General features: G+C 45.7%; 2 protein-coding genes and 1 long non-coding RNA gene across 4 annotated transcripts; 1 reads left to right on the top strand and 2 right to left on the bottom strand.

Moving 5' to 3' along the window:
* Positions 1-5983: 5983 nt before the first annotated feature.
* On the bottom strand, positions 5984-22357 carry Sc2 (trans-2,3-enoyl-CoA reductase Sc2). The gene is made up of 12 exons (XM_037432370.2): positions 22165-22357; positions 19593-19643; positions 19419-19470; positions 17720-17764; positions 16863-16966; positions 15694-15806; positions 14562-14667; positions 13661-13733; positions 12664-12707; positions 11381-11438; positions 9366-9500; positions 5984-6389 (listed from the first exon to the last, which is right to left on the bottom strand). Exons 1-12 carry the CDS (start codon positions 22168-22170, stop codon positions 6262-6264), a joined length of 915 nt encoding a protein of 304 aa, XP_037288267.2. The 5' UTR covers positions 22171-22357; the 3' UTR covers positions 5984-6261.
* Positions 22358-22880: 523 nt separating this feature from the next.
* Positions 22881-27287, top strand: LOC119181188 (dnaJ protein homolog 1). Of its 2 annotated transcripts, none has more exons than XM_037432368.2 (3): positions 22881-23185; positions 24753-25631; positions 26322-27287. In XM_037432368.2, exons 2-3 carry the CDS (start codon positions 24759-24761, stop codon positions 26556-26558), a joined length of 1110 nt encoding a protein of 369 aa, XP_037288265.2. In that variant the 5' UTR covers positions 22881-23185; positions 24753-24758; the 3' UTR covers positions 26559-27287. The 2 variants fall into 2 exon arrangements, with proteins under 2 accessions (XP_037288265.2, XP_037288266.2); XM_037432369.2 differs by having other exon boundaries at positions 23045-23185; positions 24756-25631.
* A 5023-nt stretch (positions 27288-32310) lies between these two features.
* Positions 32311-47373, bottom strand: LOC142774389 (uncharacterized). Its single transcript, XR_012886372.1, has 2 exons — positions 47050-47373; positions 32311-33461 (listed from the first exon to the last, which is right to left on the bottom strand). It is a non-coding gene; the product is annotated as an uncharacterized LOC142774389 (long non-coding RNA).
* Positions 47374-51127: the final 3754 nt, after the last annotated feature.

The raw sequence follows: 51127 nt of genomic DNA, 5'->3' as shown, positions 1-51127 counted from the left end.
TGGGGACACTATGACGCCTTTTGCGGAGTTTTTTTCCCACATAGCACATAAGATGTCGCCGTTTTCATATCTAGCAGTCAGTGAAATATGCATTACTTGTACCTAGTACCTATTGCACTAATAACTAGCTTCTATAACAAAAATGTTGTGTATCTTTAATCGTAGACTAGCGTTTCATGGTGTAGTGCTGCCCGGGCAGCAATGAAAATTCTGCATGCATGATGTACGAGTATCGATAATGCTTTTTTTAAGGGGACACAAAATTGTTTTTTAATGGTCGTAATTTAGCTGAGAAATAGCATAAATGCATTGTGCGAGTCAAGTTTACTCCAAGTGGTAGACATTACTTGCACGAAAAGTCGGTGTAATTCAGTTATTACCTGCAAATTAATCGCACCTCGGTATACATACTGCAACTGTTAAACTGTATGTAAGCTCCGATTTCGCAGTATTCACCCATTGCAATAAATCTTGAGGTAGCGGGAATCTATTATTTGCGTCATCAAATACCTGAGGCAGAAATGAACCGTAATTCTTCAGCCACTTATAAGAATCCGTTGTTGTATCGATGAAAAACAAAAGCGTAGTTGAACGGCCGTGTGTGTGTATGTGTGTGTGTGTTCATGAGTGTAATATTTGTTGCCCTCCTGCCGAATAATGTGAAGGCACTGAAAAACTTCTCAAAGTGAATATGCGCACCTGGCAAAACCATGTACAAATTAAATTAGTAATATTTTTGTTATTTAGTCAATAATATAACCGAATTGACTCGCAAGTACTCTCTGCCAATTAAAGTAATCGAGCCACAGGTATATTGTCTCTCACTAGCACGCAGTTAATGTTTTTGAATGTTGAAGAAAACACTAGTGTTTATATTGTTGCGCACAAATAAAACTAATTCAGTCATGAACCACAGTACAGCTCGCACCCGAACCTCAACTTCCCTTTTTGACGCCTTTTTAGATCTGTCCCACTATACACTGAGAATGTTAGTTAAAAAATCACGCAATATGTTCTATGCCGCCCTAAATATATACACACTGTTTTACTATCTTATTTGGCAACCAAGCCCCGCCGTGGTTGCTAGTGGCTAAGGTACCCGGCTACTGACCCGCAAATCGTGGGATGTTGTAGGCCCGTGTGCTCAGATTTGCTGCACCTTAAAGAACCCCAGGTGGTCGAAATTTCCGGAGCCCTCCACTACGGCGTCTCTCATTATCATATGGCGGTTTTGGGACGTGAAACCCTACATATTAATCAATTTGGCAACCAAGGCCAACCTGACGTTGCCGACTGGTCACACCGACGGTAGCCCGAACCGTGCAGCCGACGAGCGTTTACCGCGCTCTGCATTCACTCGTCCACCGACGGGTGGCCCGAACCACGCCACCAACCAAGTGCTGACGTAGCCTGCAGCGCACCTCGGTCTAGACTCTAACCTCGGACCGACCCTTCCCGAATGTCTGCGGTCCAGTGAAGTCGGCTGCCGAATACATCCCAGCAATCCGCCAATCGTCGGCAGTCAGCCAAGGCTGCTTGAGATTTATTTATTTATTTATTTATTTATTAAAAAATTCCTGCGGTGCCCGAGGGTATTATTGCAGAGGGTAAATACACAACGTAAAATACGCTTACACAAAAAGAACTATTCAAAAACAAGATGATCACAAAAACAGGTCATAAAAAATGCAGCTATGAAAGTAACATGCCCCTGCAAAGTCTGCAACCTCTTGTGGGAGCCGATTCCACTGCAGGGGGATTATGAGCGGATGCTGTTTGAAAACTTGATTTAACGAAATTATTTCATGAAATCAGTAACTTCGTTAAATCGGAAAGCAAAACAGCCTGTGTAGACAAGTGCGGGTGGAATCTGAATATGTTTGTTCAACGGATTATTCGTAATATCGGATTTAGTTTCTGCCTGCAGGCCACCTTTACGAAATTTGATACCGCTAGGGCCAGGACAGTGAAGAAGGTAAAGCGGTGGCAAATTGTTCAAAAGCGTTGCCATACGAAAAAAAAAAGTTTGAATTTCTCAGATGTAGGTCGTTTTTGAACATGCCCATACCGGTCTCCAAAACTTGCCAACTCTCCGGAAATGTCCGGGACACTCCAGATTCAGGCCCCGCCGTGGTGGTCTAGTGGCAAGGGTACTCTGCTGTTGAGCCGCAGGTCGCTGAATCGAATCCAGGCAGCGGCGGCTGCATTTTCGATAGAGGCGAAAATGCTGTAGCTACAGCATTTGAGCTACATCTACAGCATTGTAACTACAGCAATCTGAACACACGGGCCCTAGGGCCCGTGTGCTCAGATTTGGGAGCACGTTAAAGAACCCCAGGTGGTCGAAATTTCCGGAGCCCACCACTACGGCGTCTCTCCTAATTATATGGTGGTTTTGAGACGTTAAACCCTACATATCATATATGACTCCCGATTCTGGACAGGTCTTCCCGATTGTGCGGACGCGGCTGTAGAAAATTAACAAAATGCGTTCGCTGGAAGAACACACTAGTATCAATCAGAGCAATTTCATTTCGCGCGCCCGTGTGTATCTTGCATTGTGACCACAGGTATAGGTCCGTTCGATTCGCCTGCACCACGTGAACCAGTTCACGAAGTGCTGCACTTTGCCATTCGTTTCAGCGGTGCGGCATTGACAACATCTGAACCCTGCCATTCGTTTCAAAAGGTGCAGAAGAGGTGCAGCATTGGTTCACAATTTTCGTGTACCTCCTACGCTGATGGTGCCGGCTTGGTGCAGCCGCGCGTGCAGCTGAGCAGACGACGCAGCACTTAGGCGTAGGCGCCGTACCCGCCTCTACTAACGCGGTGTGTTTTGCTAAAATGTTTGCGCGTCATAAATTGTCCACATGTGCGGTTTGCCATCGTTCAGTGTTAGCTGAACGGTGTAAATTAAGCGAACGGAAATAAGGCCTGCAACTTGTTGGAACATCGTCATTCGTTTCGGCGGTCGCGCTGTGCCTGCACCGCTGAACTCGCACTGCACAATTTCTGAACTTCGCGTGCACAACCGTGAACCGGTTATAATCGGTGCAGGTGAATCGAACAGACCTTATGTAACGCACGTGTTGCAGCGAACGGCTTGATGATGATGATGATGTGATGGCGGCCGGCCCCTTTGCAACGGGGGAACACACTCAGTGTCCTGGCCTCAAAAAGAAAAGTGGGAAAAGAAAAACAAAAAGCACAGAGAAAAAAGAAAGGACCAAGAAAAGGATCCACACTCTTGAACGACACAGGCAAGAGACGCGCACACAGTGGTCTAGGTCCTAAGTCCGCCGTATAGTTGCCCACCACTCAGTAAGCCGCCTTTTCGTGGCTGCGACCGCGTACCGTCCCCCCCCATTGTCGCTGCTTCCATCTTCATCAAGCCTTTGAAACCCGAGCGCCTGTGGGAGGGTTGCACCCTCCACCTGAGAAGTTGGGAGACTCCTGCAGTGAAGGACGAGATGCTCCTGTGTCTCACTCGCTACGCCGCAAACTCTGCACAGGTTGCTGACCACAGTGGCATCAAACTTTCTGCGGTACTCCAGAGTGCGAAGAGCCCCAGCTCTCGCCTCGAACAGGAGGCTGCTGCCAATGCTATTCCTCACGCGGCGCCGCGCCCTCTTTCTAGGAGAAGAGAAGGTGCACGGCTACGCGCATGGCCTCCGAAATAACGACCGCGTGACGGGTTTAATCTCGGAGGCCATGCTACACAAAGCTGCACGCCCTCTCGCCAGGGTGCAGCGCTGCGTGAGAAAGTCACGCGATGCAACAATTGCACTATTTTTTGCCATGGCCCCCGAGATGGCAAACGTGCTTGGTTCAACTGGGCCTCACTAGATGGCTACAAGTCCAGTTTAACCTAAGGTTCCTAGATGAAACAAGTTTTCATCTAGGGACCTTAGTTTAACCAGGCAAAAATTGAAACCTTTGAACCAGTCGCGCCATTCCTCACAATAACGTCCGGCGGTTTTTTTTTTTTTTCATGAGTCAATCAAACTAAACGAACAAGCAGCATTTTATTACGTCTATTAATGCACAAAAGATTCATTTAGTGGAACTAGTTTGTTTACTAGTGATTAATTGTAGGCGACAAGTGTGATCTCATCTGGATCTTTTTGCGCTGATTCGGATGACGTCAGACTCATGGTACATGTGTTCTCCTGCATTTACATTTTCTCGGCAAGTAGGGCACTACTGTTGACGATATCGTCATTTTAGACATCATGCATTGAGCTTTCGCTCAGACCCTAATTGTTATTCGACTTTAGCATCCACTTAACAACCCTACGTAGTAGCTTCCAGCGCGCAGACAGTGGCACTGAGACGCCGAATCGCAATTAAACTACTAGGCTTGTGCGAAGTAAGAGTACGACAAATCTCCACAACTGCGCTCATACTTTACTCATTCTAAAAAAAAAAAAAAAAAATCAGACGTTGGTTGGAGAGGCAATGAGCTCTTTTCATTAATGAAGCCATTTGAAGATTTGTGGAAGTGTTGCAGGCCCTCTTTGAACAGATACTGCGATTCAACATTATGCCAACCTTGCGCAAATATAAATACCGCTAATATGATTGCGAGGCACTCGGACGAAAATGGCCCATGTCATGCACAGAGACATTCCTTACCTCGTGGCGTGGTTCAGGTGCCCGCTAAGAAGTGAAGTGTGGCATCTTGGTGAGTGAACCGACAGGCAGTGGGTTTGTTGCTCGACAACGCTTTCAAGTTTGTATTTTGAAGGCAAAAATTAAGTGTCCAAGTTCTTTCATGGTATTTCCATGGACGGCAGATATACTAGTGTAGACCGCTTATAACGTAACCGCTTATAGTGCAGAACCGCCAACAATGCGGCCTCTTTCTACTCCCGTTTACCCTTGCATAGAATCCTATGTATACGCATACCGCTTAATGTGCAGTCCCCCAAGCTTAAAGTCCGGTTATAATGCGGTTGCCGGAAAATTGACAAACACGGTAGCGTGTAGCGCTGGAAGCGCCGCGACGAGGTCGTTATGGAGGAGGAGGCGACACATAGTGAATGAACGAAAGGTGAAGAGAAGAAATTAAAAGAAATAAGAAACCGCAGGACACTGCGCGTGCTCGCCGAGTAAGAGAGGATGATGATTGCCTCGGTGACCGATAAGCCTTTAAACCGGCGCCGACGTGGCTACAGCGTACTACATCGTGGCTTCGGCCGCGCGCCGCTCAACACGTGGCACGTGCAATCCCGTCTTTATCAACTGGCCGCGAACGCAAACTTCGTATCACGCACGCGGTTTTTGGTTCACTGCTGTGCGATCTTTTTGACGCCGAATCCTCATGTTTTGGACAAGCTTTCCGCGACAACATACCAAACGGCAAATAGGCCTAACGGGCGTAGGCTACGCTTCGATCGGTAGCGGTTGCGTGAATCTAAATTGCGGTTTGGTACCGAATCAACAAAACTCTTGACGGTGGCCGCACTTGACTGGAAGGGATACATATTGAATGAAAACGAGGGCGGAACGTGTAGTGCTCAAATGGTGGTTCGCGATTCGATTATTATGTCTCAAATCGGGTTCGCGCCTGTGGAATTGAATGGTTGGAGTCTTTCAACGCGTCAAATTCTGGACGTGATTCGACATAGTTTGTGTAATGCGCATAATCGAGGCAATCTGATAGTCTGCGAATTTCCGCGATTCCTTCATTTGTTGAACACCCCCCCACCCTTTGCGTTCATTTGATTGGCAATGCGCGTCTTTGGAGGTTAAATCTTTTTAACATTCGGTAATTTAAATGTTAGCAAGCACGCATCGCATGTTTCAATCCTCGGCCACGCGAAGCTGCATGTTCAACACGTTTTGCACAAGTGCGGCCCTAGAAGAAGGGTGTTTTGGTTATAGTGCGAACATTCGCGACTCCCAAGACATATGTTGTAAGCGGTCTATACTTTTATAGAAACCAAGACTTTGTAGTAATTGAGTATAACACAGGACCCAGTTTTATGGATGAAGAAATACTTTTATAGACATTCCCACAGAAGTACTGGCAGAAAAGTAGTACGACATGGGTCGAGTATTCCTTGGTCCTTGATACTTGGCCACCGGAATGTTGTCTTGGAAGTGGGGGACAAGATGATGGTGTGTGCACATTATATTAAACAGGATGAAACAGACGAAAAGACCACCACAGAAAGAAGAAAAAACAATGGAGAGAAACCCACGAAACATGAAGACGCGCACTAGACAAGAGAAGAAGCGAAATCAAGAGTTTGCCCATCAGATGAGGAAAGGTAGGATGGCCTTGCGCTGGCGTGGGTAGTCCGAGAACTCTGCCTTGTACTGGCGGTGCTTGCCCAGGGCCCAGACCGTCATTTGGTAGAAGCCGGCCAGTGTGAACAGTCCAGCTGGGTGGAGGGTGGGAACAAAACAGTGAGCGTGCAGGCGTAGAACAGAGAAGTTGGCAAAATGCATTTGACCTCCACAAAATATTCAGCCAGAAATCAATTTGAGTATTCAAAGACTTGTATTGATGGCATGAATATGTATAGATTGAGCGGCAACAATGTTGCTATAACATAGAACAGCCAATGACTAGTACCACCATTTAGCCATAACAGGGCATGTAGCTGATGTTAGCCGGAATCTAATCAGCCATAGCACATGCAAGTATGCGAATGCCAAAAGATTGAACAAGTTCTAATATAGAGAAACCCACTTGTAACAATCCCAGATATAGCATTTTATCCGTTATAACGACGATACTTAGGTGCAGCTGATTTTCCTATGCTACCGATAGTAACTGTGTCCACATTTAGCAAACAATTTTCAAAGCCTCCTACTTTAACGTTAAAACGAACACTTCCGACATGGCTGCAGTAAAAATATGGCGTATGCAAAGCTAAAAAAATTTTTAAAGTTTTAAAGTTAATAGAGGCATTTTAAAGCACATGAGAGGAGCGTGTGCCCCACTGCAGTTGACTCGTGATGGAGATATAATATATATATTATATATATATATATATGACAGTAACGAGAAGTAAGAAAAGGGAGGCAACATTTTCTGACGCCGTTCTTCAAACCTATGACCACTGACTACTAACCAAACAATGCCTTCGAACGCATGAAGCCATATATGCAGGAAGTGACAAATTTTGTTGTTTGAAAGTTCACTGTCAGGCTCAATGTGCCGCAAAAGGTGTTCTGTCTTTCGGAGTGACCTGTTGGTGAGTGGTAGTGATGAGTGGCGAGTGATAGTGAGTGGTAAAAAGCGAAGGCGAGGTGGCTGGTGGTGATGAACATGTCATTTCGACTCTTGCCACATTCACCTGCAGATATCAACTCTACTGCGAGTGTACAAACCCTTCGGAGTGACTGTAGCACAAGCGCATCACGTTGCCATTCGACACCGCAGCGTCATGCAAGGCAGCTTGCACGTTGCTTGCCAACTGCATGCCTTCGTGTTTTACGGACACGCTGTTGCCGCACCAGAGCACGATACATGATGAAGCATGCGTAAAGAACGCACAAACATGCACATACACTAGACTGAATGGCCCGGCATGCAACGGCGAAAGTCGAGTAAGCAACCTGCTGCACACAACTAGCCAGGGACGATTTGTTGTGGTACCGCGCTCCGGTGGAACGGTGAGAGCTCGGGGCAAAGATGGTTTAAATCACTCGTGAGCACACAGCGGGAGTCTCTTAACATGCAATAAGGCCTAACCTGTCACCGAAGGAATTATGAATTATGCATAAAAATGCACAAAGAAAAGAACAGTTTGGCCACTACGCACACATTTTTTAAGGGAGAGTCTATATAAAACCAACTTCCGATATAATGACCACTTATCGCGGCACTTTCGGATTCATAACAAACTATTCGACCGTATATTGATTTTTTTTTATTCATTAGCTGTTCCCACCGTAGTTGCCTATATTATGTTCTACATTTTTTATACATGCACTAACAACAGCGCCCTCAGAAAGATTTACGTTTGGGACCTGCTTTTGCATTGGACTTGCTGTGCAATTGTATTAATGTCTTGTTATTTAATGATAACAGGTGTCAACTATAAAATGTTCGAGTATATGGAGGACCAGAACACCACTGCTTTATCTGTTTCTTGGAGAGAACATGCACAAAAGAAAAGAAAAAAAAATCGGTCGGCAATAACATGGCTTCTTTGCACGACATCCTGTCAGTTCTCTAGCTGCATAACAGAGCTAATATTAATTATCACCAAAAGCACTTTTCCGTCCGATCATCGACATGTTCTAGGATCATAATCCAGCAGGAAGGCTTGACTGTGTAATGGAAAGTTCTCTTACTACATTTACACCCATATGATGGCAACGCTATTTTCATCATCAAGCTCATCAAGGTGGTTTCTTTATGGCATTTTAGCACTGTATGTGTTCCACTCTTAATGAGAACGAACACATCTATAGGACCTGCAGAGCAGCTCCGAGCAACAAACTTTGCTTTTTAAAAAGGAAACTGTCGGCTGCTAGCACCAGCGTGAAACTTGCAGCTTATAAGATGATCATATGCCCAGCTCTAGAATACGCTAGTATAAATAGGGGACGCCCACCAACAATACCAAATCAATTTACTGGAATGCATTGAAAAATTGGCAGCAAGATTAATTTATTAGTCTGGTATTCGGCTGCTGACCCGCAGGTCGCGGGTTCGTATCCCGGCTGCGGCGGCTGCATTTCAGATGGAGGCGGAAATGTTGTAGTCCCGGGGCTCAGAACCCCAGGTGGTCGAAATTTGGGGAGCCCTCTACTACGCAGTCTCTAATAATCATATGGTGGTTTTGGGACGTTAAACCCCAGATATCAATCAATCTAATTTATTCGTCTCATCGACTCAAGCAATCCGCAGCAGCCTTGCTAACAAGAGCAGGACTACAAGTACGTCACTGTAATAAGGGTTGCATACTTCCAAGTTGAGCAAGCAAAAGATTGCCTGCTTAAAATTTCTTTGTCGACTGTTAGCCAGTAAATTTAATTTTCACTTCTCATTGTATCTGCTCCCACCTGGAACGAATTCTCGTCTCACCAATCACTTTCATGCATTTTTGCCCTGTAACTCTCGAGTTGATGAGTAATTATTCACTTGTTCATACCAAAACTGCATGGAATGGCCTTAGTCCCGAAGTATTCAGTGGTGTTGATAACATGGCTACTTCTTCAAAATAAATAAGTAAAAAGGACTGGACGCTTTGACTCGCTGAGGCAGTTTGGGGCAAGTGAAATCGGGGACATGTTGCCGTGGACGCCCACAGCTATAACAACACGGTAGACACGCAAAATCTGCAGACACGCCGAGCTCGTCTACGGTACATTAAAGGAGGCTCAATGAAACCTGTTCTTACCGGGCAGGCACTGGGTCATGAATGTGAATGAGATCCAGGCCATGACCTCGTACGTGTAGTTGGGGCAGGAGACAAACTCAAACAGCAGGGTGAAGGGGTTGCTCGTTGGCCGCGGGATGCGGCGCTCCTTGGTGCCTGAATGGGACAGGACGGCACTCGTTAAAGTGCTGGCCCCTAGAACAACTTTTTGAAAGACAAGGACTGGGGAGTGTTTGCACTGACACGCCGAATCACAATTAAACTACTAGGCTTGTGCAAATAGCAAATTTTAGGTTCAAAGCGAATTTGAAGCGAGTAGTGGCTTTGGTCAAATAATTTCCGATCGAATTCGAATACCAGTATATGTCTCATACTATAAAGAAGAATGGACATATTTGGCATGATCCAATTAGCCTGCACATTATGTATTTTAAAGAAGAATTGAAACAAGGCCTGTGCATATGCCATTTTTTTTTTTCAAAGTAAGTCAGAATAACTGAATATTAGCAGAATTTAAAGTTTCCCAGAATGCAAATGATAATCTACAAAATATGTTATGTTTTAATATTTTTACTACACTTGGAGGATATAAAACATCAAAAATGATGAATCGATGTTAGGGTGGAATGTTCAGTTTACTTTTGCGGGCTTGGGACAGTGCGGATTTCTAATAAGTAGATGTTTGCATGACTTAGCACCCCTTCACTGCAGTGAAACGACACTTATTGTGGTTACACGTGGACCAATATACACATATTCGTTCATTTAGATTTGAAATTTTCAATAATGTGAATTTGAATACTGTAATACACGTGCAAACATTCGAAGCATTTGAATATTGGTGCAAGCCTATAACCCGCAGTACAATAAGGTGCTACGAGGAACAGTAGATGAACAGTAGACCACAATTGAAGCAGAAGTGTGCAAATAGCACCATCAAACTGAATTTACTACAGGTAAAGTATGATCTAAGAAAACACAAGTTAACAAAGTTCTCGATTTAACAAAGAAATTTCCATTCCTTGGCCAATATGCATAGTGCTCAGTGTTGTCATCAACCCGAATCGAAAGGAAACTAAAGATAACAATAATTTTTCTATTATGTATCAGTAAATAGCTGTTCTACAATTCCATCGCCGAAACTAAAACTACAAATTTGGGCCGAAAATTCTTGCAATCCAAATGTAGTCCTATGCAGACGGAAATTCTGCATAGTAACAAAATCGGAGCTATAGGGAGTTTTTACAAAATGTAGGTTTCTCGCACGCACATGACTTTTCAGAGTGAACAATTGTTTCATTTCCAATAAAAACAAGCCCCCTGAACAAAGAAGCCTACTGACCCATACAAGCTGCTATGTTTTATGCCTGTGTACTGAGGTTCATGGCAATTTTATAGTATTTTGGCACAAGTTTTCAAAAAGTACATTTTGAATGTCCCAAGTTAACAAATTAGCAGCCATCGAAAATCTGAAGGGGCCACTGCCAATGGACAGACTGCATTTGTCTTTGAGCAGTTGAAATACTTCGAATAGTCAAAATTCCAGTGTGAATAGCAAACATTTTTAGAATGATTCGAAAGTTCAAATATTCGCACACCATAAGAAAAATCTCGTAAAAGCGGGCAACTGCTTTTCAGTTAGCAATCATAAGTGACCTATAGTTCTGTACTATAAATGCCAATTATATCTTTGAGGTGGTGGTAGTTGTTCTATTCCACACTTGTGTAATTTCCTGGCACTAGGAGTACGCGCACACTTGCATATGGGCAGAAGTATGTGCAAATACCATCGAAGATCTTACGCGAGCCACAATTCACAGATTTCAGTGACCTAATCCTCGACACCAGTTGATCTTGTAATAAACCGGCGACTTAGTAAAACATGACGATCTTTGTTAAGCAATAGCCTCGCATTGGAAACTGATGCTGGTTGAATAGGCAGCACCACGAAAAAGTGAACACAATGAGTGTACAATGCGCACACACCGACTGACTGCTACTGCTTGGGAATCGAACAAAAAATAGAAAACTCTCACCAGGGGGCCTGAGGTTCCTCAGAGCAAGGTGGATGCTCAGGTTGCCAAGTTCAGCAAACTAAAGGAAAAAAAAGCATGTCACCTTACAATACAATGAACCATGCAGTGCACATCTGCCTAAAAGTGTAGCATACTTCCAAAAGTTGCGTATGAAAATACAACGGGTGATAATCTTCAAGTTAAAACAGAATGAACATTCATTAAAGTGATTGTCTCCAAGCACACAAACACTTACAAGACCCCCAATGACAGACGAGTGGGCATGAGCACACACTTAAGAAACAAACGAATTGCAGATGCATCATGACATATTTCAGATTACACTTTAACAAAACATGTGAGGCTAATTGGTTATGCACATTTGTTTTCTCTTTGAAAGATACCCAGCCCTAAACAAACACCAATCCACAGGTACACAACGAACACAGCACCCATCCCACCATGTCTTCCTGCAGGCTCAGGTCTGAGGTATAGTGCTGGACATTTTCCAGCGCACAGTAGTTAATTATTAACGGTTACATTTAAAGGGGCACTGAAACACTTTTTTGAGTAATCATGAAATTAATTCACTGGAAAAGCGTATTGCCTCACAAATTCAACACCGCAAACATTTTAAGAATCCGTCCAGTACGAGCGGAGTTACAAAGATTTGTCGCACGCTACAATCGCATTCTCTCTTCTCTCATCCCGAGAAAAGCGCTGGAAGCCGAACATGGAGGGATGGGAGAGGCAAACAAAGAAATGTCACTCTCGCCTCGTGACGTTTTTTTTGGAATACGTAGCTTTTTCCGTGCAATTGCACATGTGAACATGTCCTTTTGCGGCAATTTCTCTAACGGCCGAGCGCACCATTTTCAAATCGGCCAGTGGCTGATGGATGGGCTTACTACGAATGATTTTTGGGCTTATTGCGCGATTTGTCAAGAGAAGAGAAAGCAATTTTCAGCAGACTGATAATTTATTATGAATTCCAGGCCGCGTACTGCCCTATAATTGGCTTGTGCGTTGTTGGGAGCCTCGATGGGCAGCATTTTCCGACCATGTTCAAAAAGTGTTGCAGGACCCCTTTAAGCTACACTGCACGTCCCAATGAATAGCACACCAAAAGAGGCTGCACGTTTGTTCTTTACGACTAACGCTTCTATTAACTTGCAGATTTACTCTTTTACTGCATAAGTAGGCTTTTACTGCATAAGTAGGCAACAAGTCACTTGGGACGTGTCGATACGGCTGATATCGCTTTGAATTCCTTTCAGGTTCAAGAGCAGTCACAGATCACCTACCAAAAATGCGGCCAGGCCACCGTAGACCTGCACAGGTCCGAGCGCTGCACAGAAGAAAAGGACGAGTGAGCGAAATCTGCAGAAATATCAGCTGCACAGAGGTAGCTTTGGCTTGTTCATTCACAGAACCGAGTAAATTAAGTGCACCCTACAAGTGAAGATGGAATACCATATCTTAAAGTCTAATATAAGGGTCACTTCTAAGTGCACAAGCATTAAGTTTGTCATAGAAAACCACTAACAAGGTTGGCCCGCACAGAAATACACTCGAACCTCGATACAATGAAATATTGGCTATAACGAAGTAAATAAATGTAGTTTTGCAGTTGACATAGTGTTAAAAATGAACCTTTATAACAAATTTTTGGATATAATGAACTTATTTTGGTGTAAGATGCAACGTTGTTATAGTGAGGTTTGAGTGTAGTACCGCTTTGAGATAACACGGGACTTGCACTTCAGCATGGCAAGAACTCAACTGGTTTTGAGAGAATATGCACAACCGTCACTGTCAATTTACAAACACTAATTTTCTTATGTACTGCTTATATATGTTGGCTTACCTACCAGTAAGAGTGGCATATCATCATACGCCCAATTATTAATGGCAACTGATATTATAGGCAACAAGAAAGTTCAATTTCTTGTAACTCATTTACATTGGTTTTTGTGCACTATAACTTATAAATGGATTAGTGTCAGGCATCGTTATAACAAGGTCGTATCCTAGACAGCCCGGGGAGTACTGAAATTTCATTACCAAAGCAAGTTTTAAGGAAGTAAATATTGTTAATAGTAGTGTGCAGATGTGACACGCAGGTGGTATACAGTAATATCATATGTTTTAGAAGCAGATGGAAACGCCGATGCAGTCTGTGCACGAACATTTTCTCAAATGCATCTCCCATTCCTCAAGACGTACTTTGTCATATTTCATATGCAACAAATGAATTCATCCAATACACACATTTCAACCTACAAATGGCATGAAACTTACCGGGTGGGGTGTACAGGGGGTGGTTGATGTAGTAGCCAATGTACAGCCCAAAGAGCCAGTAGTAGGAGCAGTTCTGAGAATGAATGAAGGATTAAGGTTGCTAAGACAAATTAATCTGTAGCTAGCACATATACTATACTATACTATACAACACAAATACAGATGCACAAAGAGTCTTATTAGATTAACTGCATGCCACTATGGCAGTAGCGAGTTCATAAACGAGCTGTCACCTTTCCAGAAAAACAAAAAGTTTGGAGACTTGCTAGCTAACATGATTTCTGTCATTGGTAATGCAATTTCTGTCATTGGTAACAGCACCGTCGAGTGCCGAGCACCACGCCTCTGTGTCAGAGACAACATAGCATTCTTGTACACGCGCTTTTACATTTCTCGCTGGTTAGTTTCGTCATCTCCGACAGTCACAGAGTGCATTGGAGCTCACGTATTTAGCAATATGTTTTTGTACATTGGGCAACCCTTGAGGTCGCAACGGTTGAGCGAGCTGGCAACACAGCACTAGGGCACGCCTGCTGTAACCGGCAAAGCCACATAATTTTCGCCAAACACGAGCAGAGACATTGCTCTGCGCAGTCTTTCCACACGTGCTTTGCTATTTCGAGCGTCTTGGAGAGCAGACGGAAGATTGTTGCATTGCGATGAGCACGTAAAACCCTACCCATTGCCACTTTTTTTTTTAAATGCAGCTTGTTAATACATCGCTCAAACAGCCCATGCAGAGCAAGAGCACACTTGGTACATTTGGCTCATATTATCAAGAGATTGTTTAATACATTACAGTCCTTTTAAACATTATTTTCCTGCCCCATTTTCAGTTCTAGAAGTCATTTAATGATGGATTACCATCTCTCCGTAAGATGCTTCGTAGAAATAAAGTTACCTTGAAGAGGTTCATGATGGGCATCGTGCCGTGCGAGAAGCGATGAACGAATAGAGTCTCCAGTAGCCGCTTGACATAGTGGACCGTCCAGCAGCCAGCTGCGATTCTGAACGGAAAAAAATTCAAACCTTCAGCACGACGAAGGACCTTCAGCAAATGCTCAAAAAAAAAAAAAAAACCTTGGTGTGACCAACTGAGTAAAAGAAAAACTTGAGAGGATTCTTGAGCTTTGCATTCTAGAGTAGAATGCGATGGCGTAATTGGGCTCAATCAGCATCGCCTTCGCACTCGCTAGCCTAACTTTGGTCCTTGGTGCATGTCTCATATATGTCGTAGGGAAACGAATGACTGTGGCACATAACAATGGCTGTTTAAAGCTATCCTAGAATGCCTACTGCAATTTTAGTCAAGTGCCCACTACACCACAATTTTTCCTTTTCTGCAAATCAGTGCAGAGCTCATTGCGATTCCATAACACAACACGCAAGCTTACGCAGCTCGCTAGCTTCGAGGGCAACTGCGTTCAGGCACATGATGTTACTTCGTGGTCAGCTGCACATTCAATGAAGCTATTTCAAGCTTCTTCAGCTAGGCATTCAAATTGGACAATTTGCTGTGGCTCAAACTTTCGTAGAAAATAGCGGGCACGAGCGGTGGGTGTGGTTTATCGACTAGTTTGAGAAATGCGACTGAACACTGACAAAACGCGCGCACGCACACACACACACACACACAGCGCTGACTTCCATCTGGAAATGTATCTCCATGCGCACGTGACACATAAAAATACGCTGGCATGTAAAAATGTAATTAAGATGCTGAAGAGTAACTCAAACATGCATGCATTCGCAACCCGTTGCAATGAAACTAGAGTGAAGAGTTTAAGAAACTCAATTCCTTGTGGGACAGCGCCACAGATGGCACCCCGACACACCTAATCATTTTCGCTATTTCACAGGCTTCAGTAACTTCGAGTTGAAAGTGAGCGTCGTGTGTGTGCGCACGTGCATTCTTCTCTGTCCACGTTTAGTCACGCTGTTCAAACAGGGTAACGGACATTCGACGCAAGTGGAGAAATCACAGGGTAAAAGAAAATGACAGTCAATGCGAAAGCTTTCGAAGGAGTACCCACTTGACGGCAACATCCATGTTGTGACGAGATGCGTACTGCCCGTAAATCCATGCTGGCCGAGAAACTGTGAGCAGGTACAGGGCCAAGGGTCCAAAGTATTCCACCAGAAACACCTGCCGGGTGCGACGAACAACGTTAGCCCTCGGAAAAGCTTTTCAAGTCATTTAGCACCAAGGTTACTGTTCATATTAACCAAACGGGAATGACAAAGCTAAGAAGACCCAGTTGCTTTTTTTTTTCTTTACAGTTGTCACCAGCCTAATTTATCAGTTATCACTGCCACTGCAATCCAATCATAACAGTGGTGGGAAGCTCACAAATTAATTTTGAGATGGTTCGCAGAATGCAGCGAAGGTGAATGTTACTTCAATTCACTAGCACTTACCTGGCTACCACTACCCCGTCCAAACTCAACCCTTCATAAAAAATCCATTATACTGCGCAATGCGAATTTCATGTGCCGTTTATATGCCAGTCTGTCCCACAGACCTATCAAGCCCAGCATTGCCAGAATGTTGGAGAGCTACAGTTAAGGCTGAAACAGCAGCTTTTGAAAGCTTAAACGATTGCACCGGTCTTGCAGGGGGAAAAGTCAAAGAAATGCAAAAACGATGTCACCAGCTGGTATGTAGACACCGCAATTAGAGTACCGACTCAAGGTTTCTGCCGTCTTGGCGAGGTCAAACGCAGGGTGCGAAGAAACACTTGCACATTTTTTGTCTTGCATCAGTTAACTCCATTACGTTGCTAAAGCCTGCACGTTTTCTAGTTTTTCGTTGCAACCTCTAATACAGTGGGTCTCAGCCATGGATGTGTTGGGGACCTCTTATGGACTGGTGGAAGTGATGGGGGACCCCTTGAAGGGGAGAGAGGGGGTACGTGGGTAAATCAGCACAACTGGAGCGTGAAACAGGTGCCTTTTTTTGCTACAAAAAACATCAAACAAACGTGTCACATCCTTTTGGATAGTTAATTCTTGGCACAGCTGTGCTTAAACAAAGTTGCATATGTAAAAAAAAGTATAAAATGCTTAAAAAGTGGGCGAGGATCTCGCGGATCTTAGAAATAGCTTCGCGGACCCTAGGGGGTCCACGGACCCCCTCCCTTTGGGTACCACTGCCATAACATATTTGCAGTCTTCACCAACCACATTCGCGAGCTTCACTTACCGTCTTCCAGCCAATCTGTGGGCCCAGGTCCTTGAAGTACAGCCGGTCGCCAGACTGAAGCCGGAGGTCTCCGAGAGTGCTCTCGTCTTTCAGTGCTTTCGACTCTGCACGCAGGAATTCGTTCCAGTCGGGCGAATGTAGTTTGCACCGCTCCTCATCCCACCCAGTTTAACATGAACATAACCCCCGACACAAACCAGCCCTGCGAGTGATCGAATGGCGCAAAGGTTTACTTGATCATACACACCACAACCGCCCGTTTAATTCGCGTGCCATAAAAAAGTCACGCACAGCAACTTGTTGCACACTGCTGTGCAGCATTGGAGCACTCTCATACAATACAACAATACGAGTCATTGGACATTATCCATTTCGGACCATATGAACTTAACTTTTGTGGGTTTTTTTTGGTATATGTGCACATGTGAGACATGTTGACTGTCGATAACTGTCGATAATCTCGATTTTCGTGAGTACTTTAGAGGTGTACGGTGCTCAAGAAATTAAATTTAATAATTGGTTCGTTTCATAATAGAGTTGATTAAATAACGGTCCGTTTCTTTCACTACTGCCTTCACTGCTCAGAATAGACTTAACTCTGCTCCGAACGCATTTTCTTCACGATTCCAAACAACTGTACTTCACACCAGAACGACGGGAAAAGCATTCATCTCTGAAACATATGCCTTTTTACCCGACACCACAATCCCGAACAATAAAAATGAAAAAAGCAGTGCCTTCCTGCATATTCATCCACTATTCCCTTCATCGAACACTCTCAAGACGAACAAACTTATGATGATCAGCTTTTCGAAATCGCCACAGCATAGAATGAAAATGGCAAAGGAGTGGCTTACTTGGGTCACTCTTGATGCACTGCCTGTCAGGGTATAGCTTTGGCTCTGTAATTAAAGCACAAAAAAGGGTCAATATGCACAACTGTAGCACAGCACACAGCTATGCAAGCACAAAATGTACGCTGTCGTCCTTTATGAAAGGGAACATGCGAGCGCATGGCCTGCACTCTGCGGCGGCTGCCTACAGGACCATCATCAACCAATAGCAAAATACGACGTTTGGTTTTGGTGTCACCTACTGGCAAACAAAACGTCAAGTTATGGCCGCTGGACAAGCGCTGCAAGATACTGTAGGCAGCTGTTGTAGAGAGCAGGTCACACGATCGCATGTTCCCTTTCATAAAGGACAACAGTGTACAGCGCATTAAACCTTTGAAGCACTTTGTTCCAAGATTTAGATGAAATGAACCTGCTGCTTAATAGGTGTGTCTTTATTATGGTTATATTTTGCAGTTTATTGTTGCATATCATCATTTTGCTGACAGCAATACTGTATACAATGAATCGTTTCACACGCCACTTTTCGAGAATCGCGTGAAAAGCAACCTCCTTTGCTTGAAATAAATATGACCGAAAACAAGATTGAACTTTATGTCTAGCTTGAGAAACGTTTCTATATTAAAAAAGAAAACAAATGACTTCAGAGTGAATACTTAATTACAATTAACATTGAGCAGTATAAAACATGGATCAACATACCATGACATTATTTTTATTACTATAATATGTAGAGCAGCTTGGACTGGAGTTGGGTAAATACGACACATTTACAGGCAGTTCTCCACAAGTTCAACTGAAAAGGGTCAGGGACACGCTAAAAACCAAAAAGTTCACTTTTATTTTGTTTCTTTTTTAGAAAGAGAGCCTAGGTTATTGGATTGATACATTCAAAAAGGTGTTTGAACTGGGCTCTTATTTTCTACAAACAAAAAGAAAGATGCCGTTTTCGCACAAGCCCACCACGGCAATCTTTTCAAGAAACTGTCTGGCATATCTTCAGTGAGAAAACTGATTACAAGTGTTGAGAGTAAACACCAAAATACCATTTGAGGATTTCCCACCCATTGTAAAGCTGATAACATGAATGTTCGCACCATGGGCATCAGGACCTAACTGATTGTGCCGAGTTGTTGCTTTTTCAAGGTTTTTCACACATTGTGAAGTTGATAGCATGGATTTTCCCATCACGGGTCAGGTCCCTTAGCCCACAGCACAAACTTTAAAGCCGATAAGATCATTTCTTTGCTTTTGAAATGTACTCTTTCACTCGCCTTATAAACTAGATGTACAGTTTACACTACTGGATCAATGCATTCAAAATAGTTTGAACAAGGTCAGTTGATTACGTTATATACCGCGAACGATAGAATCACCATTTTCCCATGAGTAACATGATACTGCCTATGGTAATCATTTAAAAAAACTGTTTATCATATCTTCAGCAGGAAAACAATCATTACCGATGGAGAGACCAAACACTTAAGTCCCATGTCAGAATTTCTCACAAAATGCAAAACTGATAACATCGATGTTCGCGTCACAGGTCTAGAGACATTTGCACACATTTGGCCCCGAGGAATCACACTGACCCATCGGCTTCGATCCTGCAATTTTCGCGTCAGCAGTTGCACACCGCAACAACTACACTGCCATGGCGAATCAATAAGTAGGCTTCTGAACATTCCAATGCGCTACTCACTCAGTCGGTGCAGCTGTTTCTTGACTTCCAAAATTGTTGTACTTTGGCTCAGCTGAAAAAGAAACATGGGGATCTCAAAGAATCGGAAGCAGAATATACCGCGAGATAATCCAGCTTGCATTAAGACAGAGGCCTAATGACAAAGAAGGCAAAATCCTCGGCACTTTCACTCACCCCGTGAAGCTTGGCAACAGGTTTGTTCGAACCGACGTTAACAATTTCGACCTGCAAGTGTGGATTGAACGAGTTGAGAAATTAAGATGACTACCAGGCAAGTGTACACATACAACCACTAAGTTTGCTATTATAGAATAGCAAATGCTCGTGTAATTCCGAAATACCATTGCTGTGAAGATTGATGACAAGGCAGAACACACGCACACACACACATTGGATGACCGTGGATGACACCAGATCAGAAATTTGTTGAGAACAGCTTCCGGTGACTGAGCATGCGTCACTGGTCAGATAAAAAACGTATTTTCAAATAACAGTTCATGCATTTCGTTCAGTCAGTACTGCCATCTTCACCAGATGTTGTAGTGTTAATGAGTTATACGATTAGTATTTTATAAGCTGCCTTACTACTTTGTTTTGTTCTCTCTTAGGAAAGCATTTCGTTAAAGTGTTAGTATTGTATAAACCTTGGTAACACAGCATCCTCATATGGAGACAAGACTTCTTTCTGCGATTTCTGCACACCCTTGACGAGATACAGCCTGAAAATGCTGATCATTACTACTGGATAAAGCACTAGTATGGGCTAAAGTAGCTTTACATTATTATTAGTCAGAATATTGCGTTTTACAAGGTCACGATGAACACAGTACAGTGTTTAGGAAATGGACGGTTCGGAGGCATTCAAAATAAATTACTTTATCGGAATGCTCGCAGCCAGTGAACAACTATCGCTTGTGATAGGGTGTTGAGTTAAATAGAGTGTGGAGAAATATAGTGGAACTAACTGTACAATTTTCATATAATTGTGAACATTTCATTTACAATTAAATGCTGCAAAACACACTACAGACACTTGTTAATGGGGCCATGAAACATTTCCCGAAAATTTTGAACTACGTGTGTATTTGAAATCCTGGACATCCATTCAATACCTCTCCTCATTTCATTGTCCTGGGTAATTGAATAGTTATGGCAGCACAAATTAAATTCCCCAGCCTGTGTGCCCCTTAACTCTACAGTGCACGTCACTTTGTGAGCCAATTAAAACACTGTCATCGACAAAACACGGCTACGCAGCGAGACTTGCTGAGCTACAGTTGAAGGTGGTTCAGAGAATAATACCGTTTTGATTGTGGTGCCGTAAAGATGCTACACGCATAAAAGGCACCGACCATCCTGATGCTAATGTCCCCGAAAACGATTACATTGCTATCCAAAACAACAAAACGTGCCTTCACTACGTGTGAATGCACCTTTACAATTACCCATCTCCAGTACCTTTGCCTACGTGCCGGTTTTCATTATCATTAGGTGGCACACATTAAAAGACTTGCAAACAAGTCAGTCTTACATTTTTTCCCGATTGACGCGTGAAAAAGGAAAAAGGTTAACGAGTGTAAAGGACGGCGGTGCGGAAGTAGGAAACATGAAAATGAGCCGCTTTATTATTTTTTTTCTCAATTAGCGCCGACCTCGGGAGGGCGCACGGCGCTGCACATTATGTGGCTAGGGTAAGCCTCCCCTGATACCCGTTACGAAAAAAAAAAATTAAAGAAAGCGACGCCTTGGGGGCTCCTTTTTTCGCATTTCTGTCTGAAAAACCAACGCCTCCTCGACAGTACTGGCGTCCCAGCCGTAGGCTCGGAACCTGAGAGCCGTTTTCCGGCTCCGCTAGGTAATGCGGCTCACGGTTTCACAGGATCGGCGTTACATGCACCGCCAGTTCGGTTGGTTCATTCTCGCGTCTTCTTTTCCCCCTGCGGACGAACGAGGAAATAATACGAGCTCTGCTAGAGGAAAGATTACACCAGGCTGAAAAGAAAAATTGTGAAAGGGTGTAAACGCCGCCAGAGTGGTTCTCCGGCTTCTTTCCCTTTTTTTTTTTCTCTCCAAGGCGACGAGGCAGTTTTTGTCGTGGGAAACTCTCTCGCAAAACACACACACACGATACGTGCGTCACAAAAAGAAACGGAAAGTTAATTACAGCGTTATGCTCTTTCGGAAAAAAAAAGTGAAAACCCCGGCCCGTTTGTTTGGTCGGTGACACTTCAGACAAATACGAGAGCAATGAAGTGACGGCGCCGAACTGCCCCCCCCCCCCCCCAAAAAAAAAAAAAATACCGAACGGTTTTGTAGCCGCGGGGCGTTTTTTTTTTTTTTTTACCTGCATTCTGAACGCGGCCGGCATTTTGGAGTATCGAGAATTTAGTAGATGACGCTGATAATGGTGCCCTTGAACGCCGGCACGATACTGCCCTCGAAAAGCTACCTGTAACCGGTGTCTAAGGTCGTATTGATATCTGTCCGTGATCGTCGGTACGTGACAACTTCGAAGTGCTCATATTTTGGAACTTCTCTGGCACCGCAGAGTGTGTGTATGCGAATTTGAAAACGCCCTTCTGAAGTTGAATTGAGAAGCGCTGTGTCACGATATTCGCGAAGATAATCGAGCAATGCGTTAGCTGTGCAAACAGCATTACTGACTTGACTATTCGCCGGTTTTTGTTGCGCGTGTTCTCGGGGGGGAAATATAACAATAAACTGGGGAAGACTGGCGAGCGCTCACCTCCATGTTGATGGTCTTGCTACGATGATTTCGCTGACGAGAAGACGAAGGGTGAAGCGATAAACGGGGGGATGCTCTTGGAGGAAACTGGCCGCCGCGTCAAGTCAGGCTTTCGATGGAAGGAGTAGAAGCGGACGACGATCCGCCAGCCGTCGAAGCGATGAGTGATGTGAGAGAAGCCGGCAAAGACGCTCACTGTTTGTGCCGAAAATATGCAGGCGTCGCCACGATCGTAACAAACCTATCATCATCATTAGTTTCTCGTTGTTACCTAATTTTTTTGCTTTTCTGCCAAGTTGGTGTTTTGAATTGTCACATAGACAACAGCATGGACTAAAGAGATTTTAAAATGTATGTGAGAGTTTAGTTATGCGTTTCTGCGTATTTACAAAACTTCAATAAGCTCACTGTACCACGAGGCACGTAGTTTAGTAACTTTTGTACCTTCGAGAAAATACCAGAATTTTCTACTAGTGTTGTTCACAGCGCCACCGTTTGTGGCAGCGGGTCTTTTGCAAACCACCACAGCTGCGTCCGGTAAAAAAAAACCCCAAGGCCTATTGGCGCAAATTGGTACTGCCGTTTGACAGCTGTTCCCACTCCCTTAAGCGCCACGGCAGCGCGATACGTGCGTGACATGTTGCGCTGATGTTATCTGATTCACTTTCGCAGCACATGCGGCGTTTGCGAGGCTCGCGTTAGCGTTAAGTAAACGTTCATGCTGCGCATGAGCACCAGCGACGGAACCGTCAGCTGACTGCTTTTAAGTAGTTTCTGCGACGGCCGCCAGAGGACGGCACTTGCTTATGTGACGTCATATGTCGGACACGACGTCACAGATAGAGTTTTCCAGACGTTTCTAGAAGCTCCCTTTCTTACGTATATACCCGTTGTCCGCGCAGTGGGCTGCAAAGAATCAGCTGTGTTGTGTGTTTCGCACGTCGATACGCTCACTTTGGATTACCGTACTCGTACGAGTACCGACCTTCATTGACCTACAAGTCTACCTACACAACCAAAGGTATGTTAAGAGTTATTTTTCAATTTTGCGCATGCAAGCGTTGGGTCCTCGTCCCTTAGCGCACGGGAGCGTTTGCATGCTGTTGGTTATCTTTCGCGTGTAACTGCAGAATTACGATCAAGTTATTGGCGGGTCATTTGTCAGTGCCATATTGCATTACAACTAACAAACGTAGCGCCGCATCCCGCGTTCTGGTGCCTGACTGGTAGTACGTTGCCGCAATTTCTACGACGTCTCCCGCCATTTGCATAGGCGATTTTTCTCGGGTCACCAAGCAGACTGTCTCGTGCAGACTGTATCGTTACAATTAGGCATTTATAGAACGGCGCTTCTCGTTTTTCCTTGCATTACGATTACAGAAGTAATAGAATTTGGTTCGCTCGAGTCTCTTAGCAGTTTTCTCGCTCGCGTCCGCCTCGCCTTTGGAACGATCATCGTACAGGTGCCGCCGAATAATTCCAATTGCGCTTATCCTAACACCCTCTGAAAGCTAAATGTCTTGATCGTTCGCAAGCAGCTGTACCTGCGCTAGTTCGACGGGCTTCAAACAGCTGCTACCACAGCGTCACTCCAAGACGGCCGACCGAGCCTGTTTCGTGGCGTCTGCCCTCCTTGACATTGAACCGCTGCTTTCGTGGACACCTTCCTTTCGGTTAGTCGATTCATTCGTCTCGTCTATCGGCGCAAACAGAATACTGTCTGAGGAGCTAAAGCCTCGTCGCGTGTAGTCTCCGGTCTGCGCTTATCGCGGCCGTCTAAGCCAGCAAAGCGAGTTTTCCAGAAAGTTCGGCTGGGCCGCTTGCGCGGATATCGTTGACGAGTGGTCGCCCCCTTTCTTTGTTGTTTTCTTTATTGTGCGAAAGGAAGTTCTGGGTGCTTGCGAAACTCTGGCAGCCATTTGGCTCTGGCATGCGGCACGTTGCCTCAAGAACGGGCCGCTTGCCCGGTCAGCGCGTTCGGTCGCGGGTGTGACCCCTCCGTCGAATATTCTGGGCGCCGCCCTAGCTTAGTTCTTTATCCGTGAGGGTTACTTCGAACTCCGCAATAGCATGTAGGTCAGCAGAGATTTTGCTTTTTTGTTTTCGTAGTTCGCCGCAGTGTTTCCCGATTATCGTAGTGACCTACATAAGCAGTATTTAGGTAAACGGATAACTCCCAGCGCAGTTCTGCTCGATCCGAACTTCTGTGATTATTTCGCCGCATTTCAAGAGAAAGGGTTGATTGCTTGACTCCTGTGTTGTTAAGCGGGTTAGTTGTAGCTCGCGGCGCGTTTGTTTCGCATACGGAGTGTCAATTTATGCGGCGGTTAGCACTGCACGCAACTTCACTACAAGTTAGCGCGTACCAAAGCGCAAGTGTTAACTGCGGGTCGGGTTTGCACAAGGCTGGCGTGCGGAGTGGGTCTTCAGGCAGTGTCAAAATAGCGTACCTAGAAATAGCGTACTCCTGCAGGCGCTTATCGGGAGACAAACCCAATGCTTTGTGTGCCCTATTTCAAAACTATTCCGTGCTTTACGTCCTCCGGAGAACCTGTACGCTCAACCTCGTTTCCGTTTTCCTGTTGCAGTAGACCATGGGTAAAGACTACTACAAGATCCTCGGCATCAGCAAGAGTGCCAACGAGGACGACATCAAGAAGGCTTACCGGAAGCTCGCCCTCAAATACCATCCGGATAAGAACAAGACTCCCGAAGCGGAGGAGAAGTTTAAGGAGGTCGCCGAGGCGTACGAAGTCTTGAGCGACAAGAAGAAGCGAGACGTCTACGACCGCTTCGGCGAGGAAGGCCTCAAGGGCAGCGCTGGTGGAGGCGGTGGAGGAGGACCCAACATGCCCGGGGGTCAGTCCTTCACTTACACCTTCCACGGAGACCCGCGCGCTACTTTCGCCCAGTTCTTCGGCACGGACAACCCGTTCGAGAGCTTCTTCGGGTTCGGGGGTGGACCTGGAGGGCCTGGCGGCATCAACATGTTCTTCGGAGGTCCGGGAGGCGGAGAAGACATGGACTTGGACGGTGACCCCTTCGGGGTCCCCCTGGGCGGAGGAGGCGGCAGACCGGGCGCGAATCCTTTCCGGTCCCAGAGCTTCACGGCGGGCGCGAGACCGGGCAGTGGCGGAAAGGCTCAGGGCAGGCAAGACCCCGCCATCGAGCACGACCTGCACGTCACGCTCGAGGAGGTTCTCCGCGGCTGCACGAAAAAGATGAAGATAAGTCGGAAAGTTATGGGACCGGACGGGCGCACTCCGAAGCGCGAGGAGAAGGTGCTCAGCATCAGCGTGAAACCAGGCTGGAAGGCTGGCACCAAGATCACCTTTCAGAAGGAGGGCGACCAGCTGCCCGGCACCATACCGGCCGACATCGTGTTCATCATCCGTGACAAGCCCCATCCCCAGTTCAAGAGGGAAGGTGCCGACATTCGCTACACTGCCAGGGTCACGCTCAAGCAGGTAGGTTGTCTACTTCTCTGCTCTTTCCTGTCGAGACTGCGCCCTCTGTCAGAGTTGCATTATGTGCTGTTGGGATTCATTTTGGTGTGTGTACACCTTTGTAATGTGTAGCACTGCCAAGCAGCTGTATTTCAGTAAGGGTGCACTCTATGATGGTCACTGTTTGTAGATTTGGGTGTTCAATTTAAAATTCTTTTCCAGGGGGATCGAAACTGATCCGCTACATCGTAACCATATTGTTGATGTAAAAGCCCCGGATATTTATTTTTATTCAGAGATTGCGGCAGCAGGAGTGTGGAACTCGTGTAGCTATAACCTGTAGCTATAGCTCTTCAAAGCCGAAAAGGCATTTTTGTTGCAATTCCATGCCAACTTGTCATCTTGATTTGCCTTCGTGCTCAACACTAGCTGAGCCACTTTAATTGCAGGGTCCTATGAGGGACAGTTGTTATGTTAGTACACCATAGTTGATGGAATACCGCTCGGTGATGTGTACGATTTCTTTATTGCATATAGGTTACCTTTTCATGTGTTTAGATTGCACTGTCTTAGTTTCCATAGCTTGTCCTCGAAATAAGTGAGCTTAGTTAGTCAAGAAGGCTGATCGCACTATCACTTTCTCGTGTGTGTATGTAAACACTGTTTGCCAGTGACGGCAATACTAAATGCAGTATTCGCATTCTATTTCAGGCTTTGTGTGGAGTGACGATAGAAGTGCCAACACTGACTAAGGGCAAGATATCCCTTCCGGTCAAGGACATCATCAAACCTACTACGGTCAAGCGGTTCCCGGGGCAGGGCCTGCCGTACCCGAAAGATCCAACGAAGCGGGGAGACCTGCTCGTAGCCTTTGACATTCAGTTCCCCGAACACTTGTCCGAAAGTGCACGGCAAATACTCTGGGACACATTGCCTCCTCATGTCTGAAACTTCTGACAGGGAAGAGGACTTCGTTATTTTGTGAAAATGCGAAAGCCCGCCCTGGGGGGGGGGGACACTGACATCTTGTGGGTAGACTCCACATGTGCAACGACTGGACTGGAACAAATTCTTTTCCTGCTTTGAAGTTTTTTGCTCTTCAAGAGAGGCCCTCCCTTCCCAGCATGGACGGAATGGTTTTCTACCAGGGTGGATGAAGCGAACAGGCTGGCGCTGCCCTTGAAGAGCAGCTCTCGCAGTGGCACCTTGGCTATTGGGCGGGTACCTTGTGCGTAGTCGGGGGAAGACAGCAGTCGGAGTAGAAAGTGTCTGTGCAGCAAGCCCTTACAAGAACTGCAATTTGGGCGAGTTTGCGAGAATTCTCAAGTGAGGAAGTTGCACGTAAAACGGAGACACAAGATGGAACTGGAAGATTGGTCATCTGGTGTTCTTATGCCCTCCTTGTGTACCCGGCTTCTGCACTGCATGTTCACTTGTGAACACCAAGCTTATTGTCTTGTGGATGCTGCTGCCTCATTGCATCCATAAGATCTCTCGTCCTCATACCTTTTTTTTTTCTTCTCGTAAGGTTGGCAGATGTGGCCACTCCTGTTGCATTTCCTGGTGCATCTGCTCAGTCTCCCGATGAAGTTTGAGTGCCGCCGTCAATCTGCCCTTGTACATAATGTAAATAGTTAGCACATACGTTCTTTTTGTTTTTATTTCAATGTGCATAGGCATGGGCGCCCATGCATGTCTGTGCCACTCTGGTGTTGCTTTGTACAGAGTACTTTGTCGGCTGTAAATAAACACTTTGCTATGTTCTGATCTGTGTACTCTGCTTTTATGCACATGGATAAGAATAATTGCTTCTTGATTGACAATCGCACAAATATGAACGCTGAACCTTGAGCAATATTCGTGGGCGCTGCGGATGGGGTCAGCCGTTTAGAATACAGTTTGGTCACTTTAATGCTGTTTGAGGTACCGTTAAGGTTGGACAAACAGACAAATGCACAGACAGATAGACCAAATTTTGTGCGTGCTAGGTCTTCAGGAAAGACTATCTTCTTTAAAAGTGTCGGGCTGCTTCTTTTGTGTGAGATTGCTCAAACCATTTCGTACCACCCACAACTAGGCGTTTAGCAGGGTGTATGAACTACCAGTGCCACAAGTCGTGGGGGGGGGGGGGGGAGTAGAGGTCCTGATATTTGATGTGTTCAGGCTAAGATAGCAAACACAAGCCCCCTCGGGACTTTACTTTGATAACGCTAAATTGAAGTGCTTGACAGTAAAGTGCGCTCTCCGCAAAACAAACTGGATCCTGAAGTCTTGAATGAACTGCAACTAGGTTCAAAAGTGAAAGGTACTTTTCGTTTCTAATTGTTCTAATTGCTGCAGGTTGCTTCTGGCGTGCCGCCAGTGTTTATTGTGGTGGGCTTCATGCAACGATTTGTGGAGCCCTAGGTAAAGGGTTAAAAAATAATCGAAGAATTCTCGATTTGTTAGTAGTGTCGGCGGCTTGTTCCTCGCTGCGCATGAATCGCACAAGTGTGGGTGCAGCGTTAAGTAGATTCGTAAAATCGAAAGCGTAAGATTTCATCTAATGAGAAGCTGAATTAGTGGTAAATGGACGGCATGTAGTCCAAGTTGTTACCGGCATTCGTGGTACCCACTTCGACAACCCTACACATAGGTGTGTGTGCAGCTACTGTGCTGTGCAGAGGTGATCCCTCTCATTCACTCATCTTGAGAACAGAAGGATGGCACTACCAAGTATGCCCCAATGTAGTCCTGAAACGTCGTTGAGAATTCAAGTAAACAAGACATTGCTAAAATTCCTAAGGACAACAGACTTGCACGGGCGGCTGTAGACAATGACGCAGTGTACCTGCAGACTGGTGGTGGCGGTAGTGGTTAGAAGAGGAGAAAGGCACCTAATTTCTGCTCTGTGCTCGTACGTGTGTGCACCCTCTCTCTTTCCTTACATTTTAATCTCTTATCCCTTTCCCCTGCGAAGTAAAGCATACCAGCTAAGCCAAACTCGTTCGCATCCCTGCATTCCAAGAACCGTGTGCGCCCTATATCTTGTCGCCGATGCCTCACTGCAATACACATTTATGCTGCGGTGGAGCCAGCGTGTGACGTGTCATGTGAACAGCTTGAGTCGTGGCTGCTCTAGCCGACTGCTGGTATCTAATCTTTGTCTGTATCGCAGCGGCATTTCATTTTTACGCATTAATAACAATGTACACTGAGACTTTAGCTTGCTTTTGTGCTGCTGAAATCCGAATCCAAGACAAGGTGGGCCATTGCTTCTTGTGGGGTCCCGCCATTTTCTTCGTCCCCATCGGCTGGACGCTGCACCGACATCGTTCACGTATTTGCCTGACGCTAGTCAATATTCTGCAGTGCAGTGGAAAATCATACGAGAGCGGTGGTTGATTGATATTAATACGTACCCATTTTATTCGCGCAAGGGGGGGGGGGGGCTTTGTATGTGTGTCTTACCTGAGAGATATAGCTTTCGAACGTCATATTTGACTTTTAGCGTAGCCAACATTCTTTATTGGTGGGGAGGGGGGTGACTCTACTTTATGTGCAGGGTAGGGGGGGGGGGGGTCAAAAGTTCCTAGGCCACACTTCCATAGGAATACATGGAATAGTGGCCCGCATAGAGTTTCATGTTTTTGTATGAAACTCTATGGTGGCCCGAGAACTTTTGATCCCCCTCCCCCCCTACTGTATATGTATCTGTGCGGGCGAAATTGAAAAAAAAAAAATTCTCGTGGCCCATGGAACCCCCTCCCGACTGGCTTACCAGTTGCATACACCGGGCACCTCCTCCCCCCGTTTTTTTTTTTTTTTCATGCGGATCATTTTTGTCGCACGATGTCGTGCGTCGGCGACGATGTCCATGAGCCCACTGCGCATGCTCGCGTATCGTGCCGCATGCTTGCATCTGTTTGCTCTCGCCTCGCAAAGGCGACGCAGGCAGCGTATGCTAGTAAAAACTGGCTGCGCGAGATGAACAACAGTTCACCGGCCACTGGTTCGCCCGCCGGCGTCCCACCACTCGTTGAAGGCCACGCTTCTCCTTCATTCAGTAAATAAGATTAATAAAGACGAAATAACAATTAAGCATTCCCAAACCATCTCTCACCTCGCAAGGCCGACGCAGGCAGCTTCTGCCAGTGAAAACTGACTGCCCGAGCTGCACAACCGCTCACTGGCCACCCCCTATATGTAGGCACTAGATCGTACATCAGCGTCCCACCACTCGTTGAAGGTAACGCTTCTCTATCATTCGATAAATAAGAATAATAAAGACGAAATAACAATTAAGCATTCCCAAACCATACCCAATTACGCAACATTCGCGCGATAACGGGCCCCACCACTCTGCTACGAATTTACTCGATTTCCCCCCGTAGGAAGATGCAGGTGGCATTTTTTTTTTCTGTTCCACGGCATACAGAGCACACAATGACACTTGACCAGAACTGCCCGTTCGGCCCACACTTCAGCTCTAAGGAGAGTGCGTTCCATCCCCCCTCCTCTCGAACAAAAATTTCTTCTACGCCTCTTAACCAACCCTGATACCCGAAGAGCACAAGCGAAGTACAATGATAAAAGATGCTTAATGAAATACATAATGAAAGCACGAGTTAGCTGAAATATTGCGAGTTATTCCTGGCGCGCTGCTAATTCATATTACGCCTGGCTTTAAAATGCAAGATAAAAATTCTCTATCATATATTGTTGTTTGTTTATTTATTCTGTCAGTTTGGTGAAAGTCATTGACGTTCAAGTATGAATCCGATTTGCTATACTGAGGTTGCATTGCTTGTTTGTGTGTGTGTGCGTGTTTTTTTTTTAGTCGTCAGTGAACGTATAAACATGCCTTTCGAGAAACTTTTCCGGGGTAAACCATAGTAGGCTATTTCTAACAGCCCCCGCCGTGGTGGTCTAGTGGCACTGGTAGAAATCTGATGCCGTAGGCATCGAGAGGTAGATCCTTTTTCAGAGTCCTTTGGAAAACATCCCAGAAAAAGACTGCATCCCAGCAGTCCAGGAAAACATGTTCGATAGTTTCCGGCTTTTTGCAGAGAAGGCAATCAGCACCCCAAGGAACGAATAAGCCTTTTTCTTGAATACCTTTTGTCCTATAGTCATTACTGGGCCTGTACAGTATATGGCAATCTGGAATGGTGGTGCGCCATGCTAATGTTAATGCACGTCCGGTTCGGCAATACTCCTTTCAATCTGTCTGTTCGTTCGTGGAATCATAAAAGGTTCAACAAGAGGTGCCCGAAAGGCTTCATCAAGTAAAGCTTTCTACAGATGAAGGAATTTTAAAAAGCCTGTGAAGTTTGACGCTTTTTACCTCTTTCTTATGTTCATGTTTGTTCTTTGTTTGATGTACATTTGTTTGCGAATGTTGTATGTACACAGGCAATATAGAGAAAGAAAAAGCCGTGGTGGTCTAGTGTCTAAGGTACTCGGCTGCTGGCCCGCAGGTCGTGGGATCGAATGCCGGCGGCGGCGGCTGCATTTCCGATGGAGGCGAAAATTCTGTAGGCCCGTGTGCTCAGATTCGGGCGCACGTTATAGAACTCCAGGTGGTCAAAATTTCCGGAGTACTCCACCACGGCGTCTCTCATAATCATATGTTGGTTTTGGGACGTTGATTGAACCCCGCAAATCAATCAATCTATTTCTAACAGGTATACTCGGCGGGTGTTATAGAAAAGCTGTAGCTTTGCACTTTAGAACAAGAAAGCGCTATGGCATTTTCATTTTGTGGGATAGCTGAAATGGCCCATATTAACTGGGTATATGCTAGAGCCCACCTACGAGACACTATGACTACTTCGCTAGCGTGCGTTTTCACTATCAGATTTGAGTGTCGGGTAAACCTCCTTAACCCGACGTCCACGCTCACGGCTTTGGTTTCCTTTCAAAACATAATATTAATTTTACTTTCTTTGGCATGATTGTGGCAGATTTTTGGCAGATTTCATTATTTATTGTGTCAATATATTTATCATTATTTATCGTGTTAATATATATATATATATATATATATATATATATATATATATATATATATATATATATATATATATATATATATATATATAGTGCCTAGCACGTGTTTAACACATAATTAAAAATTAGGCAGACTTAAGGCTTTCGGCCATATCGGCCCTCAGAATCTTTATACTTTCTTTACGGTATACAAACTAAAATTTCGTATGAACTATGAAAGTTATGACAGCGGAGGGATACAAGACATCCGCACGTTGAATATATATATATATATATATATATATATATATATATATATATATATATATATATATATATATATATATATATATATATATATATATATATATATATATATATATATATATATATATATATATATATATATATATATTTATATATTTATATATGTATATATATATATATATATATATATATATATATATATATATATATATATATATATATATATATATATATATCCACTAGAGCTGTTCAGACGTTTCTTGTGTGTGTGTGTGTGTGTGTGTGTGTGTGCGTGTGTGCGTGCGTGCGTGCGTGCGCTAACGTTAGCGTAATTCTGACAACTCAAGCAAATAGTAGAGAGACCGAGAGAGATAAATGGAAAAGGAAGGCAGGGAGTCTAACCAAAAGGAAGTATCTAGTACGCTGCCCTGCTCTAGCGTTGGGGAATAGATGGGTTGGGGTATCAAGGAGAGAATCACTATGTTTATTAATATACCATTTGAAATGGGAAGGTCACGTTGCCTGATGTTCGTTGTTATTCAATCTATTTTAGCCTAAGATCAATGACCATCTCTCTTTTAGAGCAGAATAAGGGAATAAAAAAAGAATTCTCACACATCGTTTCTTGGCAATGTATGTGATTTCATATATTCATGCACCCACTAAAGCACGGACCATGAAGTGTCGGCAGTATGTTCAAGTAAAAAAGAACAAGTATTTGCATAAGCAGGGCAACTGCCAAATGTCTGTATTTGCCGAGGATGCAGACATTTTTACTTCCCTGATGCTTTTCAATAGCCGGCACGTAGGCCACAGAGGCCACCATCTTAAACTAAGGTTGAATCAATGAATCAATCAGTCATGCAATCAATCGATCAAGGAAATGTATGTCCTACTCAAATGATCACCCTGACAAGCCTATCACCAACATAATTATTAAAGAATCATAAGAATATACGCTCAAGCAGCACACACTAAAACACAGATCGTCATCAATAATAGTCTAATAGAAGCAAGAAAAGACAGGGGCGTTAACAACACGCCAGTCTGATCAACGAGCTCCGATTGACGAATGCGTTATAAGACGTCGCTGCCATTGCTGTCCTTTTCCCGAGTTACGGCGTTTCGTAAACAGGAATGTGCATTAGGCCCGTATTACCACAAGTCGATGCATCGTTACACCCATATGTCACACGGCCACTTCTGATCGCGATCGGGCTTGATCTGAGTTGAATTGATCTATCATGAATGAATCCTTGGCGCAAGCTTCAAAATGGAGCCATTCACTGCTGACAAAGCGAATGCCGACCGGGATCATCGCGATCAGCAATGCGCTGTGGTACACCGGCATTATTAAGATTAGGGGACAGTGTATCGCAGTACTTGTAGCGACGCTTATTCATACGAGCTTATCCAGCGTGTCCGTCATCCGACGAGGGTATACTCGATGTCGAAGCCGAGAAGAAGGTCGCCGCGCACCAATGGGTCGCTGGGGTAAGGAAGGCCTTGTCCCGGGATGCGCTTCACTGTGGTGGGCTTGACGATGTCAGTCAGCGGCACCGATATCGTGCCGTGAGTGAGCGTGGGAACATTCAGCGTTGTGCCGCGGATAGCCTGCGTGCAGCAGAAAAACGTCTTTGTGATGAAGCAAAACACTTACTTATTCTTTCTTAAGATTTGCCTTACAATTCGGTCTAATAACTTCCCCTATACTTCCCTTGGCATTATAGTCTGTTAGACTTCATTTTATTATATATATATATATATATATATATATATATATATATATATATATATATATATATATATATATATATATATTGGTTCGCAAACTCTGACAAAGACCGGTCGAAACCGTTGGTAATAAAATTAAGACAACTGCTAAGTTGTTTCTTTTCTTCCCAAGTACGTTTGGTTCATTGGAAAAACTTCTTATATATATATATATATATATATATATATATATATATATATATATATATATATATATATATATATATATATATATATATATATATATCAAAGAGAGAAGGCGACAAACGTGTGAAACGCAGCTTTTACCAAGTTTCGGCAGGAGGGCCTGCCTTCGTCAGAGTAAATGACGAAAGGCCGCGCAGGGCCTATATATGAGCGGCCGGCTCCGGTATCACCAGAATGTATAATTTCTCGCTTTTCACGCTCGGTCGCAGCGTCACAATGCAAGTCGATCGGTAGACGTGGTCATATGGAATACACGTGACAATTCACAATGATCAGATGGCATATCTTGCAAACGTGGTAAATTGTGTGCACCGAAGCAGGTTTACAAGACAGCGGGAAAAATAAAATAAAATTTTTTACACCCCTGTTCACAGCACTATTATAGTAAACACATATTTAGTTTTCAACCCAGACTGCTTATATGACACAATCAATAGCTATGCAGTGGAGCACGTGGAGTCGCGTCATGTCGCATCTATAAGCTGTTCGGATGATTCACCAACAAACCGACATGGCGAGCAATTCCTGCCTTTGTTCTCCAACCGTTATTCTGGGAAGCCCCCCCAAGTTCATCGTATCGCCTCGCCATTGTTATTGTAATTGCAACTTTGTGCGAGGGCGTGTGCACGCTGTTTCTTGTTGCCAAGGTCGCTGCGATTCCGAAGGGGTCCTTGTCACTCGCGAAGCCGCCCACGCTGCTGTAAGCGCGATCATTTCTGTGTACGAGCTGCCAAGTGAGGCGTTGCCCTGTGACACTTAGCGGGGGTCGCTTGCAGGTCACTACACCGTAGCCCCTACGCGTCACACGTACGCGCAGCACGTTTATAGCTCAGTGTATTCGCCGGGGTTTACAAACATGTGGCCCCGCGAGACGCCTATACGGGCCGTGGACGTCTCGCCAGTGGTCCGGCCGCTACATGACTGTCTATACCTCCCACTGATACGTGTGCGATTGGTTATCCAATGAGGGGGGTCGAATTCTCACTACATCCCGCCCCCTACTTTCTTTATTTGGGCCGAGAAACAACACAAGCTCAGCAGTGGATGCAAAAATCAAGACGAAGCGATTGCGCCATTCTCACAGCACCTTGCCATTGGTCCTGGTTTTCCTGGTGTAAAGATGGTGGTGGTGTGCTGTAAAGGCGGTGTAAAGTTGGTGTTTCCTGGCGTAGAGGCTGCATATCCTTGAATGCAACATAAGGGAAGGGGTCTTATGCTCAAGTGTCGTCAAAAAACATGCACGGTCATGACCCTGCACAATAGGAGATGACAGAACGGGTCCGACTGAGTGAACATATGCGTAATAAAGTCGAGAATTGGGTGAGCTGCAAAGCACTCGTAATGCCCGGCACAAACGAAACACATATATGGTACAAGAAGAGGAAAGAGGACACAGGCGTTTTACCGCCGCGTGAACCACTTGGCGCCTCCTGTTAGAAAAGGGTTGTGGAGAGGGGGGGCAGCCTCTTTTCTGTGCTTGTGTCTATCCTAACCACCACACAGAAGTGGCCACCAGGTCACCCGTGGCGCGAGCTCGAGAAAACTGGGTTAGAACAACTGTCGTCGTGGCCTTGCAGAGGCGCCTTCTTTTTCACTCGACAAGCACGCTTTCCCGGTTTATTCATTTTTCACCACATTTCGGTTCCCCGCCTGAAAAGAAAGAAAGGAAGGAAGAAAAGAAGCGAACGTGCTATACCCTGCAGGTCGCGGCGGTCAGATTTAGGTTGACGCGTGGCGTCGTCTTGCTGACCGACGTCAAGTCGAGACGTCGTCGAAAGATAGAGGGTCTCATGACGCAAGAAAGGGGGAGAGTGCGTTGACTCAGCCTGGAGTACTGTACCTGGAGGCTCGTGCGTGGGTCAAAATTTAGAAACTGCCGGGGGCGTAGTCAGGGAAAGAGAGAGAGAGAGAGAACGTAGACGTGAGGACGGGAAGGACTGTTTGTCACGGTTTTAGCAAGCGAGCGGCCGCTTGCAGGACTCACGGTAGCTGCGCGCACTCATGCGCTATTAGGACGAGGGCAGCAAATAAACAGCGCAGCTGCAGGGCCTGCCGGATTGCTGCTCGCCCGCCGAGCCCATACGCGACCTGAGCGATTATTCTTGTTTCGCAAGCTAGAATCACGGATCAAACGGTATCGCGATTGACTTGTGAAGTGTATCACGTGAAAGGAGCAATACCTCGCCATTACGAAGTAACGGCTATAACGGCTTAAACTCTGGCTCGGGGTTGCTGTGTAGGCGATGTGGCGGGATACAGGACCGCAAGGCCTGGAGAAATATTTCGTGAAGTCTCGTGAATTTTGCAATGACAGCGTTTTCAAGCTAATCGGAAAGATCCTACGTAATAGCCCTCGGGGTCAATAAGAGTTGACAAATGGCGTAAATATCCATGATAGCAGGAGTGCATTTACGTATAACTCAACGTCGGCACTGCCCTAATCAGAACTAACACACAATGAACCTAAGCAAAGTAGAGTAATGAAGAATGAACCAAACCATAGAAATGGGCACGCGTTATGACCTTTTAATAAACGGCCCCCTGGGCGCTGCCATGCTCCTTTCTGGGCTGCGCTAGATAGGTGTGACCCACACCAAAATGCACTGCCAAGGCTGCAATGCCGGGCCTTGTACTTCCGCGCGCAGCCCAGCATGGCGGCGTTCGTTATATTGTTTATTTTTTCTCCAGTGAAAAGATCCACCCGCAGTACTGTTCGTTTATTTGTTACTGATACAAGACATAGCGGCACCGAAGTCCATCTGCAAAATAGCCTATAGGTAACCTATACATTACGTCATCGATACATCTTCTAAAGGTACTGGTACTCCAAGATGGTCACTGATGACGTCAACGCAACGACAACGCGTTGCGACTGAACTGCTTCAATACGTCAACGCCGCCGCAATAGTGGTACACGTTTATTTTGCATGGATGACGAAAGGAGCGACACGTGACGTACTGATGACGTTAACGTGGCGTCACGAACTCCGCGTCCCCATCTCCCCCCATGCTGATGCTCCAACACGGTGATTCCAATGACGCTAGTGGGAGTCATCCATGCGTACTGCGCCCGCGCACCGCGATTTAAGGCCACGATTCGCTCGGAGGATTTCAAGCTGGACGGTTGTGCCCTCGCGATCTCCGACTTCAGCGTAGCTCCCGCCGACTGGTTCGCCCTCCGCGGTCTCCTGATGCCGTGCAGCTCTCGCATTGTGGCACCCCGCCCTTGGACTGCTTCGACCGGATCCCCACTTTCCTATCTCCTTCTTTTTTCCTCTCGTTGGCTGGCGGCTTCTTCTCCGTCTATTTTCCTTCTATTCTTTTTATCCCTCCTTCCTTCTCCCTATATCTTTTATTCCCCATATCCCATTCCTCTGCTGACCTGTTGAGGTGTCCTCGTAAGGAGAGACAGTTACGGGTCGGCACCTTCCTTTTCTTTTCTTCTGATATAACCACTTATATATTTAAGGCCACGCTGCGCGTATGCTGAAGACATGCGAAGCGGCGGCTTGCTTCTTGACGCCTTGGTTCAGCGGGGAGCGTGGGGGTGGGCGTGTGTCTGAAACGGCCCGCTTGGTAGGCGCGGCCTTCATTCAGTGAGACGATCTCCCTCCTGGCGTCAGGATGTAGAAATAACGGGAACACAGCATAACTGGCGAAAGAAGGAAAGAAGCGTGAGGAGAAAGAAAGAAGGAAGAGAGAGAAGCATGGAGCCAAAAGTGTGAATTGTTTCGTGCTCTCGACTGTGTCGCTGTTTCAGATATATATTATTTTGGTTAATGTTCATAGAATTTTTCTGTAACTTTATTAGAACTAAACAGTGGTGGCGCGAGTGGTGTCCATGGAAGCACTGGAGCCCCCCAAAAATTTTCGCCTCCCCCCCCCCACCCTACGACTTAGTTCCAAGAAGGAACTTAGCCACACAATATGGCTGAGTTCTTCGCCTCCCTGCCCCGCCTGAAGGAACTCACTTAGTGTAAGTGCCCCCCCCCCCCCACCCTCGTAAAATAATCCTGGCGCCGCCCCTGAAACTAAAGTGCACTAAATAGCAAAGTATATTTCATGTAATTTTTTTTTCTGCAGCGATATTTGTCACTAATCCCACCTCGGCCCCGCCGCGGTGGTCTAGTGGCTAAGGTACTCGGCTGCTGACCCGCAGGTCGCGGGTTCAAATCCCGGCGGCGGCGGCTGCATTTCTGATGGAGGCGGAAATGGTGTAGGCCCATGTACTCAGATTTGGTTGCACGTTAAAGAACCCCAGGTGGTCAAAATTTCCGGAGCCCTCCACTACGGCGTCTCTCATAATCATATGGTGGTTTTGGGACGTTAAACCCCACAAATCTAAATCCCACCTCGCAGGGAAGCCCCGTCAGGCCGTATGGTTTTTAGCTTCTCTTCGATTTTTCGTATAGAAAATATTTACGTGATGACGCCTCAGATCACTGTAATTTCTTAGTCACCGTGATGTCGTCATGGCGCCACTCCTATGTCATCACGTAATATCGTCGATTCTTCAAAGGTGTGCCGATCACGAAGGCAGTGTATTAACCCGTGAGATGCACAAAGCTCGCAAAGTCTTCGATCCCGAAGGCCATGCGCAATCACATTAGGTGCACAAAGCGTTCATTGTTGGCCGTGGCAGGATCAATACATCGACTTGGAAGTTAAAGCAAACATGAATTTCTTATTCGAGTTTTCATAAACGAATGCATAAGGAAACCTGTCATATTTTTGTTGCTGTTTTTTTTTTCAGAAATAAAATCGTTCAATAACTTGTTCAAAATGCGGAGAGAGATAAATTAAGAAATACATTTAAAATTTTTAGGAATTTACAAAGGAAGTGAAGGCTAAAATTTATAAAATTAAGCGAACATTTAAAAATCTAGGCGAAGCAAACAGCCACAGAAAAGTGCATGCGTGCATCCAGAGCTCCCAAGTCGCACCAGCGTTGCTCCCTCACCTCCTCTCCAGCGAGCGCATACGCAATCGTGGGGCTTCTATTTCGAAGCTGGGCCAAGGGGGTTTCCACCGGGTCCCGTTCTCGCGCTCCTTTTGGAAACAGCGGCGTCCTTTCTACCTCCAAGCCAACGGGCGTTCTTTTCTCGCTATTTTTAGCGTTATTATTCTATCCGTCTCTCTCTCATCCCTCCGAGGTTTGCGCCCCGCGCTGCCAACAAGTGGTGAAACGGGCCGGCAGTCAACGGTGCCCCGGGGAGAGATAAAGTGGGAGTCATCGTGGGAAACAACTCTGGCGATCGTTCCACTCCTTGAACACAGTCGGAAAACGAAGTTGTTGCCCCTTTCGTAGAGCGTTGTAGTTTGCTCCTCGGTTTCGGCAAGGTTTCAGGAGCGAAGCTACTAATTTTCGAGGACAACGTCGGGTGTCCCCAAGAAATTCTTCCACGTCGTTGCTTATCAGCCGCGCCCACCGGCTGCCGCCACTTCTCGCTTCTCAGGAGGAGGAGGAGGAATAAATGAGGAAAGACAGGGAGGTTAGCCAGTTCTCAGACCGGCTGGCTACCCTGTACTGGGGAAGGGGGTGAGGGGAATAAAGGATGAGAGAAAAGAGACGTTGTAAAAAAAAGAGAGAGAAGGTCATCAGACGATCCACGACGCTGTTTACAGTCTGTCTCTAAGACCACTTGCCCGCAGAAAGCGCAACAACGCTCTCAATGCCTTGCGTGCAGAGGACGGTCTCGGCCAGTGTCCTAATACCCTTTCTTCCGACAATTGGCGATTGTCTATTCTATCTAAAGCTTTTGACAGTCGCTTCCCAGGCGTCTTCTCTGGGCAAGCATGGTGATTTTGAGAGTAATTTACTAATACGAATAAAGATCGTTTTCGCATCAAAGTCCTTGTAGCCGTCATGATCAACGGAGGGTGGAATGGGACAGGTGTCAGTGCCCTCTCCTCCTACCCCTTTCGACTGAAGTAAACTGCCGGAAATTTAATAAAGTTTATTCAATCATTCATTCAATTTCATTAGTGTCTTACGTCTATTCATCCATCCGAGGATTTCTTTGTTGATGCTTTGTTCTTCAGGTTTAGCCGTGGAGATCCCTCGTGATCATACGACCTTCATAGGTGCCGCTGGAGATCTACATATTGATACGATAGCGTTCCAGCGCAGCATGCAGGGACCCATGCCATCCGCGTACTTGCCCAAAATGCAAATTGCCATCACGGTGGCACGAGAACGCTAGTATAGAGTCGTGGTCATCATTCACTGTTACGAGCAAAATCATCATGGTCATTTAAATACTCACTTAGCATTGTCGTCATTACATTTTATTTGTTTCTGAATTCTCCTGTTGTCATGCCATCTGCGTGATATTACTGCTACTGATGCTGCTAGTACTACTATCACCACTACTGCTACTAATACTTCTACTATAACGATGACAATGTCACCGGTTAGACTAAGACAGCACCCCTGGGTTAAATAAATAAATGAATAAATAAATAAATAAATTAAAACTAAACAAGTACATAGATGTTATGGGTGGCAAACAAAAAAACGCCAAGCCTGCGCAGAAGGCGCAGCACAGTCGCAGCGAAAGCTAGAAGAGTGGCCTTTCAGAGCCTTTTCAAAACACTCATTGGGTGACTATTGTAAGCACGCTTGCTTGATACCCACTAGGGCAATAATAATGCATTTTTGGGGGTAGCAGGCCGGCATTCGTTTTGCTATTTTTCGTTATTCTTCTGACAAGCGTGGTATCCGCTAAACACTTGCAAGGAAGTTTGTGCCAATTGTCCATGCAGTGGCTGACGACGATGAGGAATTATGGCTGAAGTCGGCATCATCATCATCATCATCATCATCATCATCATCATCATGACTACATCCACTGCAGGACAAAGGCCTCTCCCATGTTCCGCCAGTCAACTCGGTCCTGTGCTTGCTGCTGCCAATTTATACCCGCAAACTTCTTAGTCTCATCTGCCCACCTAACGTTCTGTCTCCACCTAACCCGCTTGCCTTCTCTGGGAATCCAGTCATTTACCCTCAATGACCAGCGGCTATCCTGTCTACGCGCATCATGCCCGGCCCATGTCCATTTCCTCTTCTTGATTTCAACTATGATATCCTTAACCCCCGTTTGTTCCCTAATGCAGTCTGTTCTCTTCTTGTCTCTTAAAGTTACACCTACCATTTTTTCTTTCCATTGCTCGCTGCGTGGTCCTCAATTTAAGCTTAACCCTCTTTGTAAGTATCCTGGTTTCTGCTCCATAGATAAGGTTTCTGCTCATGATTACGGAGTTAGACAAGGAGAGCAGAAAGGTGGGCCTTAAAATTATTCTGCAGAAAACGAAAGTAATGTACAACAACCTCGGAAGAGAGCAGCACTTAGATTGGTAATAGCGCACTTCAAGTTGCAAAAGACAATGCCCATTTAGGGCAGGTAATAGCCGCGGAGCCGAACCACGGGATTGAAGTAACTAGCAGAATAAGAATGGGGTGGAGCACATTTGACAAGCACTCTCAAATCATGACAGGTAGATTGCCACTATCCCTCAAGAGGAAGGTATACATAACAGCTGCATCTTGCCGGTACTTAGCTATGGAGCAGAAGTGGGTATGCGCCACAGTTAATAGGGGAAAAGAACAAGCTTTTGTGATGGTTTGGGGCATCACCTGCGGCGAGATCTATAGACGGCGTCCATATCTTTACATGCGCTGGTATTCAATGCGAATTATAACTGCTCAGCGATTGATGTAAGCAAGAGATCGTAGGTGTGCGCAAACAGATCTGGCCGGTGAAGCGAGGGAAAAACGTTGAGCAAGGGTGACAGCTAGCCCCCCCCCCCCCCCCTTTTTTTTTAGTCACGTTAGGGGTGCGTCAAGTATGCCCCATATCCTTACTCACGTGGACCCGTTCCCTTCACTGTTTAAAGTGCAGGGGCTATACAGGTATTAGCGGACATCGTGGCCGAAAACCCTTGACGTTGCATTCCACTGATAAGTGTGAAGTTGGCACCTTCGCCCCTAAAAATGATAATAATATCCAGGGCTTAAAGTCCCGAAACTACGGTAAGATTACAAGGAATGCCGTAGTGGAGGGCTCCGGTAATTTTTAAAGGGGCCCTTGAACACTCTTCGAGTAGCAGACGCTGCCGGCGTGTCGCTCCCTGAAGCAGACAGTTACGGGGCTCACTTTTCTTTTCTTTACCATCTTACAACATAACCACTTCCCCCCTCGCGATGCGAGAGAGGGGGAGGGGAGCGACAGTCTTCCGGGTGTCTTCCTGGGCCCACGCGAGACGTGAGCACGCGGCACAAGACGCGAGCATGCGCAATGGGGGTGTTCGAAGGGACAGCGTTAGAGAGGCTAGTAAAAAGAGCTGCTTCGCATATTTAAAGCCGCGTATTCGAAGAAAAAAAAAAAAGAAAAAGTGCTCAAGGTCATGAGGCGTGCGTGACGTTTTTTTTTTTTTTCGCGTGCCATCTCCCCTGCTTAACTTCCGGCGGTTTCGTTGGGCCAAGAGAAGAGAGAATACAATGGCAGCGCGCGACAAATCTTTGTAGCTCCGCTTGGCTCTAAAAATTATTGCGGCTGTGCATTCGTGAAGCGATAAGCTTCTTTAGTGGATACCCTTCCATGGCTACTTGACCAAGTGTTGCAGGACCTCTTCAAATCGTCGGTGCGGCCAAAGGGCCGACTAAAAACAGCTCGCCCGTAGAAGAATAACTATAGTGATAATTTGTAGGGTTAGTCAACCGAGTATCTCTTTTGAAACGCAGCCAGCTACACTTTGCGACCGCTGTTGGAACGCAAGCTTGACCTCTGAGATGGCGAGCACGTGAAACATGCAGCGCGCTTGCCATCTCGGAGGCCATGCACTGACGCTCCTATTCGTCAGACTCACGCTCACCCACATTTGTGGCGTTTTTCATTGGTTTAACCTTTCCGCCGAGCTTCACCCTTGCCCTTCGCGGCGCGACACAGCCCTTCATCTCCTACTTACTTCACTCCTACCGAGTCTCACTCTCTCCACGCCGCAAGATCACGTGACCATGCAACTCTACGTCAACGGACGGGGAAGCCTCGTGTGAGACAATCTTCACCCATCATGTGAGGGCACTGTTTATTAGAACATAAAAGACGGTCCGAATTCCTTACGGCATAACGCGCACACGCCGTCGAAATCATGGATTTCTTTCGCGTCTGCGTCCATTTCTAAATTTGAACTCGGCACGTTGCGAAATCGCGACAGCAGCCCGCAATATATCGCTTATAAACAGCTTCTCCTGCTTCAATGCCGGCGTCACACGAGAAGGCTTGCAACGAGGATGATCAAGCCAGCTGTGACGCACAGCGCTCGAGCGTGCAGTGCCGACAGGGACGGTATATTTTTGCAAAACTTGCGCAACACTGACGGCACGTCATGCACTGTAGACATGTCAGCAAGAAAATATATATATATATATATATATATGAAAAAAAACAGACGCTGAAACAACGAAACGAACCTTCATATCTTTTTTATTTGATTCTAGAACGTCTCAGTGATGGCAGGTCAACCTCGAAACAACACCGCGCTTGCTTGGCGGATCGCAACGCCGCCTCCCGAGGAGTCTAAAATTAGGCTTAACACCCGAGCCGTTGCACAGCGCTGACGCCTGTGTTGCGGGTGCACTTCATTAAACAAACGCTCTCGTGAGAAAGGTTGCATTGAATTCCGCCACCACATCCTGTCGGGGCTGACGGCGCTAGACGCTGATGTATACGTGCGCTGCCAGTGACGCGCTTATGCCGCAGAACAGCGTATGACTGGGGTCCCCCAGTCTATAGGTCCTCCCTGTGCCACTTCGCGTACTGGGGCAAACAAACCAGCTCAAACATCGCCTTTATAAGCTTGAATATTGTCGGGAGAAATCGTTTATCGAAAACAATGTTGAACTGGAGAGTGCCGATAAGGTGCGGAACAAAGGACACCCCACACTGGACAGGCTGTGTGTTCCTCTGTGTCCCATACCTAATCTGCGCGTTGCCGTTTTTCATTATGAAGCAACTAGCCATGAACAAATTTTGTTATTGAGAATAGTTGCCGTTTTGAACATTTGTTCATGGGAGGGGGAAGGGGAGTCCGGGGGACAAATGGTCACTTTGCTAAAAATTGTCGTTAGTCACAGCAGCCACGCAATGTCATGAGCACGCGAAGCGACTGACTTTAACAGATGAAATCAACTTGATTTAAATGCCGGGAATGATGAGGCAAAGGGAAACCAAATGTGAGCAGATTCAAAGCATATATCCACGGAGTGAATGATGATGAGTGGAGGGAAGCGTCCGTCCGTCCATTCGTCCGTCCCTCTGTCTGTCTGTTTGTCTGTTCGTCCAACTTTCTGTCTGTCTGTTTGTGCGACAGAGGGACGGGTGGATGGACACTTCGCCCCACTCCATCATTAAGTATGTGGGTATAATGTGAAGTGGATGGATGGATGGATGGATGGATATGGCTGTACCCTTTAGATCGGGCGGTGGCTAGCGCCACCAAGCCGTAATACTTAATGAACCAAAAACTAGATTTATTTTTTTTCTTTAATAAGTGAGTTTGGGCATTCGTACTTTGCAGTGATGAGTTTAATTTTCACTCGTGCCTTGACTTTAGCCACCAATCAGATAACCTCCTTCTAGTTAAGTCTACCCGCTTAAAGTCTATTTTGCCCTCCCGGTCCCTTTCTTAATATAACAGCACCATCTATCCTCTTTGATCGTCAACTACTATACGAAAGCCGCCAACGCGATCTAGTGATATTATTCACAAAGACACATACACACAACGCCATCTAGTGAGCAATTTTTAAAACTAACTAGAGGTGGCCACTACTGCAACATACTATTACGAGGGAACGCCTCTCACCCTAAGGAGCTTCGCCCCTAAATATCACTGGCGGCCTGTGTGGGCATACCCTATAGCTAAAGGGTCCGCACGAGCGTAGTTAGCAATTTGTTTCGCAGAGAGGATAAGGGGGAGTTCAATTATACTTTATGTATGTTCATGTGTGCGTGTGTTCACACGCGAGCAAAATTGAAAATTTTTTGGGTTTTAAACCCTTCCCCCTTGGCCCACGATGGTCCGCATTACGGGCGTGACACTTATCCAACTAGGATGCCCACTTAATTATTAAGTATACTCCGATACGTAATCACCGAGCTTTCTTTTCCCGCTATATCTGTACCTTCGTTCTATCCGTCGTGCAGGTAGCCAACCGCTACTGCCTCTGGTTCACTGCCGTGCCGTCCATATGAAACATTTGTATGTGTATAGAGAAACGTTGGTTAACTTAGGTGTTTATCTCTCACTTTCTCTTAATTGTTGTGTACCCGTGTAGAGGATTAGCCTTTATCCATGTAGCTTTATTCATTAATGGCTCTGCTTAAGCACTTCGTGTATTGCTATGTTGGCAGTTTGTTGTGAAACTTTTTTTTGTTTTGGTGCAATTTTAGGCTACATGCTGCAGGGCACGCCTATAGCTATCTTCAATCCACTATTTAGTGTGTACACTTATTCTCTGCAATTTTCATTGTGGCACTGTGTATGTGCATCACCAATTTATTCGTTATGCATTTCTAAGCGTGGATAGCCAATGCTGAACTCGTGACAGAGATGCGAAGGCTACTTGTTCTCTGTGCATTGTAATTTAGTTTCACTCTACGATAGGGTCACCATAGCTACAGTTTACCTAGATGCACGTGTGCTTCCTCTTTCTCTGAAAAACTCCGATCACTATGTCGATAACGCGTAGCACACGCCACGCATGAGCAAGGTCGCGTTTTGAAAGAGCGTCCCCGCTCAGAATAAGCGCGACTTATTCTCGGTACTTCGGCTGGAGCAAACTGCACGTCAACAACGCGCTAACAATTTCCAAAATGCGGTGTCTAAAATTAGGCCTGTACATCTTCGCGCCCTCCCTTTCACACACGCTTGGCTTATTTTTCATAACACAGACACGACATGCAGCGCCCCCGCGCGGGCTTTCTTGGCAGATTTCGTGATATGACTGGCACCACTGCGAAAGACATTTAAGCGGAGCTTTCGCTTATATGACCAGTTGGGACTTGGAAACCAGACGAAACCAGTTGATACCAGGCTGGATGCATAGTCGGTACTATTTGGTCGTTACATATTTTGACCTGTGGTGGATAACTGTTCGTGACACGAGACAAAAGAGCATCACCTGGCGCAATATCTATGTCACCTGAAACGCCTTTCTTTTTGTACCAAATGTACGATATGTAGTTAATCGTTGCGGAACGACTGTATAACTTGGCTCGCTCATTTCTTGCTGCGTGGTTTGGTTGTTTGTCGTGGTAAAACACCACGGTGGTCTTATTATTCTGAAAGTTCGCATGCAGTGGAACCCGCGCCTATAACAAACAAGCCTTTTTGGCATGTAAAACCCCGTAATTTAAATAAATTCAAGAGGATTATGTCAAGTCCTCGATAGCTATATGGCGCTATACTCTGAGTGGTCGTTTCATGACTCGGGCTGTACCCCCTCGAAGCCTTACACATTCACATATACCTCTTGCAAAATCGATTTATTAAAAAAAAAAGCGGATTCCTGCCACTCCACATATACCCAACACATCATTAGCGACTATCTTCGGCAATTAGAGAAAACGAACCTACGAACTTCGAAAACCTTTGTGAAGATGGTCCCTTATATATAGTACAAGTATATGCTAATGTAGGCAATAGAGTGCTGAGTACTGGACAGTCGTTTCATTATGTCTCTTTCAGAACAAGAAGGAGATAATAGACAGCTTTATTTTGCGAATAGAGCTTCAATTGGGTGTTCATTGGGTATTCTTATTCAAAACTATCTTGAACTCTGGTGGCGCTATATGGCTTCTCAAGCAGCCGTAGCAGGTCCTCGTGGTCCTGTGCCTGTTAAGGAGATTCGGTTGATCCATAGAAGTGGCTTGGGGACAAGGAGGTAATAAGATAGAGTGGAAAGATATCAACCAGACTCAAATAACTACCATGGTATTCCCTACACGGGTGAACGGATAGGGGAGTTTGAATGTTACGGGTGTAAAAAAAAAAGAAGAAACGTAAGATAACATACACATCGTCACAATACATCAGTCTGGTGCAGTACTCGACATCGCTAGTAGTCTATCACCGAATGCGCGATTCCTGCGCAAGGCTTGAAGTTTAGGGGTTATATATATAGTGGTTTCTGATTTAGCAGGTAGAATGCACTGACCTGTACATCTGAGCAAGAGAGCTATCTCTTCTGCTCTGAATATAGACTTGTGTGTAGCACGGGTCGGAATTGTGTCCCAAGGATGATTCGTAAGTGAAGATACCTTTTTCTCCCTTCTTTTTATCATGAGTACAGCCGTCCGCCACAACTGCATACACTGAAAGTTGCACTCGGCTCTTCCATCGCAAACCACCGGTCCGTGCAAACAACCATCACTCACTTCCTTCTGGCAGTGATTGAGCAGGGAAGGGGGTTTTGAGGGTTATTTTCGGGCGAATTCGGTAGGAGCCGTGGCGTCATGGAGTGACGTTCTCGCTTTGTAACTCGCGCGCAGCAAGGGACACCAACGCCACAGCGTGTCGAAAGGAGGAACCGTCAGGCAAGGCGAGTGATTCGAAAATGATACCAGACCACTGTTAACTGTTCAGTGGTCTGCAATGGGGTTACACAACGAAAAAGAACATTGGTCCAGTTTGTTGGGATTCTCACACAAGGCATATCAGAAGATGTAAACAATTGTGGGGTAGTATGAGACGAGTGATACCTTTTGGCATTTTATGTATGACTGCATCGTCTAGAGTGAACAGTTTTTATTAAGGCGAAAGCGTTAGATACCTCATCAAACACGAAAAGTGACCGTCAGCGTCAACACGAGGGATAAAGGAGAGTCATCAGGTGATGACGTTACTCGCTGATGTCATCGCATGACATCTCCTGGTCAAAAAAGGGCCGATCTCGGAGGCACTACCAGAACACGTAGATTGCAGAGAGCTCCCCCTCCCTTCACCCCCGGGGGTTAGGGTGGGGTGACGGGTGGGGGCTTCAATACGTGGCTGAGAAGAAAAAAAGGTGTTTTTCGCCTTCCAACCGCCTCTGGCAGAGCGTGACATAATTCGGTATCGGCCCACAAACAACAGGCAGTTGCCACAGCCACGCACAGCACTAATAAATCCACTGCTAGGTGTATAGCTCTGACCACACGTACCCACACGTCCTTGTTCTTGTACTGAGCTTTCTACGTAAGCTTTAGCTCCAGTCTCTGCCCATTCGTTCAGAGGCGATAAGTATACGTCCCATCGTGTAAATGTAGTTATGACCTTGACCGGCCATGAACGCAGCACCTACGCCATTGATCTCGCTCGACTGCGGTTCCTCAAGGTCGTTCTTGCTCAATCTCAACAGCTATAAGAGCTCCACTAACTTTTTCTTTCTTTTTTACAAAGATACTGCGGCTCGAGACTGACACAGGCGCGCCACGTACCGCGGCTGCTTCTAACTTCTGGGCAAAGCGATGGGGAGTTGGGCTGTCTCTCTGGGATCTTGCGGTATGCACTAAAATTGCGTCAATTATAAGGGAGCCGGGGGGGGGGGGGGTGGTCACACGTGTTTTGAGGCTTCGTTGTTCTAAAATGTGAAATTCTCATATGCAATCCCCACCAAGGGACCTCTTTCTGCGTATCTCTTCCTATATGTAACCCACCACCCAAGTAACCTCAATAAACTCAAACTTTACCTGAAACAAAGCAGTAAAAAGAAGGCAACCGGCTCGCATCGATCGTGGCTCCGTCTGCCAAAGACGTCTAGCCTTCACCAAAGCCACTACGAAGCAAAGTAAAAGGTAATTTGGAGTAATTAAAAAGTAACTGGTAGTCTTTTGGTGTCGTAACTTTTCAACTGTGTCCGTGTTTGCATGCCCTGTCTTTTCGGAATGAGTATTTGACGGTAATTAGGTGCATGAAAGTTCAATTGAAATTAATTCTGGGTATACTTGAAGGTGATGTCTAAATAGTGCACGCTTCATGTATTTGCGTCACCGTCGTCCCCACGTAGCCTCATCGCGCAATAAGTTATCACGTCAATTTTTCTTTTTGGTTACTTTATCATCTCCACCCCTGCCTAGCTTCGCCCCCTGCTCAGGAAACTCGGCCATCATTTTCGTTAAAGTTCATTCTTTTTCGGTTACGCCTAATGACTGTACAACCGTTGCGTAATGTATTTCTCGGTGGGAATCTTTTTTTTTTCTCTTTTACAGTACCGCGACTCGACACCTACGAGGTCACTATGTGCGCGATGCATCTGGTATAAAATTTCAACGCATGACGCCGCAGCTCGAAAATGCAAAAAAAAAAAAAAACTGCGGAAGCGCCCGACAAAGAATCGTGATTACTGATTGATTGATTGATATGTGGGGTTTAACGTCTCAAAACCACCATATTATTATGAGAAACGCCGTAGTGGAGGGCTCCGGAAGTTTAGACCACCTGGTGTTCTTTAACGTGCACCCAAATCTGAACACATGGGTATACAGCATTTTCGCCTCCATCGAAAATGCAGCCGCCGCAGCTGGCATTTGATCCCGCGACCAGCGGCTCAGCAGCCGAGTACCTTAGCTACTAGACCACCGCGGCGAGGCAAAATAACCGTGCTGCGACCGGAAACAGGCAGAGGGTATACGCATATATAGTACGACGACTATGGTTACGCAGTACGGCGCACTCGAAACAAACTTGTAAAGTGACTCATACTGTCTTTTTGCGCGTATTGTATAGCAACGGAAGCTTTAAAACAACTATATGTTGTGCGGTTTTATCGATGCAAAATCCGCAATATGATCAGAGACGCGCCATTGTGAGAATACGCTGCAGAGTTTTAAAATGTATCGTTATCATAATCAGCCGGACTATATACGGCCACTGCAGGACAACGGCCTCTCCAATGTTCCGCCAACCGATTTGGCCATGTGCTTTCTGCTGCCACTTCATACCCGCAAAATTTCCTAATCTCATCTGCCCACCTAACTTTCTGCCTCCTCTTCACCCACTTGCCTTCTCTTGGAATACATTCTGTGATCCTTAATGACCAGTGATTATCTTGCCTTCGCACTTGCCCTGCCCCTGACTTCTTGATTTCGACTATGATGTCCTTAGCACCCTTTTGTTCTCTGATGCACTCTCCCGCTTCTTGCCAATTGGGGTTACACCTATCATTTTCCTTTCCATTACTCGCTGCGTCGTCCTTAACTGTATCGTACTCGTGCTCGAATGTGCTTATTTTGAATCGTAATGCTAATGCACGCGAGTAAACAAGTCATATTTGATCGGACGCTGAATCGAACCGGGCCATGCACTCAATTCGATATTCAAAACGTTCGATTATGTTCATTATACTTTGTGCAAAGCTATGCGTATGGACGGGTACAGGGGGAGGGGAAGGAATACAGATGTCTTAACCATCTCTCCACCTTCCTCAATTTTTTTATATGTGTACTCTAAATATACGTATTGAGTTTTCCCACAAGCTGACGCCTTCGCCCCTCCCCCAGCACTGTGAAAAAATCATGCAGCCTATACACTCCTCGCTATCGGGCCTGACGCCGGTCCCCTACGACGACGACAGCGTAGCTCTGACCTACTGGACTTGCCCTACGACATCTCCTGATGCCGTCAAGAGCTCTCGCAAGTGGTGCCCTGTCCTCGTACTCCTGTGACCGTGTTTCCATCTTTCCTATCTCTCCTATCCCTCGTATGTTCTCGCTCACTGTCCCAGCGCATCTCTCTCTCTATATATATACCTTTAATCCTATCCTTTGAATACCTCCTCACCCCATCCCTTGTGAGCTACTGTTGAGGTGTCCTCCCTCTGAGAGACAGTTGCGGGGCTCACTTTTCTCTTCTTTTCTTTTAAAATCACCCCCCCCCCCCCCCGTATGGCTGAACGGCCTACGCTCTGCAGTGGACGTAGTCGGCCTAATGATGACGGCATGGCTGTATAATGCTAAAAGAAGTTTGTGGGCTAGTTTATAATTTATGATAAAACTAACCAAGCGAAAGAATGGCACACCCACACATTCACTGTATAGGCCAAGAAACGAACAGTGCTCCCTTTCAACTGGTGTCATCGCAATGAATGCAGGAACTCATACACCATGTAACGCATGCGCGAATTCATGTCAACGAAGCCACGTGCACGCACTAACAGGAACGTTGGAATTTTCACAGCCTATAGATTCTTTTCTTCATGAAAAGGAACGAGCAATGGTGTAAGTGCACCGTCGCGATATTTGTTTCGGCGAAACGAT

The sequence above is a fragment of the Rhipicephalus microplus genome, chromosome 10, assembly GCF_043290135.1.
Source record: "Rhipicephalus microplus isolate Deutch F79 chromosome 10, USDA_Rmic, whole genome shotgun sequence".
Taxonomy (NCBI): domain Eukaryota; kingdom Metazoa; phylum Arthropoda; class Arachnida; order Ixodida; family Ixodidae; genus Rhipicephalus; species Rhipicephalus microplus.
The sequence above is the reverse complement of the archived record's forward strand: the minus strand, read 5'-3'. Positions and strand labels throughout refer to the sequence as shown.

Bases quoted from the DNA above. Each gene is read 5' to 3' on its own strand.
- Sc2 (XM_037432370.2), bottom strand. The intron at 15,807-16,862 runs GTAAGTGAAGCT...CGCACCCGGCAG, and splicing joins CACAGATTGGCTGGAAGACG to GTGTTTCTGGTGGAATACTT. The intron at 11,439-12,663 runs GTAGGTGATCTG...TTTTTCCTTTAG, and splicing joins GTGGCCTGGCCGCATTTTTG to TTTGCTGAACTTGGCAACCT.
- LOC119181188 (XM_037432368.2), top strand. From the start codon at position 24,759: ATGGGTAAAGACTACTACAAGATCCTCGGCATCAGCAAGAGTGCCAAC. The intron at 25,632-26,321 runs GTAGGTTGTCTA...ATTCTATTTCAG, and splicing joins CCAGGGTCACGCTCAAGCAG to GCTTTGTGTGGAGTGACGAT.